Source organism: Girardinichthys multiradiatus, chromosome 1 (assembly GCF_021462225.1).
Source record: "Girardinichthys multiradiatus isolate DD_20200921_A chromosome 1, DD_fGirMul_XY1, whole genome shotgun sequence".
Classification (NCBI taxonomy): Eukaryota; Metazoa; Chordata; class Actinopteri; order Cyprinodontiformes; family Goodeidae; genus Girardinichthys; species Girardinichthys multiradiatus.
The window spans coordinates 24,719,962-24,786,626 of NC_061794.1; the positions used below are offsets into that span (position 1 = coordinate 24,719,962).

Here is a 66,665-nt window from a genome sequence, read left to right on the forward strand (position 1 = left end):
GCGCCCATCTAGCACAAGTATTGGGCCAAGGGAATGCCATGATATGGCAGCCCAAACCATCACTGATCTACCCCCATGCTTCACTCTGGGCATGCAACAGTCTGGGTGGTATGCTTCTTTGGGGCTTCTCCACACCGTAACTCTCCCGGATGTGGGAAAAACAGTAAAGGTGGACTCATCAGAGAACAATACATGTTTCACATTGTCCACAGCCCAAGATTTGTGCTCCTTGCACCATTGAAACCGACGTTTGGCATTGGCATGAGTGACCAAAGGTTTGGCTATAGCAGCCCGGCCGTGTATATTGACCCTGTGGAGCTCCCGACGGACAGTTCTGGTGGAAACAGGAGAGTTGAGGTGTACATTTAATTCTGCCGTGATTTGGGCAGCCGTGGTTTTATGTTTTTTGGATACAATCCGGGTTAGCACCCGAACATCCCTTTCAGACAGCTTCCTCTTGCGTCCACAGTTAATCCTGTTGGATGTGGATCGTCCTTCTTGGTGGTATGCTGACATTACCCTGGATACTGTGGCTCTTGATACATCACAAAGACTTGCTGTCTTGGTCACAGATGCGCCAGCAAGACGTGCACCAACAATTTGTCCTCTTTTGAACTCTGGTATGTCACCCATAATGTTGTGTGCATTTCAATATTTTGAGCAAAACTGTGCTCTTACCCTGCTAATTGAACCTTCACACTCTGCTCTTACTGGTGCAATGTGCAATCAATGAAGACTGGCTACCAGGCTGGTCCAATTTAGCCATGAAACCTCCCACACTAAAATGACAGGTGTTTCAGTTTCATTGTCCAACCCCTGTATATGTTTATTGAAATAAATTAGATCCCTTTGAGATTTGATCTGAGACAAAACTGGTAAAAACAAATGCGCAAAGATGCGCAAAAAGCTTAATCTTTTATTGGAGGAGCAGTATTTTCTTACAAAACAAATTTTATAAAAATTCAAACTTTTTTGTACATTTATTTGGTGGGGGAAAAAAATTCCCTCATTTAAAAATCCCTGGAGCCATGATTCCTATAAATAAAATGTGTATTTATTTAATGTGTACTTCACATTTTAAGTTTTTCAAAGTGCAACAAACCTTCTATTAGTAATCCACCATTTCCTGTTTCCCTGGGGTATGAATATAACACAATGTGAGCCTTTTTCTCTTAGGCACTGCTCAAAATAGGAAAGACAAGAAAACAGGCCATTCAAGTAATAGTCAGGAAATGGCTAAAAGAAATGGCAATTTACTAAAACTTGCTTAAATCTACTGTCAAACCAATAACTAAAGGTTTAGAACAACTGTAACTGCAACAGGCTGGATGAGAATCCAAGTTTATCTTGCCGTCCCACACAGAAAGAGGATAGAAGAGGAGGTAAAGATAAGATAATTCTCAAAGGTTGGGAACTGCAGCGAAGTTTTACATTGTGAGTTTATGTCACTGCAATAAAAGAAAAAAAATATTGCACCTTCATATTTAGTGTAAACCAGATATTTACATACACTACAGTATATGTAAAGACACATAACCTTACTTTTCTGTCTGACTTTAAATCGGTACAAACTTTTTCTGTTTTAGCTCAGTTAGGATTATCAAAACAATTTCTATTCACCAAATGCCAGAAAATGGGAGAGTTCTGTAAAAAAATTCATTATTACTTTCTTCAAATTCAGATGGTAAAATACACATAAATTGCTATGCATTCAAACATTTTCGAAAAGATGAATGATGATTTTTTTTTAAACCTGACAAATAAATTCAAAACATCTGAGTTAAATAGAGGCAAACCTGTGCGAAAAATGTCATGTGTCTTTCGATAAAGTGTATGTAAACATTCTGTCTCAACTATATCTATATCTTTATTATGGGTGCCAAAAACTGCAGAGGGAACTTTAACTGAAAACATGAGAACATTTTATGGCAACATATCACAATGTATGTTATGCTTGAGACTTGTGTGTAAATATATTTTATTTTTTTTTAAACTCATTACTGACAACATTGTGTGAGTGAGAGTGTTTGTACGAGTGAATAAACGTCACAGGTTCAGTGTTTTAAATGGTGTATAATACATTACAGACATTTTACTAGAACTTTTAACTGCAATGACTGTTTTACCTTCATTACGTGTAAACACACCACCTTTGGGATGAGCTGTCTGGATTATTGAAAAGGTTGAGTGACCAATTGCTATTAAAACATCCGTACCAACTCTATCTGTATTTCTGCATGTTGTTCTTTGCCTGACGAACACATTCAACGTGGCAACATCCAGTCCTCATGCTCAGTTTTATTTGAGGTGACTACTCCGACTGACTTGTCACAATTGGCATGGTTGTATAATCCCAGAGCAAAGATCGATGCTGACCACAGCAACTCCCTGCTGCAAAATGGATTTTCAATATGTCTTAGGATACTATCTAAGACCCAAACATCACTACAGCTTTATAGGCCTCAGCTTATCATGCACCCTGGACAACAAAGTCCAGACCATTGATACCTTTTAAAGGTAACACTATACAGAAATCAATTTTACAAACAAATTGGTCCAGTATTCGATAAGCCTGGAAGTTTATTAAAATTATTGTAAACAAAACAATATAAATGCAATATTCCTTCAAATGTTGTTGATAGTTTTGTTTGTTGATAATTATGTATTGACTTTATAGATGTTGAATTTGTCTTGTCTTAAGCATCTGTGTGACTAAGTCCTGAAGAGGTTGGTATTTTTGGATGCAAAAAATTTGTAACCCTGAGGCAAAACCAAAAAGACTTAAAACTTAAAATTTATTTGAAATTATAAATGAACAATTCCAGTGTTATTATTGTTATCATATTCTTAACCATCTCAAAATAATAATGAGGCTCCTTAAAATATTCAAGTTGACATTATTGGCTTTTTTGGTGGGTAACCTTCCAGCTAAAACCCTGAGTTTTTATTTATTTAAAAGAAATAAAGAATTAAATGTAGCTGAAATAGAGAATTTTGGATTAGATAGTTTGGTTATTATTGTAATAAAAGAAAAAAAGAAAGGCAAAAAAGTTAATGAAAATCTGTGAAGGTTCACATATAAAATAAAATAATAATAATAAAGGAACATTGTGTATTATATCAGCAACCTTTGTGTTTATAAAGTTTTTAACTGATTCTGTGTGTTGCTGCATGTGGGAAGTAAATTAAATCTCTACATTTTTCAAAATGTTAAGCTGTAGAACTATCTGTATAAACTCTAGTTTACACCACATCTGTCATCAAATGACTGAGCTAAAATGTACTCTGAGCATACAAAATCCCTAAATATATAATCCACAATACCTCAGATTCATCTCTATGATTATGCAGAAATGAACCCACTCATCCTGTTTTAAACCAGGCAGAACACTCAAACATCCTCTCCATGATAAAGGAAATTCTTCCAAAAAAGTATCTAATTAGAGTAGAGTTGGTGTCATTCCTGAAGTGAAGGATTTGTAGAATCTGTTGCTTCTGAGCAGAAAAAAAGAGGGATGAAGGCGCACCAAGCCTGGGCCCAGCCCACAGCTTTCTTTCCTGGCAGACTCCAGTTGAAAGTTAATTGGACGGGGAGAGGTCTGAGACGGGCTGTGCCAAGGCCCATTAGAGATTCCCCTGTCGAATGCAGAGCCACGAGGATCACAGACTCACAAATAGGAGGATTAAAATAATCAATAGCCTTGACTTCTATCAACCACACACACACATACACAGAGTAATTAGTAGAGAACCTATTCAGCAGTGGACTATGACACCCTCCTGAACCTTAACCCCCCCAACAGACACAGACACACACAAGCTACACTCCCTGATAGCTGTGGTGCCTAATAAGGGGAAATTGTTGTGGCTGCTTGAGAATAAATTGCAGAAAAAGGTCATGAAACCACTGAATAGCCTTTTACTGCTTATGTTTATGTTGTTGCATTTTTAAAAAGAAAACAAATACATGCAAAAATCCTGCAATGCAGCTTTGTTTTTGTTGTAACATTTAATGCAAATAATAGGCTAGAAATTATTAGCCAACAGTGGCGACACACAGATTTTTATTTAGCTCAACAGATATGATCATGACTGTATACACCAATAGCGTAATATGTTTCTTGCTTTAACATTAACAGTGTATTTGATACACTATATCGCAGTAGCAACACTGCCCTCTTGTGTGAAATAAGAAAACTGCACAAAACAATTTACACAGGACTGCTTCATATGCACTCACTGGAAAACTTTATTAGGTTCACCTGGCTAATATTGAAGAGGTGCATGAAGTCTTTGTGGCATAGCTACAAGGTTTCAGGTATATTGACGTGACAGCATTACACAGGTGCTGAATGACAATATTCTGCTCCTCTAAAGCTAATTTAAAAGACAGACCTGGTGACTGTGGACACCATTGGAGGACACTGAACTTATATTCAAGAAAACAGTTTAAGATTATTTGAGCTTTCTGACATGGTGCTTTATCCTACTGGGAATAACCATAAGATACACTGTGGTCATAAATGGATAGATATGGTCAGCAACAGCCCTCGGGTAGGTTGTGCCCTTTGAGTAATAAATGGTGTTCCAAAAAACATCCCCTAAACCATAAAACCACCGGTCTGGACTGTAATGTTGGATGGCTCCATGCTTCCATGTTATTTACTCTAAATTATGATCCTTCTGTCACAGCTGAAATGGACTCATCAGACCTGAAAATGCGTTTTTAATCTCTTATTTTATAAATTTGGCGAGCCTTTGAAACGTCGCCTCCTGTTCTTAGCTTACAGGAGCGTCACCTGCTGCTCCAGGCTATTTCCCTCAAGCTTTGAGGTGTTGTTTGAACAGATTGTATTCCTCATAAGTTGGTTCTAATCAGTGGTTATTTGAGCTATTGTTGCCTTTCTATCATTTCAAACCATTCTGTCCATTATTTGCAAACAAGGCATTTTGTCCACATTAACTGCCCCTTCCTGGACATTGTCATCATTATGGAACATTCTCCGAATAGATCAGCAGTCTCTGAAATACTCAGAGAAACCCATCCGGCATCTACAACCACACAAGCAAGGTCAGTATTAAAGTGGCCGCTGAGTGTAATTACCTATATTCCGCCAACTTAAAAAAAATAAGTCAAAAATCCATTCAGACACAGTGGCATTTCAGGAAAACACATTTATTTAAATGCAAATTTTTGGGCCAAATTCATAACATGGGAACTCAAGTAAAATGTTTACAATTACATAGTTTGATATTTTCAATTATCAATCAGGGACATTTCAGCCAAAGCAAGTCTTAGGTATATGTATATATAATATTTATTATTGTCTTGTCCAATTTTAGTTACATCGTTACAGTTCATGTTGCATTTGAAAGGTTACAAACTATGCAAGCGCAAATATTGCTCAATGAATACAAGGGCTTATTCATATCAATATATCTAAAAATGGTGCTTTATGGTCTTCTCTAGGGAATATAAAGGCACTTTTTAAATTAAAACTGCAAAATAAACTGATGAAAAGGTTGGGGTGAACTGACAAAGCTAAATGGAAAAATATAGGAATGTGATTCTGAGGAACGGAAAAAAAGGTGACGTCTTCATCCTCATCCGTTCATAACCATCCGGACCAATTCTGAAAAAGAGAAAAAAAACAGAAAGAAAGGTTAGTTTTTATTACTAAAAACATGGAGATCTGCTCCAATTACAGCATGTAGGTCCAAGACTTTCTACTCTTCCAGATGCTGCATTGGAGGCAGATCTCCTATATTCTCCTGAGCCAGGAAAGGGGGTCAAAGGAAGATGACAGAAAGGAAAAAAGGTGAGGTTATTATTTCTATCTCCCATTCAGCCAAAGCTATTGGTCGTCTAAGATCCACAGAAAGTTGGTTAGAGAAGCCGTCCTCGCTGTTTGCCTTCCTCTAACTGAGAAGCAGAGAAAAAGGGAGTAGATCAGGGGAGCTACAGTCCAGTCAGAGCAGCCAGCTACAAATTCAGTTTCCGTCAGTACAAAAGAAAGAACAGTCAGCATAAGAGCAACTCCATAACATACTCTGGTTAGTAGAAAAAGGGACTGGTCCACTCTCCCAAATCTGGTGGCTATAATGTACATATACTGTAATGCAAAACACCAGCATCTAGACAAATCTAACGCCGTTAACACCAATGAAGGAAAAGACCAACTTTAAAAAGCCCCAATAACATGCAAATGAAATTAGCAGCGCTGCCCAATAACACCACAGCATACTCAAAACTGACCACCAGGCTTTCCCTGAATGAGACCAGTCTCTTCCCACTCTGTCCACCATATCTCCGTACAACCTGTGGAGGACCCATAGACACATGCAGAGGGGCATGCTGCAGCCAGGGGGCCAAGGCAGAGGGCTGCAGGAGGAAAACAGAGCGGCAGGAGGCTACATATGGTTTAAAACCTCAGGTCTGCAGGGGAGGGAGACTACCAGGCTTTCTCATGCACCCTATAGGTGATGTCTACAACAGACAATCGGTTTGGTTTGCCAATTTCAACAACATAACTAGAAAATACTAGTGTTAGAATAGGCTTAGATGAAAGGACCGTTTAGCAACTAAGGAGCAGGAAAGCCTGGAGGTGCCATCCCCAGGTTTTAGACTGTGCCCGTACCGGCCCTCAGCCTGACATGATGTGACGAACAAATGCTGTGGAGGAAGAACATGTAACAGATCATCAGCAATCAATTAGGGATCACAGCTTCTTAAAGAGGTTCAAATAGATAAAAACACGACAATATGGTAGATATGCACCCTTCAGAAATTAAACAATAATTTTATATCGTTTCTGTCGTTTAAAACAACAAAAATAATCAAATTTCCTTTGATCCACTTTAACTTATATGTTATTTAGAAAGACTCAAGATAATTTCAACCTTCAACTAGCAAACATTCAGACTCTGTTCACTCCTCTGGTCCTTTACACAATTTAAGATGCTTGAATAGAAATGTACTGACCAGGCTGATACCAGTTTCCAGTTTACCTTAAGGCCTGATATACTGAAACAAACGTTGAATGACTGCGATTTTCTTTCACAGGACTATAAAACAAACTAATTTTTTTAAATTAAGAATTAACTTCAACAAACGCTGACCATAAAAGTAAGATAAATAAAAATGTAATGTTGAATCCACGATAAAAAGGACAATTGTGCCAATTGATTGGTGCATCACAACAATCAATATAAAACCCTTTCTCTGTGGATCAGAGGAAGTCTGTAAGTATAGTAATAACTACAAGTACTAAAGGTATTTGTTGTTGTTCCGTTTGTTAACCAATCATTATCTTAAAAACTGATACTCACTGGTATTAACTTTAAAGTCAACACATCACCCAAACAGCAATGTGCATCAAGAACATTCCAATTAAATTAAACAGCTTTTCCTCAGACTTATTGTATCAGTATTTACCTTTAACATAATTCTCTAGTTTTATTCTCACCTTCATAATTGATGCATCCATTTGCATCTTCATGCCCAGCCAAGAGTGTCTCCACTTCCTCTTCTGACATTTTCTCACCTGAAAAACAAAAAAAAAAAAAGAAATGCAAATTTTAATATGAAAGAATCACAGACAGACACTGAGCACATAAAAAAAAACATAATATTGTTAACTGTTCAAACTCAATGGCAGAGATGGTAAAAATACTCGGACTGTTTTCTGTTTGTACGCTTAACGTGTAATTAGAGATAGAGTCACGAGACTTGCCTAACGTGGTGAGCACATGACGTAGTTCTGCCCCCATTACAGTGCCGTTGCCCTCCTTGTCAAACACACGGAGTCCTTCCACGAAGTCCTCCATGGACCCCTGATCTTTGTTTTTGGCGATGGCCTGGAACATGGGCAGGAACTGCTCAAAGTCGAGCATCTTGGTGTTCATTTCTGCAAAATAAGGAAAAAAAAACATATAGTTGAGACAATTCAGGCTCTGGGCCAGTAGCTGAGTGGCAATAGTACAAGTGTGAAGCACGGAATACCTGGGTCTCAACTATACAATAAAGGAAAAGGGGTAAATGTTAATAAACAGCAGTCGAGACAAATGGCAGAACAATCCAAAACCTTCAAATTAACTTGTAATTCAACAATTTGTTATACGGGCTTAATCTTGATCTCTGAAAAGTTAGGGTTAGGGTTATTTTTTCTTTTTAAAACGGTATAAATCTCACAAGCTGCTGGCAAAGAAGTTACTTTTTTATCCCCGTGGCTTTCCTTCGACACTATAATTTGTACCATATGTTACACTTCATAAAACTTTGATCTGAATGTATAAATGACCTTTTATTTAGAAATATTAACAGCTTCTAAGTGGATCGGCCAAGAAGTTAAGGGTAACCCAAGAACAGCTGCCTATATAGTTAATGGTGTTTATATGGCTTCACGTGTTGCCACCGTCCCCACTGCGCATTAAAAGAAGATTTTCTTTCATTCATGGGACAGATGCATCAAACAGTTATTTCCACAGAAAACCAAACATGTTGCACAACAGAACGTTAAAGCAGACCTAATCTGAGGTTTTAAAAACTCTTTTTCCTAGGACCCTGTTCTGAGCATCAGTTAACTGGTTTCACCACCTCAACTCCTAAGTGATCCTCCAGCTAAAGCGCTGACTGCTGTCTATAAGTACTTGTGACCACATTTAAGGGAAAAAGGTAAATATCGCTGTAAACCTCCAAGTTTGTGATTTTCCTCTCACCCTCAGACTTGGGGTTGCCCAGCACTTTCAGCACCTCGGCGTTGACAGGGTTCTGTCCCAGGGCCCGCATCACGTCCCCACACTGGCTGTAGCTGATCTTTCCATCTCCTGTCCTGTCGAACAGCAGGAAGGCCTCCTTAAATTCTGCAACACACGCAGACATGTGGCCACTTAGTGACAGAACCAAATATGCAATGAGCAGATACGCATTAGGAAAGGATGCACAGATAGCAGACTATGAATGACAAAAGGGTCACAACATAGGCCGAGAAAAAGAAGGTATACAAGCAGACTTGAAAAATGTCAGATTATGACAAATATCATTTACACCTTAATGGGATTTCAACTGATGAGAACAGATTTAGAAAAAATTATTTTTTAGAATTTGATATTAAAAAGGTTAAATTAAAAATTATTGTAATTTATCTTAAAAATGTGTATCTATGGTAAAAGGTATTGCAACAAATAAAAATAACATCCTGTTCTCTGAGCTCAGTTTGGGGACATAGCAAAGGTGCTTGTAGCTTCCTCAATTCTCCAAAATATTTCGATATTTTGGTGAATTGATAAAAATATTTATGTTAATGTAGTTATACAGGCGGATGTTACACACAAGCATACACACTTTCAGCTTCCACAATAGGAAGCTACATACTCCATTTTAAAAAGCCATACACAACATGAGCTTCCCCATCTTTTCAATATGCAACTGTCCTGCATCTTTTCAATAGGCAGGGGATTCCGCATCCTCACGGAATCCCGTGCCACCCTGCGGTAGTTCCGGTGGCAGCTTCGGTGGCAGGCTGTGGTGGAACTGCCACAGCCTGCCACCGGAACTACCAGTTCTGCCTGCCACTGCCATAAATTGAGCTCGGCCCTGCTGCAATTCAATCATTTTCTCGGCACGTTTGCAACAGCGCCCCCTACCGAACAAGATGGGTAGCTCAGTCAGCAGGGAGCTGAGGAAGAGCGGCTGCTGACGTCACTCTGCTGCGCCCGCAGCTCGGAATGCTTTTTCGTTTTCGAGTTCTGGGCAGTACTTTGCGGGCAGACCACGAAAACGAAAAAGCAATGTCTGCTTTGTTTTCTTTTTGATTATGGCATAAAATGTGCAGTCATGAAGAAGAAAATGCAAATGCAAATAGGATGATTGATTACTAATTTTATTTATGGGTCAAACAATGCAGCCAGATTCTTAAAATGAAAAAGCATTTCTGGAAATGCTTTTTCATTTGAAATATAGTAACGATTTGCTTCCATAGGTCTATACTTGTAGAACTACCTTTCACTGCAGCTGAAGATGCAAGCTTTGTACACTACAGACCAAACTGTTTGCCAGTTTATTCTGCAAAAGCAGCTCAAGCTTAGTGAGATTTAACTGAGAGTATATGTGAACAGCAATTCCTAAGTCACAGATTTTCAATTCGATTCAAGTCTGGGCTTTGACTGGACCATTTTAAATACACAAATACGTGTTGGTCTATCCCATCCCATTGTAGCTCTGGCTATACAGGTCCTTCTCAAAATATTAGCATATTGTGATAAAGTTCATTATTTTCCATAATGTCATGATGAAAATTTAACATTCATATATTTTAGATTCATTGCACACTAACTGAAATATTTCAGGTCTTTTATTGTCTTAATACGGATGATTTTGGCATACAGCTCATGAAAACCCAAAATTCCTATCTCACAAAATTAGCAATTTCATCCGACCAATAAAAGAAAAGTGTTTTTAAATACAAAAAACGTCAACCTTCAAATAATCATGTACAGTTATGCACTCAATACTTGGTCGGGAATCCTTTTGCAGAAATGACTGCTTCAATGCGGCGTGGCATGGAGGCAATCAGCTTGTGGCACTGCTGAGGTCTTATGGAGGCCCAGGATGCTTCGATAGCAGCCTTTAGCTCATCCAGAGTGTTGGGTCTTGAGTCTCTCAACGTTCTCTTCACAATATCCCACAGATTCTCTATGGGGTTCAGGTCAGGAGAGTTGGCAGGCCAATTGAGCACAGTGATACCATGGTCAGTAAACCATTTACCAGTGGTTTTGGCACTGTGAGCAGGTGCCAGGTCGTGCTGAAAAATGAAATCTTCATCTCCATAAAGCTTTTCAGCAGATGGAAGCATGAAGTGCTCCAAAATCTCCTGATAGCTAGCTGCATTGACCCTGCCCTTGATAAAACACAGTGGACCAACACCAGCAGCTGACACGGCACCCCAGACCATCACTGACTGTGGGTACTTGACACTGGACTTCTGGCATTTTGGCATTTCCTTCTCCCCAGTCTTCCTCCAGACTCTGGCACCTTAATTTCCGAATGACATGCAGAATTTGCTTTCATCTGAAAAAAGTACTTTGGACCACTGAGCAACAGTCCAGTGCTGTTTCTCTGTAGCCCTGGTCAGGCGCTTCTGCTGCGGTTTCTGGTTCAAAAGTGGCTTGACCTGGGAAATGCGGCACCTGTAGCCCATTTCCTGCACACGCCTGTGCACGGTGGCTCTGGATGTTTCTACTCCAGACTCAGTCCACTGCTTCCGCAGGTCCCCCAAGGTCTGGAATCGGCCCTTCTCCACAATCTTCCTCAGGGTCCGGTCACCTCTTCTCATTGTGCAGCGTTTTCTGCCACACTTTTTCTTTCCCACAGACTTCCCACTGAGGTGCCTTGATACAACACTCTGGGAACAGCCTATTCGTTCAAAAATGTCTTTCTGTGTCTTACCCTCTTGCTTGAGGGTGTCAATAGTGGCCTTCTGGACAGCAGTCAGGTCGGCAGTCTTACCCATGATTGGGGTTTTGAGTGATGAACCAGGCTGGGAGTTTTAAAGGCCTCAGGAATCTTTTGCAGGTGTTTAGAGTTAACTCGTTGATTCAGATGATTAGGTTCATAGCTCGTTTAGAGACCCTTTTAATGATATGCTAATTTTGTAAGATAGTAATTTTGGGTTTTCATGAGCTGTATGCCAAAATCATCCGTATTAAGACAATAAAAGACCTGAAATATTTCAGTTAGTGTGCAATGAATCTAAAATATATGAATGTTAAATTTTCATCATTACATTATGGAAAATAATGAACTTTATCACAATATGCTAATTTTTTGAGAAGGACCTGTATGTTCAGTTGAACCCAGAGTCAAGTCATTAAACATGCTTTCTTCCAGGATTGTTCTGCATAGCTCCACCCAACTTCCCATCATTCCTGTCCTTTCTGGGGAAGAAAGGCATCCTCACACCATAATGCTGTAGCCACCAACATGTTTCACTGTGGAAACTGTATGTTCAGGTTGAAAGACAGTGTTACTTTTCCTCTACACATAGTGTTTCAAAAGTAGGCCAAAATACTCACTTTTGTCTTATCTGATCAGATTACCTTCTTCCACAAGTTTGCCGTGTCACCACATGGCTTGTGAAAAACTGTAAATGGGACTTCATATGGCTTATTTCTTGCCAATCTTCTATAAAGGAGAGATTTGTTAAGTGCAAGGCTTATAGATGCCCTGTCAACAGATTCTTCAACTTGAGCTGTGAGTCTCTGCATCTCCTCAAGCATTTCCATGGCTGATTAATGCACCCTTTGACCAGCTTGTCAAGTTTAGGTGACCAGACATGTCTTGGTAGGTTTGCAGTTGTGCTGTAGTCTTTTTATTTTAGGATTGATGGGTTGAACAGTGTTCTGTGAGATATTTAGAGCTGAATATGATCCAGGCAGTTCACTAATGTTTTCTAACAAAACTTTGGGACTACAGAAAAGAGCTGTATCTATAAGAAATTACATTACAAGGCTAGACTCAATGTACAAGTCAGGTGACTTCTGAAGGCATTTGGTTGCACAGGATTCTGTACATGGGTTTTCAAGTAAAAGAACCCATATACAAATTTTAAAAATGTTTTTTATTATAACTTCCTAATTATCTTGCATCTGTCTATTAAATAAAATCCTAATGAAAAGCACTAATGTATGTGACTGTAACATAATATGAAAAAGTTCTAATGTGAATGCTTTCAACTCTGTACTGTAGGTTAAATGTAAAGATCATGTACAAAGATACTGCAATACTGATAGACACACCCAACAAGTAAATCAGCTGTTAAATGCCACTCAGAAAACAAACTTTAAACTATTACTTAACTCTGAATATCAATATTTCACAACACCACTGAATCGTTAAGAAGCCCGTTAAAACATATTTTCTACAGCGTTCATATTAACAGGCACAAAGCATTTCATTGGGCGTTAATAGGAGTCGTCTTTCTCAACCAACAACAAGAGCACTGCACCACTCCAACATATGCAGTTTTGGTAAGGATACAATAACATTGATTGCTCAGATCCAGCAATCAGGGAGACACAGAATCTGAAAAGACAATATCCGTGCACCAGGGTGTTCCCACTGTCATGAAGCCAAGTGATTACCAAAAAAGTACTGGGACTGTTATGGAGTTTTTTTTTTTTTCCTGTTCTGAGGAATGTGCCGCTTTCCTTCTGGCCTGTTAGCACAATTCCCAGCACCATATTTGGCATTAGAGGAGTGGAGCAAAGTAGGTGGAGAGAGAGAGTAGCTCTGGCCTATTATGTCAGGGGAGATTAAACAAACCAGCGTTGGGACAACAACCATCCCCTGCTTTCATCTCACACCAAACATGGACACGCTGGACATGAGCAACTTAGAGGATTTCAGGCAAAACTAAGTTAATGACAATCTGAAGAAACAAGACTAATGGGAGCACATGAGAGCCTAGGATGTTTGGCTTTGCAAAAAACGTCCGATTACAAAAACAGTACAACAGACGTCAAGGCTTATAAGGGTTATAACAATGTGTCCATCAATAATAGACTAGACAACAATGCAAAACACATTTTGCTCCAAAAACTGACATGCAGATCACACCCTACACACTGAACAGCCACTGCGTTTTGAGCAAGGCAGAGACTCTTCACCCACTTACCATGAATCTGATCCAGGTTAAACTCAATCTGGAAAGGACAAGCAGTTGCAAGGGAAAAAGTGAAAAAAATAGTTCGCATACAAAAGTAAGAAAAACCTAAACCCAGAACTACTGCAGCAGGCGGGTACAGAGCAGACTGATACAGTGATAGGGTCAGGAATGAAGGAGCGCCAAAACAAGCTGGAAATATGGAAAGACAGATACTCACACACACAAAAAGACTTACCGATGATTTGATCTTCCGAGAAGTCAGACTGTTAAGGAAGAAATCGGGCGAGAGGAAACGGTTTTAAGGGGTTCTGACTACTGAACATATTTAACAGGCAGTGCGATAAACTCAAAAAGCCAGTCTCCAACTTCAGAACATTCAAGAAAGTATCTTACACGCAGGCAGTTAAATAATAAAATGAGGTAATCGTGTAATTGACCATTTGAAGCTAAAGCTAGCTCAACAAAAGTTGTACTTCCGCTTGGGATGGGCTAACCCGTTCACGTCTTAAAACTCCTGTTAACTGCGCTGCGAAGCTAGACCCTTTTCATTAAACGTTTACATTTAAATCCACGAGGCCAATACAGCCAATAAACCAAGCGAAACAGAAAAACCCACCATTGCTTTGCTGGCTGAGGTGTGCCCGAAGCGACGGAAACCCAAAGAATGTGACGGCTCGATTACAAGCGCAGAGGAAGAAAAGCCTCCGCTGCGTCACGACGCAGAGATGGGACGAGGTGACGTCACAGCACAACTGCTGCGCTCCTTATATAGAAACAAACGGTGGCAAGGAACCACAATGGATCTATGCTGAATCTGAAATATGGAATTTGCTATTTGGAGCACCCATAGATTTTGATTATTTTATGTGTAAATAATTCGCTGGACCACTTCCCATGTTTCAGTCTGTTTTATATCGGAAATTACTTTTTTGGAAATTTTTTATCACTGCTTGATAACAAACAAAAAAACATCAAATGGTACAAGTATTAAAAAATCTCTTAAACAATTCTTTAATGTGTAGCTGACTTTTTTTTATCTTCTTAAAATAATTATATATATTTACAGAATTTCTTCCATCTCTAGTAACTTGTTTTCTGAAAATTGTTTTAAAAATCTATTGTAAATCATGGCAGTTGTTTATTATCTGTATACTATCTTGATGTTATTTGTCCCCTTAGCTTTGTAGCTTTTTTTTGTCATGTACAGCATTGTCTTGCTACTGATATGTGCTATATAAATAAACTTGGCTTGCCTTATACAGCAGACAGTTACCAGTGCCCTACACAAAGAGGGTCAAGTTACAAATACTTATTGCTAAATAAGCTGACTGTTCACAGAGTGCTTTATCCAAGCATATTGATGGAATGTTTCCTATTCTGGTTAATAGTCCATGGGCAATGGTGATAATGGTGATCCACAGTCTTGACAACTGTTGACCAAAGTTCATTCAAGGGTTTCAGCAGACTGCAAGGACACTGGCTATAGTCAGAGTGTCAAGAGCCACCACACAGATTTATCCTGTACATGGGATAGAACTGTCACATACTTTATGTCAAGCCACTCTTGGACCAGAGACAACATCAGAACCTTCTTACCAGGGATAAGCAGACAAAGAACTACACTTTTGCTCATCGGTTACCCCACCAAAATATAAGAAATGGTAATTAAGATGTCAATGACACATTTTTTAAATAAAAGTAAGTTTTACAGTTCAGATTGATATTTTAACCATGAGGAGGGAAGATCACAATTTTTTAAGGCTGAAGAATGATTATTTTACACACAGTGAAACAGTTTTATAAGCATCTTTATTTTAACTTGTCCCTTTGTGTGAGAGATAATACTAATTCTATTATTATTATTATTATTATTATTATGTTTTTAGGAATTTTTGTTTTCTTGCAGTGAGGAGTTTGACTCCAAACTGAGTACCAGAGTGACATTGCTTTGGCTTTTAGCATTAAGAATCTGTGTGGATGCATGAGTGATGAACACGAGGTCAGTGAGATCATAGACAGAGGCTGCATCCCTTAAGAGTCTGCCAATCCAGTCCACTTTCCTGTCATCTGTGATCCTACTATGAACAGACATGGTTTACATATTATCACATACTAAATGAGACATTCGCTTTGCAAAGCCATGCAATGCATTGTAACACACAAGCTAAAGTATCAGGCAAACTCAGACATATTAATGCAACTCAAATGTGAGGCATCATTAATTTGCAATATACATTATTTTTTATATTTTATGTGGAAATGTTGATAATTTTGACTTGTGATGATCAAATGCTTTGATTTGCAAGGGGGGAGCTTCCTGCAGGATGCAGAAATGCTTATGAATTTGAATTTGATGCCTAAGAAAAAGTAGGCAAAGGGCTGTGTTGATGTGCTGTTCTGTGCTGCATCACACATTTCTTAACTAAACTCTAACAAATTGAAAAAAAGACTCAGATAAAGACATAACCCTCGCTAATATTTTGTTAACTCTGCCTTAATAAGTTGGAAAAAGATCACACACTTTTTGTAGACATTTAAATCATGGGTCTCCCAGCATTAAAATCTGCTTGAGTCTTGGTGGCTCCTGAGTTATTTAACTTACATAATTCTGGTACTGGTATTCAAAAATAAAAAAGGTCGAAGACATTAACTAAACAATTATAAAAGCCATTCAATTTAAATTTGCCCATTTTTTTACAAATCATTGCTGCTCATAGATTTTGTATATGAATCAAAATCAGTTCTATTTGTTCAGAACTAAACCTGAATATCTTCTACTGTTTAAAGTTTTGAATTGCCTTTAAAGTGTATTAATTTGATTCTTCTGCTAGTCACTTGCGTGATGGCATCAGGAAGTAGGCCACTGAACCTCTTTAAGAAGAAAATAGCTCATACTGTAGCAGGGAACGCACTCTCCATCCCCAAGGAGGACGACTGACTGGCAGCCAGCACTCACTGCCCCATTTTGTTTCTCAAGATAAGTTATCTATAAATCAAGAATGTGTCCAGAATGTGACCTATCTGCTTTAATAGAGTGATCTAGCAAATAATTGCATTTATGTTAATTATATGATAGCATAGAAAGGAGGCCTGAAAAAAATAGTAACAAATTCACACACTTAATGAATGCCCCACATAAGCTTTGTCACCTGAATATCTAGGAGTCACTTACCTCCAAATTGCTGGGGTCGAATGGTGAATCAGAAGGACGCAACATCCTTGGCTTCTGCTCTGGAATCGGTTTTGAAGCTGCAGGTGCTGTAGGCAAACAGGGGTAAGGCGGACCCAGTCGTGGTTCAGCCACTGGTGAAGGAGACTTTTTAATAGAGGGTTCTCTTTTAGGAGCCATTCCTAACATCCCAGGTGACCTGAATGTAGCGAGAGTCCACAGCAAAAGCTGCTGGTGTGGCGGCTGCAAAAATGAATATAGAGCTGTGAAGTAAAGTGTGCCAACTGGGTGAATCCCATAGAGCAGCGGAGGAGGAGGGCAGTGGTGTGATGCTGATGATGCTCAGGGATGATAGCAGTTGGATGAGGTAGAGGTGGATGTATGGAGTAACATGAGTGGAAATGAAAAGCAATATGTAGGAGGAGTGGGATGAAAGCACATTTGGAAAATAAAAAAAGAGACATATTTAGAAATAAGATGGTTCTGCTGACTCTAAGAACATGCTTTTATTTGGGTCAGAGATGTAAGAGATGTCTGTTTGAACTGGGGTTTTATGCACAGGGGAGTTAGGGGTATGGTAGCAAAGAGAAAATGTTTTTTCTTTTTTGTATGACACCATTGCTTACACCAAATGCAATAAGCACAAAGTACAAAAATAAGAATTTAGCAGTACACCTTGACCTCATAAAAATGTTTTTTGAATTAATTCCTATTAGAGCTGCACTGTGGACAGTTGGTAGCATTGTTGCCTTGCAGCGAGAACGTCCTGGGTTCGACCCTGGAGCTTGTATGTTCTCCCTGTGGATGCATGGGTTCTCTCGAGGGTACTCCGGCTTACTCCCACGGTTGTAAACCATGACTGTTAAATGAAATAGTCTCTTGTTAAAGTTTTACCATGCTATTTTGTTTGGGATTATTGTATTGTTTATTGATTGATTGTAAGATAAAATGACCATTTTGCACGTAGCTTTAATCCACCATTCTGCCACAATCAAACATATTTTGGCCTAGGAACCGGGGGTGACAATATTGGAGACAGGCGCACTTGTCCCCCCCCCCCCCCAAAATTTAAACCGCGGAGGAGAAAAATACTTCACGTGCTTTTATTTTGAAGGCGCAACGCAGCGTGATGTCACTCCCCTCCCTAAACTGCTCTGGGTGTTACGGATGCGGGGCAAACGCGGGAGACTGCGTTATCGGCTGCAGTCTGATCACAGATCTCTGAATGAGCTAAAACTGGAATGTTGTCATGAATATGGCTGGTTTATAACGTCTTGTTAGTTTGCATTTATATTTAGAAACCACATCTGTGAGTTGAGTTAAATCATTTTAATCCAGGGATCGGCACCCGTCCATTATTAAACTGCTAACTTTGTCAGGCTTCGCAAGTAACGCCAACACCATCCAAACAAATGTTTTGTCATCTTATTTCAGCAATATGCCACCAGAAAGGGAAAATGCTTTAACAACAGCAGGACTTACTTTGTTTTCTTCAAAAAGAGTGACGTCATTGTTTGTAGCGGTTACACTTCACGAGGTCAACACCTAATCATACTCGGCTATTTATCGTGTCTGACAGTATATTAGATATTATGTGTAATAATGTCTTATCAGGAGAATGACAGTACATAAGTAGTGAGGGAGTTGAAGCAATAAAAGTCGGAGAGACGGAGGAAGCTGGAGTGAGGTGTTAAATGATTAGCGATAAAAATATTATTAGAGCCAGGGGCAGCTTCAGGGTGTGAGGTAAGTTTTTTAAAATCACATTATTGCTAGAATAGATCCAGAAAGGAGAACAGGTGAGGACTGATGTCAGGTTAATTTTTTAAGATAATTTTTTAATCATTATTTCTTTATTCCCACAGTACCATAAAGGTTTGGGTTAGAATATGAGGTTATCAGCTGCACTAGAACACCCCACACGTTTTCTGCACATTTATATGGTGAAATGCTGCTCCGAGAGGAGGATTTCCCCCCCCATTTATTTATAAACTGTGACACCTTTATGCTCAGGAGCGGTACCTTGGAATTGCATCTCTGAAACTATTTTGTATGCTGAGGAGCTGCAATGCAGCAGCAAAAACAGAAAAAGAGGATGGTACAGGGCTGGAGTCTTAAAATAAATCAGTGAACACTTAATTTCAGGGTGAGGTTATGCTATTAGCAGATTTGACTGTATAAGCCTAAACACATCTGCAAATCAGTTAAAACTCTTTATGTATAAGAAAAGCCTCAACAGATGTTGCATTGTGATCTTTTGTAAGTCAAACCCTGATACTGTATATTACCATATGTAATGTCGAAATTGCAGGGACATCAAGGGTTTGAGCCATTTTTGACCAATAAAACACGTTAAACCATTTACGGGTCTGTTTGGTTTCCAATATGTGTCCCCCCAATGTTTAACTCGTTCCTACGCCCTTTTATATATGTATGTTATTGTATCTTAGTTATGGCACTTAATTTTAATAGTTATATTATTGGTTTTCTGTGCCGGGCTTTGTGATGGTTTTATTTGAGAAAGGCGCGTAATAACCTTTACTTACTTGCAATCGTGGCAGTTCTTATAAGGGTGTAAATAGCTTTCAACCGTTAGTGAAGAGGCAGGTATATTTTACATTTTTGCTTGTACATTTACAAGCAAAATTACGCATTGCTTGTGATGTAACTGGATATGTAACAATTTCAGAAATGTAGCCTAATATGGAGGATCGTCCTCCATAAGCCTCTACATTGAGTGTAACGAAGCTTAATAGATTCTACAAACAAATTTCAAGCAAGCCTCACAAAAAGTCGAAACAAAACAACACAGAGCAAATTTAGTCCACAGACTAAAAAAGTACCGCTAGATGTCACTATAACATAACCTAACCCGACAGAGCTCCCAATACGCTGCACCTTTGCTTTTCAATAAAATAAACGGCAGCACAGTAAGATTTTTGCATCTATCTATCTATCTATCTATCTATCTATCTATCTATCTATCTATCTATCTATCTATCTATCTATCTATCTATCTATCTATCTATCTATCTATCTATCTATCTATCTATCTATCTATCTATCTATCTATCTATCTATCTATCTATCTATCTATCTATCTATCTATCTATCTATCTATCTATCTATCTATCTATCTATCTATCTATCTATCTATCTATCTATCTATCTATCTATCTATCTATCTATCTATCTATCTATCTATCTATCTATCTATCTATCTATCTATCTATCTATCTATCTATCTATCTATCTATCTATCTATCTATCTATCTATCTATCTATCTATCTATCTATCTATCTATCTATCTATCTATCTATATCTATCTAAATTAGAAAACAGATTTACAACTTTTGGCGTCACTCCTCGGGATTATCCAATAATCACTGCCGTCCTTCTTCCTCAGACTTTGTGCACAATTCATCGCGCGCTCAATGGGCCTTGAAATCACCATTTACGCGTCTCGTGCGTCAAAACAATGGGGATGTAAGACCCTCGCTGTGAGCCCAACGGCGCTTCTGTTGCTTTAATGGTGCACCAAACAAAACAAAAACAACGCCAACAACGAAAATAACAATAAATTACATCAGTTACAATAATGGAATTAAATACTTTTGCGGATTTTTTTTTTTTGATTTGTTGATGATTTATATAGGCTGGCGTTTTATTTTCTAACCAGCTGATTGCTGATGAGTCTGCTGAGCCGACAGCTCACTGTCAAACAGTTTAGGAAGATTAGCGGGACTTCACGTTTTCTTAATTTTTTCCAACAATAATCCACCTCAGGCCAATAATAACCACTGCAATATCCTTTGTATCTGCTTTGGGACAGATTATCAACAGTATGCTTATATGCAGTAATTGGAGAAATTAAAATATCTTCTTGATTTTTCCAAATATTTGGAAATGAATGTCTGAAACATGTTTTACAAACAGTCAGACGTTCAACTGTAAAAGTTACAAGGTGTTTTAGGCTCCGAGGTAACTGCTCTGCAAGGATATCCTTTCAGTCAGCTGAAAAAGGTAATTAGGTCACTGGATGTCATAGGAACCTGACCATATAAAGATTTAACAGCTTAAGATTTGACACTATAAAAAAACAACTATTTAACAACACCTTTATATAACAAGATTTAAACCATCTTAGAAAAGAAAGTTCACATTTGATCATATCTGAATATGAATTTCCTTCTTTAAAGTGTGAAATACCAAAATACCAATCTTGTGTGTTGTACTAGTGTTTCTGTAAATTAAGGTTTAAATGCCTTTCCAAACAATCAGGCATTTAATTATGAAAAAAACAAACATCTATGATCATTTGCCCTATTTTTACCTATAGAAAGGGGCTGTGAAAGCAGATTCAATTACTATAACTTAAAGGAAATGTTTTAACAGATTCTCCAAGGTGCCCCAACTGACTAATGAAATTATTGCAGCATTCCCTCCTAATGCCATTCAAAGTTCCTCCCTGCATCAGCAAATCTCCACACCACCTGATTTATTTTTAATGATATTACACCCTCAGTCGACTGTGTCATGGTAATAATCAGGGTGCTGCAGCTGCCTCTAGATCACATTAGCCAGGCTTAATATTGACAGTGCTAGGCCCAATCAACAATGAGGTTACAGGGATAGGGAGCTTAAAAAGACTAGCCAGTGGGTTTACTGCAGGAGGTAGAGGAGGTGCAGGCCAGGGACGCTCCAGTTCCCCATGCCCTGGAGGACTGTTAGCATCATTATGCAGCTTTTCTTATAGTCTGTGATGCTTTAAATTCACCACTACCAGATCTATACCCAGACTGTGTTAAAACATCAACAACAAACTGATGAGGTGGAAAGGGCTGTAAAACTTGTGGCAACCTTACTCACAGCATTTCTTTCTCTAGATGCTGACACTTGGCAAGACAGCTGGATCTTGTGTTGAGCCCCTCTGTGAAGAGACTTCTGGATAAGGCTCAGAAGTAACTGCTCTGCAGGGATATCTTTGCAGCCATATTGCAAAAACACTCATTCTCTGGAGAATACGTTTTTTTTTTCTAAAATATAATATCCAGTGTCATTGTTTTAGTGATTTTGTTTTATAATTGGGTTGATCTGCTGATTTTTTAAGAAACTACTAGTACGTTTTCTGTTTTTTGTATACAAATGCTTTACATGAAACACATTTTACTGTTGGTTTTAATTAGAAAGAGGTTTGATTTGTTCAGCAAATTTATTTTTTAGGCCTGTCTCTTTGGTCTATTTGCATAATGGTCTCACTGGGATTCAGATAAGGCCACTTGTGGGATGCTCGCACCTGATCACAGATACACTGTGGCTCACTGCCAATCACACCTTTACTGTTGATTCTCCTCAAGAAGGACAACCTATATTTGTCTTGTTCAGATTGTTTGTAATCAGCAAGATGTTGCAGAGTTGTAAAATTTTATCCCCCCAACCCAAATTGTGGTTCAGATTGTTCGGGGGGGTGTAGGGGCCCTCAGATTAGCGTCGTTGATTAGTGGTTGGGTGTAATCCTTTCAGGCCCTCTCTCTCTAAAACACCCCAGGGACATCCCCGTCTCCCTGAGGACCAGTAGCGTGGCAGATGGATCCTCCTCCCTCCCCCTTCTTCTGCTCCCTCTAGCAGCACACCAAAAAACAGTGTTGATGTCCTGGGACGGAGGTTGTAAAGTATCCTGAATATGAAACCACAGGCACCTTTGTTTAATGGCTCTCTCCCCACTTAGTGAGAATTGCCCCCAGGCCCGATTCCCATTCTATGGCTACGTTTCTGCTCGAGTGGAATGTTTTCCAAATCCATTAGCTTGAACAGAGAAGAATTAGCAACGCGCAATCTGCTCGTATTGAGGAAATGAAATGCTGCTAGATCTTATCAAAATTCACTGTGGGATCCAGGAGATTTATGCTGTTGACATAATAGTTTAATGGACTTGAAATAACATATAGAAGATGATGGTCTTGAATCAGACAGAACCATGAGACTCCGGCCTAAGATCAGATACAGATAACAAGCCACTTGTCTGTCAAATGTCCGAATATGAAACTGTAACTCAATCCAATGTTTAACATAAAGAAATGTTTAATTTAATTCTTCTTAGATCTATAGTGTGTGCCGTGATGAGTTGCATACTCAGCTGAATGCACCTGGAACAACAGCTGAGCTTCAATTCACACAGATGTGCTGAAAATTGTAGATTTACACAAAAAAGATAATCTCATGCAGTTGTTTTTGTAAAATATATTTAAATATGTTCTAGATCAGTGGTTCTCAAAGTTTTGATAACAAGTGCCACCTCAGTAATAACCACTACCACTGCCTTAATAGGTATTTTAAAACAAACAACAAAAAGAAACATTTTTCTCCATTCTCAAAGCTTAACAACTGTATATGTTGTGGTTGTGAACTTAATTTCTACACAAAAGTAAAAATGTCTGAATCTAAAGTTGAAAAAATTAAAAGAAAGTGTCCCTAGAGGTTTGAATTCTACTTGGAAAAGTCCCAGATCCAAGTTATAACTCCAGGAGTTCATTGAACACAGCATAGTTTGCCACCAGTGCCTTTTTCTTGTTCACTGTTTTATCAAACTTAATTTGTTGTTTACCGTACAAATATTTACTACCAAAATGTCTTCTGAGTGTCACTGAAGGAGGTCCAAGTACCATCAGTGCTACTTGTTCCACCTTTTGGTAATTGCACAGTTTACACTGCCATGTTCTGTCATTGGGAAAGGAAGTCTCTGGTCAAGAGCTTGAATCCATGTTTTGTGGTGATTCTATGCAACACCCACCGCTGATGTCTCTCTCGCCCGAAGATGACTTATGACAAATATCAAACAGTGTCAGAAAACTCCAGCTATGATTGCTGCTATGACTGACCTTTGATCCTCCCCCCCATTTAGTTCAGCCATGAAAACTTTTACCACTGTCTTGTTCTCTCATCCTCCTCTTCCTCTATTCACCATCCAAATCTAATAATAGTCACGTGAATACCCGTAACTTGCTGTCAGTAAGTTGAAGGACTGATTTTTGATTAATCTGTCTCATATGATTCTCCTGCATCAACAAGCCATAGTCTGATATTTTCTTACAATCTCACAGAGTTACTGTCATAAAGAGCTTGCATAGCATGACATGTTCAAGTCTTGTATGATTTTTGAAATCGCACAGTGTATGTAGTGCTTAAAGTAATGCAACTTCTTTCAAGTACTCAGGTACATTGTCAGGCAGAGTTTTAAGGCATGGTACCTGATGTATTCTGGCTTACCAAATGTAGTTCTTCGTTATCGGAATATTAACTATAGTTAAAAACTAATTTATCTTAGTTTGTTGTGTGAAAATGGTCAGATGTCAGGCCTTAGGCATGTCAGTTTCTCTCTTATCTTCCTCACACAAGAACATTTAGGCAACGTAACTTGAAAACTGTGTGTACATGATATGAAACAAACATCTTGTTCACAAATGGAAAATTATAATTTATTTGTCATTGATACAAGTTTATCTCTGCAGTGTTGCCACCCATGTGCTACTTTAACCCGCCCCATGTCTTAGAACGCCAACTCCTCACACAAATCCAGGCTCCTTTTATGATCACTGCAAGGGGCTCAGCTTTCAGGAGCAGGCCAAAGAGCATGTGTGTAGACCAGAGCTTTAATTCCTATTGTGTCGGTGTTGTCTTGATGTGTGCGAGTGTGTCTGTGCTTTGGCAAAAGAGACAGAGAGAGAGGGATATAAAGAAAAAAGACAGAAACAAGGACCCATCTGTCAGCATATAGTGCATGAATCCCTCCCAATCCACTCGTAGTCCCTGGGGACACGAATGCGACACAACTCACTTGTGGCAGTTTTTTATTTGTCAAGGAAAAGGATTATTCCTATAAGGAGCAACAATAACAGTTAGATGTCTTTAAGAACATCTTAAAGACAATTATTAACAACAAAATAACGTGGTTTTGTATGTACTTCTTTCTATTATTTGTTTTAGCCAGAAACTTAACAAATTCTTATGTATGGCAGTATGGCAAAAATCTTAACTAAATCAATCAAACTCATGAAAAATAGATAGGCTAGCTGTGTTACACCTGAAATGAGAGCAGGCTAATTTCCCTTCCTCATCAGTTAGTGATTTGGGAGACCGATGGGGATTGTGGAGAGACTGGGAGGTTCCAATTCCCCATTCAGGCTGCAGGTGTGTGGAGGGCATTCTCACACTCATGGGACGTAATGGGAGTGTTGGCTCCGTATTTGGAGGTAAGAGTCCATGTACCTGGGGAGCTCTGGGCACATCCTATTAGTCACACATACACGCACACGAACGGGCCCCTCTCTCTCCACCCACATGCCTTCATGACCAGTGCACTGACCAGGAGCAATTTGGACCGTTGGGTGGATAAATGCTGTCTCAGGACCAGAAATCTTTTTTTTTAGTCTGAAGGGAATGAAGCCTAACCATCCCCCCCCCCCCCAACCATATTTGTATTCCCATACTTGGAAACGTGTGGGACGCTTAAAAACAAGAAGTGTATCCTCAGCTCCTGAAGTTCAGTCACGAGCGCAGCTGTGCGCAGTAGCGCGCACAATGGGATCAGTGCGGGGGCACGTGCGGCTCGTGAGACCCAGGCTGTCAGTTTTCAGGGATGACAATGGAGTCCTACTGCGCAGCGGCTCGCATGCACGAGACTGGCAGGCTTTTATTGTCTCGGGCATCTGTGGTACAAACTGTGCAAAAGTTGTGTTAGTTTTGTTCACCTGTTTATCTGTATAGGGACAATTGTTTGTTTGAAATGCCCGTTTCTTGTTGGGTCCTTTGTAAATAAAAATGCTAAGGATATCATAAAATTACTAAAATACGAATATGAAACGGAGTAAAAGCATACAACAGCCTAAAACTCAGCAATTTCAAACAATATATGTACATTAAAAAATATCCTTGAATTAAAAGAAACAAGTGGGTTGCACTTATACATGACAACATGCAGCCATGTGTATGAGGGCCTCATATGGATTTTGTTTAGGCTCCAAGAGCACTGAGTGAGGCTTGGGTTTACTAAAAACAACCCATATCAGCAAACTCTACTTGGCACTCTATGCAGGTCTTGACTGGGTCTCAAATGGCTGTTTAAGAAAAAGTTTCAAAACATTACTGGCACCCATATGGGTCAAAGTTGACCTATATGAAACTTATGCAATTTACATGGTGGTATTATGCAACCAGTGGACAATCCCATCTGGGGCCCATTTTTCAGCCTAATTCCTTCCTATGTAGGTGCCATATGAATGCTGGCAGGGATCTGGGTCAATTTGCCCCTTCGCAAATTTGTATGCCCATTTCGTACCATTTAAGTAAACCATTTTTAGCATGTACTGAAATTGTTACATATAAGTTTAGTTTGGATTGCATTTAAGTATTTCCATAAATTATTTAATGATTAGCTCTTCAGAAACTGCTTCAGTTTTAACCTAACCTGATGCCAGTCTGAGCATAGCTGTTGTTTTGTTTGAGAAGGAATTTCACATGTTGACCCCTCATAGAGAGAAGGCTGTTTGTCCCAGGGCAGGTTTAAGTAAACGTAATAAAGAGGTTGCACAACAATTTAAATGAGAAAAGCGTTATTGAATTGAGTTGTATTAAAACCCAGGCAATTTTGTTTACTAACTATGAAACAGTATGGTCTGCATACATCTGGAACCTGCATCAAGGCACCACAACAAATATTTTATGTAGCCTACCTTATTCCATAGTGGGTCACGGGGGAAGCTGATGCCTATCTCCAACAGTCTATGGCGGATGCAGGGTACACGCTGGACAGGTCGCCAATGCATCATAGGGCAACACAGAGACATATAGAACAAACAACCATGCACAATCATCAATGGGAATCTAATTTATTAACCAATGGAGGCCTGGATTTGGAGTCACACACAAAATTAAAGTGGAAAAACACACTACAGGCTGATCCAACTTTGATGTAATGTCCTTAAAACAAGTCAAAATGAGGCTTAGTATTGTGTATGGCCTCCACGTGCCTCTATGACCTCCCTACAATGCCTGGGCATGCTCCTGATGTGACGGTGGATGGTCTCCTGAGGGATCTCCTCCCAGACCTGGACTAAAGCATCCGCCAACTCCTGGACAGTCTGTGGTGCAACGTGACGTTGGTGGATGGAGCGAGACATGATGTCCCAGATGTGCTCAATCAGATTCAGGTCTGGGGAAGGGGCGGGCCAGTCCATAGCTTCAATGCCTTCATCTTGCAGGAACTGCTGACACACTCCAGCCACATGAGGTCTAGCATTGTCCTGCATTAGGAGGAACCCAGGGCAAACCGCACCAGCATATGGTCTCACAAGGGGTCTGAGGATCTCATCTCGGTACCTAATGGCAGTCAGGCTACCTCTGGCGAGCACATGGAGGGCTGTGTGGCCCTCCAAAGAAATGCCACCCCACACCATTACTGACCCACTGCCAAACCGGTCATGCTGAAGGATGTTGAAGGCCGCAGATCGCTCTCCACGGTGTCTCCAGACTCTGTCACGTCTGTCACATGTGTTCAGTGTGAACCTGCTTTCATCTGTGAAGAGCACAGGGTGCCAATCCTGGTGTTCTCTGGCAAATGCCAAGCATCCTGCACGGTGTTGGGCTGTGAGCACAACCCCCATTTGTGGACGTCGGGCCCTCATACCATATTCATGGAGTCGGTTTCTAACCGTTTGTGCAGACACATGCACATTTGTGGCCTGCTGGAGGTCATTTTGCAGGGCTCTGGCAGTGCTCCTCCTGTTCCTCCTTGCACAAAGGTGGAGGGAGCGATCCTGCTGCTGGGTTGTTCCCCTCCTACGGCCTCCTCCACGTCTCCTGGTGTACTGGCCTGTCTCCTGGTAGCGCCTCCAGGCTCTGGACACTAAGCTGACAGACACAGCAAACCTTCTTGCCACAGCTCGCATTGATGTGCCATCCTGGATGAGCTGCACTACCTGAGCCACTTGTGTGGGTTGTAGAGTCCGTCTCATGCTACCACGAGTGTGAAAGCACCACCAACATTCAAAAGTGACCAAAACATCAGCCAGAAAGCATCGGTACTGAGAAGTGGTCTGTGGTCCCCACCTCAGAACCCCTCCTTTATTGAGTGTGTCTTGCTAATCGCCAAATATTTCCCCCTGTTGTCTATTTCATTTGCACAACAGCTGTGAAATTGATTGTCAAACAGTGTTGCTTCCTAAGTGGACAGTTTGATTTCACAGAAGTTTGATTTACTTGGAGTTATATTGTGTTGTTTAAGTGTTCCCTTTATTTTTTTGAGCAGTGTATATATATACAGGTCCTTCTCAAAATATTAGCATATTATGATAAAGTTCATTATTTTCCATAATGTAATGATGAAAATTTAACATTCATATATTTTAGATTCATTGCACACTAACTGAAATATTTCAGGTCTTTTATTGTCTTAATACGGATGATTTTGGCATACAGCTCATGAAAACCCAAAATTCCTATCTCACAAAATTAGCATATTTCATCCGACCAATAAAAGAAAAGTGTTTTTAATACAAAAAACGTCAACCTTCAAATAATCATGTACAGTTATGCACTCAATACTTGGTTGGAAATCCTTTTGCAGAAATGACTGCTTCAATGCGGCGTGGCATGGAGGCAATCAGCCTGTGGTACTGCTGAGGTCTTATGGAGGCCCAGGATGCTTCGATAGCGGCCTTTAGCTCATCCAGAGTGTTGGGTCTTGAGTCTCTCAACGTTCTCTTCACAATATCCCACAGTTTCTCTATGGGGTTCAGGTCAGGAGAGTTGGCAGGTCAATTGAGCACAGTGATACCATGGTCAGTAAACCATTTACCAGTGGTTTTGGCACTGTGAGCAGGTGCCAGGTCGTGCTGAAAAATGAAATCTTCATCTCCATAAAGCTTTTCAGCAGATGGAAGCATGAAGTGCTCCAAAATCTCCTGATAGCTAGCTGCATTGACCCTGCCCTTGATAAAACACAGTGGACCAACACCAGCAGCTGACACGGCACCCCAGACCATCACTGACTGTGGGTACTTGACACTGGACTTCTGGCATTTTGGCATTTCCTTCTCCCCAGTCTTCCTCCAGACTCTGGCACCTTGATTTCCGAATGACATGCAGAATTTGCTTTCATCTGAAAAAAGTACTTTGGACCACTGAGCAACAGTCCAGTGCTGTTTCTCTGTAGCCCTGGTCAGGCGCTTCTGCTGCGGTTTCTGGTTCAAAAGTGGCTTGACCTGGGGAATGCGGCACCTGTAGCCCATTTCCTGCACACGCCTGTGCACGGTGGCTCTGGATGTTTCTACTCCAGACTCAGTCCACTGCTTCCGCAGGTCCCCCAAAGTCTGGAATCGGCCCTTCTCCACAATCTTCCCCAGGGTCCAATAACCTCTTCTCGTTGTGCAGCGTTTTCTGCCACACTTTTTCCTTCCCACAGACTTCCCACTGAGGTGCCTTGATACAGCACTCTGGGAACAGCCTATTCGTTCAGAAATTTCTTTCTGTGTCTTACCCTCTTGCTTGAGGGTGTCAATAGTGGCCTTCTGGTGTCGGCAGTCTTACCCATGATTGGGGTTTTGAGTGATGAACCAGGCTGGGAGTTTTAAAGGCCTCAGGAATCTTTTGCAGGTGTTTAGAGTTAACTCGTTGATTCAGATGATTAGGTTCATAGCTCGTTTAGAGACCCTTTTAATGATATGCTAATTTTGTGAGATAGGAATTTTGGGTTTTCATGAGCTGTATGCCAAAATCATCCGTATTAAGACAATAAATGACCTGAAATATTTCAGTTAGTGTGCAATGAATCTAAAATATATGAATGTTAAATTTTCATCATTACATTATGGAAAATAACAAACTTTATCACAACATGCTAATATTTTGAGAAGGACCTGTAGTATCTATAAACTCTCAGTGTGAATTGCAAGTTATATGAAGTACTTACATCTCCATTATTGAGTTAATCGATTCAAATCAGATTGTCCTCCAGGGCAGAATATGACGCCAAAAAGGAAAAAACAACAAAAAACATTCGAATAAACGGGTGAAAGACGCACACACCTGCTCACCACGCAGCAAGCTGTCATAATCACTTAAATGCGCGCACAAGGAGGAGCGTCTCTTAACACTGAGTTTAACTAGGTGGAAAATTCCTAATCCAACCGACTAATGACGAGCTGAATAGTCGATTAGGATGACGCAGTTAACTCACAGTATAACAAAACAAAATAGCTTATCAGTTTTTTCATTGTGAATTTGAAAACTGCGATGGAATAGAATAGAAACTTTATTGTCCTTATTGCAGAGGTGCACAGTCATGCATTAATAAAATTAACTAATAAACACTGAATGAAGTCACTGAAAGCGTCAGTAAATAAAAGATAAAAACATATGTACATGTGCTCTGTTGAGCTATACTAGCAGTTGGGACACGGATTTTGCGTATAACAGTGTATAATAGTCCAGATATATTGAGATATCGCCGTTATTTTGCTCTGAAAAACACGATTACAATTTAGTTCAATTTATTTGCACAACAACGACCTTGTTTAGACATCATGAAAACTTTAAAAAGAAAAAATGAGAAAAAGTAATGAGAAAATAATACATTCAAATTGTTTATGTTTTTTAAGAAAGAAAGAAATACATTTTTATCACACACATCAACATAAATCCATTGACTCGTGTAAAAAAGACAGATATAAAGAAAGCATTCAGGTTGGGATCAGTAAAACATTTTGATCCACTCAACGCTTGCGTTTGCCATATCCTGGAGAGATAATTTGGTTAGATTTTGGTGTCGTGCCTGTGTCGGCTGGCGCATTAGAAAGTATTAACGTGCATTTATGCAGTGAAATACAAAACGAGTAATTCCTGATTAAAACCTACAAATCTTTCTTTAACCTGAAAGATGCAGTTTACTACGGGATGCTCTTTGCAAAAACAGTGCAACCTCTTTATAGTCACCCCCACTGCGGACGCATTCTCAGGACTGACACCCTCTCAATGTTTCTGGACCTCTTGACTTGTAAGAAGGGCTACAAGTGCGTCCGGGAGCGCGAACCTCCTTGTTCTCCGCGGGGGGTGAAACTCCCAGTCACGAGAGCGCCACGCGCTTTTGGATAAGTTTGCTGGTGGGTGGGGCAGAAGAGGGTGGGGTTTACCCGGCTGAAGCCAAAGCGCATCAGTCTCATCGTGCCATTTGGTGATGAAAGGTCCGAGTGCGTTCAAGACTGTTTGACTTTGGAACACTTTATTGGAGTTATTGCCTGAATTTCTGACAAATTTCTGCTTCTTTGCGCAGTGCTGTATCCAGAAAGGTGAGTTGCATTTGTTTATGTAAAGGCTATAAAGAAAGAATATGGATAAAGGAGATTACATGTCTTTAAAATATGAGCCACATCTGTTCAGCTGAATTTACAGTCCTAATTAAATCGATGGCAATAGAAGAAATCAATTATATTTTTAATGTAATGTAAAAGCCTAGCTATAAACTGTAAAATTCAATTAATATCGGTTTGCTTTTTTTACTCCAATTCACAACAAATGTCACAAGAAACTTTGCAAGACAACAGATCCAAATTCAATCCTATCATATAAATTATACATATATATTCCAACATCTCATCCCGCAGAATTGCGTGCTTGATGTTCAAATTGCAGGGTAATCTGTCCCACTTTTGCGCATCAGTGCGCAATAATTAGGGCAGTTTTCAGTAAAAACATTCTCTGCCCTTAATCTTTGCCCGAATTAATAACAAGACACCAATATTAATGCGAATATTTATTGAGAATGAGTTTTTTGTCTCCCGAAACATAACACGTACTACACAAAGAAAAATCAGTGGGGAGAATACTTAATACTGTTTACAATGTTACAAAGACCCCGTATCTAAATGTTTTTGATGATTTGTATGTTCCCTATTTAATCTTTGAGCTTTATGTGCTGAGTAAATCCCATTGTGTCCCAGATTGACTGTGTCTCTGAAGAGGGCGAAACAGCGAGAATGAAACAAAAATCAAAGAAATTGGTGATCTAATCCTAAAAAAAAATGAATATGCTCTATAATATCCGAATATATACTGCCTTTTATTTGTAGCAGGATTTCTTTGACGTACTCCAAGTGACAGAAACAACAGCTCATTAATGAACAGAGTGAGCTGTCCACACCGCGGTGCTGAAAAGAGTAGACCCAATCTGCAGGGCGCCTACAGAAAGTTTTGAAAAGGCGTTGCCATATCGGGCCACTGATAATCTTGGGGTGGCACACCAAAACTGAAAGCTGTACAATAATTTCAGAAGTTATTTTATGGTGACAGAATACAGAACAAAAAAAGACATACAAATAAATAAATAAATATTGCCACTCATTCCAATTTATAAAAATTGAAGCCTTTTCATACTCCTTTATTGCATATTGCAGGCTTCCAGTCCCTATTTGTAACATATTTTTAGAACACAGTTAAACGTTTGCACATTTGAATATATTATACACCTGAGCAAGTGATAAACGTTTTGCCCTGTTCTTCTTCAGATCAACATGATGACCAAACACTTTGGGAAAAGTGGGAATGTGAGTGAGCTTGTGAGCTCCCTCAGCTGGCTCGAGGAGGACGGCAGCTCCCAGGATGGAGATGAAAGTCCAGAGATGAGGAGCCACGACCATGGCCTTATTCTGGGTGGTCGGATTCACTCCTGCGGAGAACTGGGCAGTGAGGACATGGAGGAGGAAGAGGAGGAGGAGGAGGAGGATGACGAGGAGGAGGATGAACGTAATGGAGAAAATGGCCCCAAAAGGAGAGGCCCCAAGAAGAAGAAGATGACCAAAGCTAGGCAGGAGAGGTTTCGTGCTCGAAGGATCAAAGCCAATGCCAGGGAGCGTTCTCGGATGCACGGCCTAAACAATGCTCTGGATAACCTGCGCAGGGTGATGCCCTGCTACTCCAAAACTCAGAAACTATCAAAGATTGAGACCCTACGGCTGGCGCGCAACTACATCTGGGCTCTTTCTGAGGTGCTTGAGAATGGTCAGTCCACAGAGAGTCATGGGTTTGTGGAGATGCTGTGTAAAGGTCTGTCTCAGCCCACCAGTAACCTTGTGGCTGGCTGCCTGCAGCTTGGGCCCACCCCTCTGATTCTCAACAAGCTTGAGGACAAGTGTGGAGGTCAAGGAATGGGTGACGCTGTGGCTGGACATCCACTCAGCTACCCATCCCCAGGACTTCCCAGCCCACCCTATGGCTCCCTGGAAACATCCCACCTACTTCACATGAAGGGATTCAAAGCTTCTGTATATGACAACCCCTCCCCTAACGACTGCAACAGTGGCACCCCTTTGTACGATGGGCCCCTCACTCCCCCCCTCAGCATCAGCAGTAACTTTGCCCTGAAGCAGGAGCCTTCTCCACAAGAATCAGAAAGGAACTACACACCCCACCCTGGCCACCATGCCCACTACCTCTCAGCCCACCACTTTCCCTCTTCCACGGCTGGCAGCCTACCAGGGGGTGCTCAGGCTCACCCAATCTTCCAGGCTTCTCGTTATGAGGTGCCCCTGGATGTGGCCTTTGAGTCATTCACTCCCTCTCACCTGGTCACCTCTCAGATGGGCACCATCTAAGATCTAATAAAACCAGTCAGTGACTGGTCAGAAACTGTCCACAGAAGTGGATCTGCCAACTGTACAAACTGTTGTTGGACTGACTGTGTAGAAAAATGGTTTATACTGAGCACTCTGGGCTCAGAGAGTGAAAGACATTTAATCTCAACTCAGTCTACCTGATGCAAATATGCACCCATGTTTATCCTTTTATTTATTCTTTTTTTGTTTGATCAGACATTGGTGTTTGAACTCTTAATTATTTTTGATCTGAATGTTTGCCCTGCAGTTATGAAAGAGTCAAATGTACCAAAACCACTCATGCAGAAGTAAAATACAACTAGAGCTGATATCTGAACTCAAAGGTTCTGAGAATAAATTGATCCAAAATCCATCCAGCTTAAATCATGCACTAAGGTCTACAGTCTTGATTTTTAAGACAGCAACTATTTATAAATGTATTTAATATTTATTTTGATAATGTATTGTCCTCTTTTTTTTAAATGTTCTCTGCACAGTTAATGGGTCACCGTCTTCTTGGTTTGTTGCTATCCACTGGTAGCTGTACTATACTTAAGCTATTTATTTTGAGGTCTTTCAGGTACTCGTTCATTTTTGTGTTGCCATTTTTGTCACATGTGCTGTTAATATTTTGCTGTTTCGCACTTATTGAAATAAATATTCTTATATTATATGATATTTCCATAGAAACAATGTGTGACATGTCTTTTTTATGCTTATAGAGTCCCTACATTGCAGCAGTTTCTGATTTTATGTGGGGCTGCATGGTGGCGCAGTTGGTAGCACTGTTGTTTTGCAACAAGAAGGTCATGGGTTTGACTCCTGGCCAGGGGTCTTTCTGCATATGTGGGTTCTCACCAGGTGCTGTGGCTTCCTCCCACAGTCCAAAAACATCACTGTTAGGTTAATTGGTCTCTATAAAATGTCCTTCGGTGTGAATGAGTGTGTGTGTGGTTGTTGGTCCTGTATATCTCTGTGTTGCCCTGCGATGGATTGACGACTTGTCCAGCGTGTACCCTGCCTCTCACCCATAGACTGCTGGAGATAGGCACCAGCTCCCCTGTGACCCATTATGGAATAAGTGGTATAGAAGATGAATGAATGAACATAGAATTTGTCAAATAAGTTGGATAAATTATTTTCTTCAATACCTTGCTTTTAGCATGACTCTAAGAAAATATTTCCTAGAAAAATAATTCTACACCACATTACACATTACAAACACCACCTTCAATTTAGTTTACAGACTTTTATTTGATAGACCTTAAAGACACAAAGTTGTGCATAATTGTGACAAATGATTTATGGTTTTCATAAAAAAAAAAAATCTTTAAGGTGTGGTGTGCAATTTGTATCCACTCACCCTAAGTCAATGCTCTTGAGAAACATTTTTCACAGCAGCTACAGTTTCATGTCTTTTGGGGTATGTCTCTTCAAGCTTTGATCATCATTGTTCCAATTCTTTGCAAAACACCTAAAGAACATCTAGACTTAGGTGGAGGACGTCTGTGAACATTAGTGATCAAGTCAGATATTTACCATGGCTTTGACCTGGATATTGCTCCAACACAACTGAATCAAAGGATTCGCTCATTACCGGGCCTCTGCAGAGCTGAATTCCTGCTGATGAGGGAGTTCAGTCATCTGAATGTGGTGGGTTGGAGACAGGATGCATACAAAAGTTGCAGGATTGTAGCTCTGGAGGACTAGAGCTGGGCACCTTTGGTTTAGCTGGATGGCCATGTCTTGATAGGTCTTCAGTAGTGCCATACTTAGTGTTCTGAGATGTGTTGTAAGATTGAGATATTGTTTTATAACCTAACTCTGTTTTGAACCTCTCCACATCTTTTTCCCTGACTTTTCTACGATGGCCTTGGTTGCATTGGGTTATATTTAGGGTCAGAGTAAAGCGGGCTAATTACACAAGCACACACATTTCAGACCGAATTTTTACATAGAATTTTAAAAACCAGGCAGTATTTTCCTTCCCCATATGTGGCAATTTGTATGGCATAAAACCTTGAGAAAATACATTCAAGTTTATGCTCGTAACTTGAAAAATGTGGAAAAGCTTAACGCACAAATACTTTTGCAAGGGAAGTCACCCATTGCACTTACAGATTTAGCTGCTTTCAACGTTTATATTTAACAACTAGATGTGCAAGTTTCTTACAGGCAGGCAAAGTTGCTGACTCAAGTATACAAACCATCCGGGTTGTAAACTCAACAATAAGAAGTAATAAAAATGGGATCCTGTGCAACAAAATGAATAATCTAATACCAATTGTCCTGAATCTTTTGGCATTTAATAAGCCAATGCATACCTGAAACTGAAGATGACTCTTAGATGAAAAGAGGAGTAAAAGGATCATGGGGAACTGTTGCAGGATGTGAGCATCTGTGTGCCAGTCCATGTATGATGTCATTCAATGACTTGGCTCCAGGCTTTCTCTCAGGTCAGATGGGGGGCTGTTGTTGTGGGCCATGGGAAAAACAGCTCCCGGGAACAGGTGAACATGTCACAAGGGGTTTTTCCGAGCTTCTATCGTTCACTTTTCCTTCACATGTGCCCCATTTTCCCATCGGGCTCATGCCAAAACACCGTGGGGCGAGAGATCATTTAAAAAATAATCTGTGTTTGGCAGAGTGTGGGAAAACAATGAGACACACAAAATGACCATGAGTCAAATTGTTGACAGTTTAAAGTATCCTATGCTTTTATCAAAATTGAAAAATAGAGTATTCAGAAGTCTATTTCAGCCCATTGCATTTATATCACTCAACTAAAGACCACCTGGTTAATTTTGACTTTAATCATCACCCTAAATGGCACAATGAGGCTTCAAATAAATAACAAAGGTGCAAACATTGACTAGCAAGAGTCCTAGCTGGTGTGTAAATGCATGTTTATCCCTTTAGGCCTGTGGACAATTGTATGAAGTGGAAGGTGCTTCGGAAGTTGTTGCCCAAAGGGACTTTTTGCCTCTTCATCTACCTCTTCAAAATGTTTGTCTTTTCCAGTTCTGACAAAAGTGCCGAGAGGCTTTGAATGAAAAGGGAACTATTGTTTTAGTGGGCGCCACTGGTCTATTGTGGACGCAGCCTGTTCTTTCTCTTGACCTGTGACCTGTATTGTTGTTGGGATTCTTGTTCAGGGAGAGCAGACAGCTGGGGGAACCGCAGGGGGGCTGATGGACAGCTGGGATGATTTTAGAGGGAGGAAGAGAGAAGAGGAGTGAGAGCACGAGGGGAGAAGGACGAGAAAGGGAAAAGAGAGACAAACGGAAAGGCCAGATGAGGTGACGGAGGTACTCCAGTCACAACTTTGTCCTCATTGCTCTTGTGAGTCAGCCTTAGGAGAAGAGTGATGCATAGTTATACATGCAGACACTCCGCCTGTGAGAAAGTTGGCTGGCGCACTCCCTCTTTGTTGCATTGCTTTTTGTTGGAGCAAAAGTAGTAGGGGGGCAGGGAATGCGAATTATCCTCTAGAGTCCAAATATACGTGGATATGGAAATAATCCCCGTAAATTGACTTTGGATACAAGATTACTAAACACAGAGACATGGAATGTCATGGAGTGAGCTTGGAGAAGAGTTTGGTGGTTAAACAAGACCATTTTAAAAGATTTATAAATTACATCTGTACTGAAGTTTTGTATTTTTTATTGAAACCAAAAAACTAAACTATTAAAACTAAACAAAAAAATACATTAGTCAGTTGAGCACAATAGTTCAGTCCAGAGCTCATATCATAGGAAAAACAACATTTTGCTGTTTGTATTTGGGATATCCCGATCTAATCCCAGGTCTCCATCAGGTCTTTTTAAAATGGTAATTACTGGGAGTAATTGATGACACTCAGCTACTGATATCTGTTGGTCGCTTGTCTGTGATCATCGCCAGCAAGACACATGCTTGCATTTATGTGGCTAACTTTTAACAATCACTGCCTATTTTCTTGCGCACAGCTCACTTAACTATAATAGACATTCACAAGCCACTTTATGTTCGTCTAGCTAATATCGGGGTTGGTCCCTTATTTGCCTTCTGAAATGTCTGAATTATTCCTGGCATGGATACACGGTATCTGAAACATTCCTCATAGATTTTTCTCTATATTAACATGAAATAATCCCATATTTGCTGCACCACACCTTGATGCTCTGTTATTTTAGACCTGGTGACTATGGAAAACATTGAAGTACAGTGAACTCATTGTCATGTATAAAGAAACCAGTTTGAGACAATTTTAGCTTTGTGACATGGTGAATTATGCTGCTAGAATGTATCAAGAGATGGGTACAATGTGGTCATAAAGGGATGTACATGGTCAGCAACAATGCTCTGGTAGTCTGCACTATTAAGACATTGTTCAATTTGTACCAAGGAGCCCAAAGTGTGTCACAAAATATTCCAAAATCTTGTATTTTAACCAGTTTTCATTTATTTTTGTCAAGTGGCAGGCAGCTTCATTTCATACCCCGTCTCTTTGGGTACTGCAAAAAGCGCAACTTAAACACAATTTTTTGTACTATTTGACCTTCAGCAGCATTGATAAATTTTACGACCTGAACTATCAGCTTGTCCTACTTAAACAATATCAAGTACAATGTTAGCTTACCACTTCAGCAAGGTTAAATCATTCTCAGCAGTGGGGCAGGATACAGGTTTACTGAATACTGTATCTGTATGTGTTGAGTCAAACGTACAGTATGTTTAGAAACAATAAATCTATGAAAAACTTTCTGCAGCCATGAGCACACTTTTCATTGTCTGGCCAAGACTTTTGGAGAAGGTATCCATCATGTCTTATCATGACTCCTCATGCGATGTTTATGGACCTCAAGGTGTTACGACAAGAAACCTAATTTAGACCAGGCATCTCTATCTTGAGTCCTCAAAATCTACTGTCCTGCAGCTTTTAGAAGCATCCCAGTGCAAACACGCCTGAATCAAACGGCCCAATTACCTCTTCAACATGTCATCAAGTGCTGCAGAGGCCTGGTGATGAGCCATTCTTATGATTTATATGTGTGGACCAAGAATGCATCTAAAAGTTGCAGTGACCCTCGAGGACTGTAGTTGATGACCCCTGATTTAGAGGTATTGCAGTACATCTAAAATATTTCTTGAAGTGAATTATCTGTTTCTGCTTTTCTGCTAGTTTAGTACTCAGTAAGCATTTTGAAATAAATGCATTTTTGCTTTTTTTGTTCTCTTCTTTGAAGGACATCGTCTTATTTTTACTGCCTAATGTTCTTTAAAGTAAGATTAATTTTATTTTGTCTTGATGCATTGGCAGTAGAGACAGGAACCATCTTATTCTGTGTGGTGATTTTTGTAGGGTTTACAATTTTGTTTCAAAATTCAAGTGAGGAACTGACTGAAACATTCAGAGTCCAGTTCCAGGCGAGACGGTGACCTTGCTGGTCAAACAACAAATGTGTGTTGAGATGTTACATCGGCACATCAGAGATGGGGAAGTGGGAACTGGTCCTGCTGTAGATAAAATTGAGTGCCCAGGTTGAGGTGACACAGCTGTCTGACCAAAGTAGGGGATCCTTTTAATCAGTTTCATTGTGGTTAAGTGGTTGCCAGAGCTAACGGAGGACGGTGGCTCACCAGGAGTTCATTCCTCTTTTGTTTTCCTTTCTTCCAAACTTCTTTATTTGATTTGTCAGGTATTCAGAGCTCCAGGTTATGCATGAAAGCTTTTGTTTAAATTTTAGAGAGCAACTGATAGATAATGTTAGACTTTAATCAGCTTATATTTGTGAAAAGGTGTGGTAAGTTTTCATGTGTTATTGCTAATACGACAGGTATTGATTATATAAGTGAATAGTTAAAATCTAAATCAAATCAATATTTGGTATGACCACCCTTTGCCTTCAAAACAGCATCAATTCTTCAAGGTACTTGCGCACAGTTTTTAAAGGAACTTGGGTGGTAGGTTGTTCCAAACATCTTGGAGAACCAACCACAGATCTTCTGTGGATGTAGACTTTCTCACATCCTTCTGTCTCTTCATGTAATCCCAGACACACTCCATGATGTTGAAATCAGGGCTCTGTGGGGGCCATACCATCACTTCCAGTAAGTCTTGTTCTTTATGCTAAAGATAGTTCTTGATGACTGTATGTTTAGGTTCGCTCACTTAACATTTTGTAAATTGCTAAAAATAAACAATCATTTATATTTCTGAAAGCATTCTTTGTTTACAGCATTTTTAACACCTGTCTAAAACTTTTGCAGAGTACCGTTTATGTTTCAAACATAAATGTCCTTTCTGTGTGGTAAGATGGCTCCCTGATAAAGGAAATTAAATTATTTGAATCCATTGTGATAGAGAGGTGTTTAAAGAGGAGTTTAAATGATCCGAATCAGGATCAGATGAAAAATCCTGATCGGACAACCTTATTTTGTATTACCAAACATTGTAATCAGACAACATGAGAACCTCAACTTGATCCATTTTGGCAAAAAAATATCTAGAAAAGAGAAAAGCAGAAAAATATAAACCTTAAAATTGTAACAGTTTTTTATTATATAGTGCTGTGTGATGCTGGCTCTTCTCTGACCTCTCATTCTCTTGTGGTTATATTTCAGTTTTGTGTCCAGCAGACTTAATCCACCAGGCAAACAAGAATGGCCCACAGTAAAATAAAAAGTTTCTGATCCATAGGAACTGGATAGAGGGATAAAGTATTGTGTTTAAGACTGTATTAAATGGGACCATAGGAGGATGGAAGGCTTTAATCAGTGTCTGTGTGGCGATAATCCTTCTGCTTTTAAGCTGAGACAAACAAATGATCCCCCACCCTCATCCTAGAACTCCATGTGGTGTTCATGGGGTTGTGGGGCCCCTACAGATCGAGAGATGGAGCACGATAAAATATAATTTATAGAAGCAGCTGATTATGGCAAGACAGTAGAGAATCGATTGAGATACTGACATTAATATAAGAAAAAAAGCTCTCTTGGCAGCAATCACAGCTTCAAGTCTTCTTAGGTATGTAGCTACAACGTGATACATCTGTTTTGGGGTATTTTGTACAATTATTCTCTGCAGACCCTCTCAAGCACGGTCAGGTTGGATGGCCAGCATTAGTAAACAGCCTGTCATTCCAAAGATATTTATCGGATTTAAGTCCAGACTCTGACTGGTACATAAAAGTAATTTATAGTGACCAGTTGACCTATGTTTTTGGACTATGGGAGTAAGCTAGGGTACCACATTGTCATGGGGAGAACAAGCAAACTCCAAACAGACTTACCTTTTTGCTGTGAGGCAACAGGTCTACCAGCTGCATGTTAGTCATTTACAAAATTGAAAACTTTTTTTTAGGTTACAAGTTTGATACATCGCAGTTTACGTTCCAGTGCTGGGTATAGTAATACTTTTGATATCAAATGTTTTTATGGTAAACGTAAAGAAGTTGTTTAAAAGTAAAGCTTATAAGCTGCAATGATTGAGAAGATGAGTGGTTTTCGTTGTACGTATCATTGCTTCTTCAGAAACTTCAGTTGTGACCCGTGGGTCTCGCTCCTGCAGGAATAAGTACTGGTGGTCACATTTACTGCTGAAGTCAGAACGTGGATCTGGAAATTATGTCATCCCAACTATTCCAATTCCTGGTTCAAAAACAACTATGATTTGTTAATTGTGCTCAGTGAGCAGGCAAAATAATGTTACCAGCTGGTGGCAATTTATTCTGTTTTAAATGTTGACTTTTCTAAAATGTTAAGCTAAAAAAGGTGTAAAATCTGTCTTCTTTAAATTAAAAATGTCACATTTTATCGCTGTCCTTGAAACCTTATATTAAAGATTTGTGTTTCACTTTTTGTTCTGGCTGGGATGTCATTTTTGAAAAGATTTGGTTCCTTCCTTTTTGGCAAAACCTTGGTTGCATCTTTCACCTCATCTTCACCATTTTCTGCATGTTTTTCTTAGTTTTCTGAAACACTATAGAAAAGCTTAAAACAAATATATGAAAATTATAGATGAACAAATATAAAACAATGTTCAGAAGAGAAGGAAGAAGTGCAACTAACAGGTTCATTACCTATAGAAGTTTGACATTGTGTGCATGCGGATAAGGGACGGACCTTCCCCTCCCAGAGTTCCCTCTGAGTAGTAGGATGTAGGAGTTAAAGAGCTTCTAATGGGATCTGGATGCTGTCGTGTTTACCATGGCCCCCCTTTACACGCCCACTGCATTGTGGAAGTTTCTGGGCTTAGGGATACCACAATGGACTGAGTGAAGGGACAGATGGAGGTCTCTTTGGAAGAAGGAACAGAAAAAAAAAAAAAACAGCCAAGGTAGGAGGGTTGTGGTGTCTGAGAAAGCAGGCAGCCAGAATGCCCAACAGCAGACATGGGTGAATGTTAGGAGAGGAGGGTGAGGGGAAAAAACTTAATCAGGACCTCAGGTTTATTTCTGAATGCAGTGCAACTCAAACCAGTTCTTTAGAAATTTATCTGACTTATTGGTCTGAAACTACTTTATAGTCATGGCATATATGTCACTTTTCCTTCATATATTTAAAATGGTTTAGATTGCTGTCCATAAGTACTTTTAATTGAACAAAGGAATGAAGCTAGGAGAATTTGTGTGGGAATGCAGTTTACCATTAACCATAAATATGTTTGCATCTTCACTGGTATAATTTAACCTCAAATTCTGATTTGGTTTCACAAGGTTAATTTAAACATTAAAATATTAGTTTGCAGGGGGACTGGGGGGAGGGGAACTGAGGAGGAACGGGGGGTCGGGTGTCTGATGGATGCGGATGAGGATCGTGGATGAGAGCTGGAGGAGGGTTGAGGGAGGTCTGGGTGGTAGGAGCAACAGATGGGGCCTGATGCAAAGCTCAGGTTGTAAAGTTTCTATTGGTAACATCTGTCTGTCCATCTGCTACATTTAGTTGTTTACAGTTTGCGTTGCTGAAACTTGGTAATTAGGAAACTGCACTTGAGGTCATCGGTGTAATCAGTTCTACTCTGGGTTTTAGATCAGAGAGCGGCAGATTCGATGTGTCTCATTTATTTGATAAGAACTTGTAAAGTTATATTGATTTCTGCTCATATTTCTCATGTACCCCTTTGGTACACAAGCTGCCTTTAATGGTACTTGGAAGTAACTGTGGTATCAGCTATTTACAAGGCAAATGTAAGACAAATTAACTGTAATATAACAAACCACAACAATCCACAGAATGGCAAGTCAAGCACATTGACCTTTGCTTCCAACAGATACAACTCAAAAAGGAAGTGCACTGGAACATAGTACGAGAACCCCGAGTAGAAACTGAAGACGACAACAGTGAACCAAGTGGCTACTCATACAGGTCCTTCTCAAAATATTAGCATATTGTGATAAAGTTCATTATTTTCCATAATGTCAAAATGAAAATTTAACATTCATATATTTTAGATTCATTGCACACTAACTGAAATATTTCAGGTCTTTTATTGTCTTAATACGGATGATTTTGCCATACAGCTCATAAAAACCCAAAATTCCTATCTCACAAAATTAGCATATCATTAAAAGGGTCTCTAAACGAGCTATGAACCTAATCATCTGAATCAACGAGTTAACTCTAAACACCTGCAAAAGATTCCTGAGGCCTTTAAACCTCCCAGCCTGGTTCATCACTCAAAACCCCAATCATGGGTAAGACTGCCGACCTGACTGCTGTCCAAAAGGCCACTATTGACACCCTCAAGCAAGAGGGTAAGACACAGAAAGAAATTTCTGAACGAATAGGCTGTTCCCAGAGTGCTGTATCAAGGCACCTCAGTGGGAAGTCTGTGGGAAGGAAAAAGTGTGGCAGAAAACGCTGCACAACGAGAAGAGGTGACCGGACCCTGAGGAAGATTGTGGAGAAGGGCCGATTCCAGACCTTGGGGGACCTGCGGAAGCAGTGGACTGAGTCTGGAGTAGAAACATCCAGAGCCACCGTGCACAGGCGTGTGCAGGAAATGGGCTACAGGTGCCGCATTCCCCAGGTCAAGCCACTTTTGAACCAGAAACAGCAGCAGAAGCGCCTGACCTGGGCTACAGAGAAGCAGCACTGGACTGTTGCTCAGTGGTCCAAAGTACTTTTTTTGGATGAAAGCAAATTCTGCATGTCATTCGCAAATCAAGGTGCCAGAGTCTGGAGGAAGACTGGGGAGAAAGAAATGCCAAAATGCCAGAAGTCCAGTGTCAAGTACCCACAGTCAGTGATGGTCTGGGGTGCCGTGTCAGCTGCTGGTGTTGGTCCACTGTGTTTTATCAAGGGCAGGGTCAATGCAGCTAGCTATCAGGAGATTTTGGAGCACTTCATGCTTCCATCTGCTGAAAAGCTTTATGGAGATGAAGATTTCATTTTTCAGTACGACCTGGCACCTGCTCACAGTGCCAAAACCACTGGTAAATGGTTTACTGACCATGGTATCACTGTGCTCAATTGGCCTGCCAACTCTCCTGACCTGAACCCCATAGAGAATCTGTGGGATATTGTGAAGAGAACGTTGAGAGACTCAAGACCCAACACTCTGGATGAGCTAAAGGCCGCTATCGAAGCATCCTGGGCCTCCATAAGACCTCAGCAGTGCCACAGGCTGATTGCCTCCATGCCACGCCGCATTGAAGCAGTCATTTCTGCAAAAGGATTCCCGACCAAGTATTGAGTGCATAACTGTACATGATTATTTGAAGGTTGACATTTTTTGTATTAAAAACACTTTTCTTTTATTGGTCGGATGAAATATGCTAATTTTGTGAGATAGGAATTTTGGGTTTTCATGAGCTGTATGCCAAAATCATCCATATTAAGACAATAAAAGACCTGAAATATTTCAGTTAGTGTGCAATGAATCTAAAATATATGAATGTTAAATTTTCATCATGACATTATGGAAAATAATGAACTTTATCACAATATGCTAATATTTTGAGAAGGACCTGTACTTTGTTCCTTCACATCTGTAATTATGACTGATTTAGCAATAACATTAAAACATAATTATCCATTTACAAATTAGAAAAAACAGCCAGATTTGGCCAAGTTTGTACTCAGTGAATTTTCTAACTACTATTAGCAATAGAAGCTAAAGAAGTATTTATTTGCGTTTCACCCATTCAGGTACTAATGGAACATTTTAACAAATAGAAGTTATGCATGCATTTACATTTACAGTGGGTCTAAAAAGTGTACAATAGATGTTTAAAAAGTCATGTTTGTGCAAAGTAAAAAACAGACAATTATAAAGAATTTAGGAACTGTTTAAACATATATATTTATTCTGCACAATTCAAGAAAAAAAAAAAAAATGTGAGGGTGGTAAAAAAAAAAAAAAAAAAAAAAAAAGGATTACACAAAATCTTTACAATATTTTATAGATACCGTGAGGCACAATGAAAAAGTCAATAGTAGGTGGAGAAAATTTAGTACAGCAAGGACATAGAACTAGATGATTCAAACTTCATGAAGAGAAACTGGCCAGGGAGGCTGCCAGGAGTAGGATTTGGAGAACTTCTAGGTAGAGAAGGCAAACTACTACCTAGTTGAAGGTGTTGGATGATAAACTCCTACTAAAGAGAACTGAATGCTGAATTTAACTGAATAGATCCTTCAACAAAGCATTCATTTAATTACACCCGTTTTTCCTCTCATTTAACAGATTGTTCTTTCGGTTAGTAAATGCTCCATCGTGTGGAAAAAGCTTTGAAATGATTTATCACGGTCTATGTTTTTACCTCATAAAAACACTACATACATACATTCAAGTGTGTTTAGACTTGTGAGAGCCACTGTATGTGTGAGTGCAAATAAACTTAACCATAGAGATTGCTATTTTTCCACACACTGCAAATTTGATTTTTAAGTGTCTGGATAACAAGAAAAGTCAGTCTTTAATTTTTGAAATTTTGACTCCAGGTGGCCTTCCTGTTCAGTTTTCACAATTGGAATTTTGTTGCATTATCCCCCTTTTATGTTCTGATAAAACATTTTAATAAAATTGTGGTACTTGGAAAACATTGTATCTAGCGAGTTGGTGCTTGTCAGAAAACATTTTAGAATCACTGGTATTTATTGAGGACCATAAGGCCTGTTCTCACAAAAGAAACCATTTCCCACCATTCCCATGGGCAAGCCTGTCTATCACACCTGTACAGGTCGGTTGTCTTTGTTCATATTCTGGATCACACATACGTGGATTGACATTACTTATACTATAGGTATCAGCCCTGGAAAGGCTTACTTTAGCAATTAACAAATATGCTCATGGTGTTCCTAATCACACCATTTTTCCTAATTGAAACCACCATTCTCACTAACCGATTGAAGCTTTTAGAATTAATGCTGTTCTCAATCTGCACAGTTTAGCTTTTATCAGGTATAAAAATATAGACTAGAATTAGGAACAAAGATTCCTGAGTCCAATGCATAACAGTTTCATTAGAAATGTTACATCACCCAGGAGGTATTTTGTTTTCGTCTAAAAATACTCTTCAATTTGCACTGCTATGAACGGATCAGAGAGAATTAAGCAGCTGATCTGGGCTCAGTGGCCGGAGTGTTACATTAGACATTAATCCAAAACAGTGGAAGGTTGGAGAAGGGATGACATCTTTTAATCCAGAACCATCCATTTTGTTCTCCCATCAGACACAAAAGAACAAACATTTCTACTTTGCAGACAAACTGCAGAGCAAAGAGTGATACTTTGTGCCAGTGCTTTCTAGGATTTATGCATAAACATGTCTCCTGCAATTACCATTGTCAGTTGAAACATCCTGCAACACGTCTCCCACCAAAGTCTGCCTCACAGGGAATGACAAGTGCCCTGGCAGGCCTTAGTGTGCACTGTCCCCAATATGTAACAGATGTTACTGGGGCAACAGTTGGTAATGAAAAGGAGGGGCTTCAGGCCATCTGTCCAGGGTCAAGTTTTGAAAGGATGTGGTGGAGATGGTGGTGCGTTCAGGAAAATGGTATGAGTGAAAGAGGGGAATATAGCCCACATTGTAATCCTGCTCAATGTGGGCTTTCATATCAGATGACATTCGTGATGTTTTCGATTGAGAGATTGGGAATTCCATGAAACCGTCTTTGACACGGTGTGACCCCATACCTAAAGCTCAAAGGCCCCACCATGTGGTCAGAGACTGTACTACAAACTATTTGGCTCCACAAAAACTTTATTCTAATTTAAAATGCAATTTCATGACATAAAAAAAGTATTTTCCACATTTAACTGATGAGTAGCGGCTACTATATTGCCTTCAGCTGAGATTTTAGTCCCTCAAGCTTTTGATCTATGTCATCACGCATGAATGCCAACTTCTTATGACAAACCTTCCTCTGAAGAGAAAAAGTAAAAAAAATAAATAAAAAGCTATATTTAAAACCACAAACTGCAAAAATTTGTTACATTTGCCACCACTTACAATGTAGATCTTCAGCCTGTCTTTTTCCAGTTGACAGTATTCAGACACAGTCAGCTCACCGAAGTCTTTCTTCATGGATAAGACTCCACAGCTAGGGGAGCGTTTTGCATGCTCAGCCCTGTATAGATAAAAACATTAAGAATGTAGCAATTATCCAATTTTCTTCTTTACACAAATAAAAAATAATACACTGCTCAAAAAAATAAACACTCCAATAACACATCCTAGATCTGAATGAATGAAATATTCTCATTGAATACTTTGTTCTGTACAAAGTTGAATGTGCTGACAACAAAATCACATAAAAATCATCAATAGAAATCAAATGTATTAACCAATGGAGGCCTGGATTTGGAGTCACACACAAAATTAAAGTGGAAAAACACACTACAGGCTGATCCAACTTTGATGTAATGTCCTTGAAACAAGTCAAAATGAGGCTCAGTATTGTGTATGACCTCCACGTGTCTGTATGACCTCCCTACAATGCCTGGGCATGCTCCTGATGAGACAGCAGATGGTCTCCTGAGGGATCTCCTCCCAGACCTGGACTAAAGCATCCGCCAACTCCTGGACAATCTGTGGTGCAACGTGACGTTAGTGGATGGAGCGAGACATGATGTCCCAGATGTGCTCAATCAGATTCAGGTCTGGGGAACGGGCGGGCCAGTCCATAGCTTCAATGTCTTCATCTTGCACCAGCATATGGTCTCAGAAGGGGTCTGAGGATCTCAACTCGGTACCTAATGGCAGTCAGGCTACCTCTGGCGATCACATAGAGGGCCGTGTGGCCCTCCAAAGAAATGCCACCCCTCACCATTACTGACCCACTGCCAAACCAGTCATGCTGAAGGATGTTGCAGGCAGCAGATCGCTCTCCATGGTGTCTCCAGACTCTGTCACATCTGTCGCATGTGTTCAGTGTGAACCTGCTTTCATCTGTGAAGAGCACAGGGCACCAGTGGCGAATTTGTAATCCTGGTGTTCTCTGGCAAATGCCAAGCGTCCTGCATGGTGTTGGGTTGTGAGCACAACCTCCATTTGTGGACGTCGGGCCCTCATGCCATCCTTATGGAGTCGGTTTCTAACCGTTTGTGCAGACACATGCACATTTGTGGCCTGCTGGAGGTCATTTTTCAGGGCTCTGACAGTGCTCCTCCTGTTCCTCCTTACACAAAGGTGGAGGTAGCGGTCCTGCTGCTGGGTTGTTGCCCTCCTACGGCCTCCTCCACATCTCCTGGTGTACTGGCCTGTCTCCTGGTAGCGCCTCCAGGCTCTGGACACTAAGCTGACAGACACAGCAAACCTTCTTGCCACAGCTCGCATTGATGTGCCATCCTGGATGAGCTGCACTACCTGAGCCACTTGTGTGGGTTGTAGAGTCCGTCTCATGCTACCACGAGTGTGAAAGCACCACCAACATTCAAAAGTGACCAAAACATCAGGCAGAAAGCATAGGTACTGAGAAGTGGTCTGTGGTCCCCACCTGCAGAACCACTCCTTTATTGAGTGTGTCTTGCTAATCACCAAATATTTCCCCCTGTTGTCCATTTCATTTGAACAACAACATGTGAAATTCATTGTCAATCAGTGTTACTTCCTAAGTGGACAGTTTGATTTCACAGAAGTTTAGTTTACTTGGAGTTATATTGTGTTGTTTAAGTGTTCCTTTTATTTTTTGAGCAGTGTGTATATATATATATATATATATTTAAAAAAAAAACCCTCCCACAATATTCAGGAAAAAAAGTTGATCAATTTTAAGGATGAGCTGGATTATCCAATTGTAGTAATTTATTCTATGTTGCAAGCATCTTGCATAATAATCTTCATGATGAAAACAAAACAAATGGGTGAATTATGCCTAAAACATTAGACAGAAAGCTTGTTTTATGTTATTCTGTGTTGCTAGATGTTTTTGTCTGGTGTTTCTATAGTATACTGAAATTCAATAGGGAAAAATAACGATTTAAACCAATCAGCAGGTTAGCAATGGGATTGAGATCAGAGGGTTTCTTGGCTAAATGTAAACATTTTGATCCTGAGTGACATAATTCTCACTTTTCTTCCTTTGTGACATGGTGCTGCACCATGCAGTTGAAGACAAACAAAAACAACAAAGAAAAAAAACAAAACCTTGTTCATCCTGGAATTGCTTCTTAATAATCAGGCAATGTTACTCCTGGAGAATGATTCCCCATTCATTCCAGTGGTTTTTGACCAAATTATAAGTGAGCTTAATCTTTTGTGTGAGAAAAAACCCAACACACAAATGTCTTGAGAACACCTTTTGTGGCTGAACAGTTGTTTTCCCAAATGTCCCAGACATTCTGAAAGGGGAAACATCTGAGAAAATGACTTTACCTCCACCTTCTGCAGTTCAACCCTGATAAATCCTGCATAATCTCAGAATGTTCATGTTTTCATAGAGACAAGGTGCAAATAACCTTTTGGGATTATATTAATTTTCATCAGCTTAGCAAATAACTGCCTTTTACCACTCTTCCTAATAACATAGGTTCTAGAACCAAACCAGTAAAGTTTGTATCCAAGACAAGATTTCGGTCAGTCTCAACTTTTGGCCAAGACTGTACACATCAATGCCTGCAAGATGATGTAAAAACTCATGGATCAGGACATCTATTGTGCTTTTTCTCACCAGGGATCATCATCTGGCTCCCAGCCTTCGAGCTCGATTAGACAGAAGAAACAGCCAGCCACGTCCGGTTCATTCTCACTGGGACAGTGGACAAAACCAGCCTTGGCCATCTACACAGACAGAGACTCTGACATCATTCATCCTACACATAGTAAATGAAGTGCATCTGTATTAGTTTTTACCGCAATGAAACTAGGATCTCCCTCGACTCTGAGTGGGGTAACATGACACAGTGTTACTCATGAAGTCAAATGTCGGCAACTCATCAATAATGACATGTGCAGGGTGGGCAGCAAAGGGAAATGTCCAAAACGTGCACCTGCTGAGCTATAAACCAGAAGTTGTAAACGATTTGGATTAAAGGATGGCTCAAATGCAACTTATAGCTCACACAGAGAGGAGCACAAAAGCAACTTTGCCAAAGCTTCAACATGTTGTACAAGGAAGCCATGATTAAAGTCTAAATAAACTTAAAAATAATCAAACATGTATTTATTGTGTTAAAAGCACATAAAAAGTATTTTCTTTCTGTCATTGTTGTATATTTTAGAACTTTCTGAAATAATTTTATCTGTTAACCTTCCCCATCAAAGTCAGCAGGTGGAGCCAACACTGCTACTGACAAGGTGATTGGTTTGCAGTTGAGTTGTTGTAAATGTTAAATAAAATGTTGCAGCCTGTCTAATGAGCCTTCATGGCAGTTTAAATTATTTCATAATTGACTGCAGAAAAAGAAACATGAATACATTGAAATTATACTGACAATTTTGATTTTAATGATTTTCATATTAGTTAATTGTGTATCAAATATTGGCAATTATATACATTTTTTATTTCAAGTATTTAATACAATTTAAACAATTATTTATTGCATTGTGACTTTTGGGCCCGAGTAATCAGGGACTAAACCATTGATGATCTGTATATTGCCTGAGCCATAAGAGCCTACATTACATTTTAAAGTACCAGCAACAACTGCTTTGGCAAATATTTTTCCACATGAACAAAGTGTAAATTTAATTGCATTTCTCAGTGTGTAAAATTCTTAGACACAGTCCCCTAATCGTAACCATCGCTAACTCAGTTCTTTAATCCTAATTGAATACAAAGGGTTACATAACTATGAAATATATCTAATGTTGTTGATGTTTTTTGAGACATTCGGAAAAATCAAGACATCCCAACCAGAGCAGTCTGAGAATACCGAGGCCTTCCTACCTTTTCAGGTGTGCAGTTGCATTCCTCTCTAAATGGCCAGTCTGCAAAACTCTGCTCCCGCAGATCATAACTGTACATTTTGTTGTAGGCAAAAAACCTGGCTGTCAGTACGTCTGTCCCTGCCATGCTTCCAGCTACAACAACCTCAGACCAACATGGTTTAAGCTACCAGAGTCACCACTGTTGTGTATGTGTGCTGATGGCTCAAGCTGCCCTGCACAACTCCACAGATGTTTTCACTTTTGGCCTGATTGAATATTGCTCAGGTTTAAGGTGAGCAGCATTAAAACGCCATCAAAATGACAAAATTTGCTCTCCTTATTACTTGTAAAGCTTTTATATAGATCATAGTTTTTAGTACTTTTTTGTCCATCTGTTAAACTTTGAATGCATGTTTAAAGTCAAACTTGCGAAAAATGACTAATTGTGCATTATTTTTCAGGAGTCTGAATTTGACAAACAGCACATTAAATTTCATTTAATTCAAGTAAAATATTTTAAATTCACTCCTTGAATTCTAATTATTTTGGATAGTTAAATTGTCTAAACTGCACAAACTGAACCATAGCTGTATTTCAGATACTAGACATGCATACTTTAAGGAATGTGTATTATTCTACAAGAAAAACACTTCAATCTCATAAAGAATTAAATATTAAACATTTTTGCATGTCTTGTTTCACTGAGTCACAGATGAATTTTGGACACAACACATAATCCAAAACCCCAGCTTGTAAACAGAGACAGTGTCTTGCAAATGTAAATTTTCTCACGTTACAGCCACTATTTTCTACATAATTCTGGGTGATTTTATGTGATAGACCAACACAAAGCTGGATATTAAATACTTTATAGAACCAGGTACAGCTGCAGGTATTTTGGTATGGAAGCAAATCGTTACCATATTTCAAATGAAAAAGCATTTTCAGAAATGCTTTTTCATTTTAAGAATGTGGCTGCATTGTTTGACTCATAAATGAAATTAGTTATCAATAATCCTATTTGCATTTTAATTTTCTTCTTCAAGACTGCTCATTCTTTCACTTAATTAAAATGAAAAAGAAAAAAAAAATTGAGATTTATTTTTCAAAATGTACCCCAGCAAATAGATACCAAAATTCAATTTGAAATGTAAAATTTGAAAATGAAAAAGCATTTCCAGAAATGCTTTTTCATTTTAAGAATGTGGCTGCGTTATTTGACCCCTAAATAAAATTAGTAATCAATCATCCTATTTGCATTTGCATTTTCTTCTTCATGACTGCACATTTTATGCCATAATCAAAAAGAAAACAAAGTAGACATTGCTTTTTCGTTTGAATGGTCTGCCCGCAAAGTACTGCCCAGAACTCGAAAACGAAAAAGCATTCCGAGCTGCGGGCGCAGAAGAGTGACGTCAGCAGCCGCTCTTCCTCAGCTCCCTGCTGACCGAGCTACCCATCTTGTTTGGTGGGAGGCGCTGTGCACGTCTGCATTGCAAACATGCCGAGAAATTGATTGAATTGCAGCAGGGCCAAGCTCAATTTGTGGTAGTTCCGCCACAGCTCCACAGTTCTGGTGGCAGCTTCGGTGGCAGGCTGTGGCAGTTCCGCCACAGCCTGCCACCGAAGCTGCCACCGGAACTGCCACAGCCTGCCGCAGGGTGGCAGGGGGATTCCGCGTGGATGCCAGATGGTGCCAGACCGGCCGTAAAACTTGCCAATGCAGTTGCCGCTGTTTTTGTGGAAGCTGATGCTGATTATCGGCAAACGGGATGTCATTATTGTTATAGCCTGTTACCTTTACATAATGATTTCATTATTGATTATTATTTAATAAACAGCTTTAGACCCATAACATAAGGTGATTGTATTTACTTGACATGGAAAATAAATAGCACTATGTGTATGTGTGACGTGTTGAAAGGATGACGATTTATTGCACAAACAGCCGGTTTATTATAGAGCAGCTATTCTGAATTGTCACTCACAGAAAATTATAAATAAATGCTTAAAAACACGCTGGATGTCCCAGGCCATAAGGCTGCCACCGGAACTACCAGTTCTTCCTGCCACTGCCACAAATTGAGCTCGGCCCTGCTGCAATTCAATCAATTTCTCGGCATGTTTGCAATGCAGACGTGCACAGCGCCTCCCACCAAACAAGATGGGTACCTCGGTCAGCAGGGAGCTGAGGAAGAGCGGCTGCTGACGTCACTCTTCTGCGCCCGCAGCTCGGAATGCTTTTTCGTTTTCGAGTTCTGGCAGTACTTTGCGGGCAGACCATTAAAACGAAAAAGCAATGTCTACTTTGTTTTCTTTTTGATTATGGCATAAAATGTGCAGTCATGAAGAAGAAAATGCAAATGCAAATAGGATGATTGATTACTAATTTTATTTAGGGGTCAAATAACGCAGCCACATTCTTAAAATGAAAAAGCATTTCTGGAAATGCTTTTTCATTTTCAAATTTTACATTTCAAATTGAATTTTGGTATCTATTTGCTGGGGTACATTTTGAAAAATAAATCTCAAATTTTTTTTTCTTTTTCATTTTAATTAAGTGAAAGAATGAGCAGTCTTGAAGAAGAAAATGAAAATGCAAATAGGATTATTGATAACTAATTTCATTTATGAGTCAAACAATGCAGCCACATTCTTAAAATGAAAAAGCATTTCTGAAAATGCTTTTTCATTTGAAATATGGTAACGGTTTGCTTCCATATTTTGGAGGGGGGGTGTCTCTGTCTCATTTATCCATTTAGAGACTGAAATGTGTTCACATTCGTTTTTACAAGCTCAAGCTCAGATTTGATGATGTGTACAGTAATTTTCAAGCCTTGCGATCGATTTTCAAATGCATTAAGGCTTGGATTTTATTTGGCATGTCCCTGTAGCCATTCTGCTTCATGATTACGCTTTGGTTTAAGCCAACTGTAGCTCTGATCTTACGTTTAGGGTCTGTGTCTTGCTGGAAGGTGAACCTCCTCCCCAATCCTAAATCTTTTGGAGCATCCAACAGGTTTCCCTATCCATCCTCCATCCATCTGAGCAGCCTACCTGTTTGTGCTGAATAAAAGCATCCCCAAAGCAGGATGCCGCCACCACCATGATATGCAGTGTTCGTTTTCTTCCACATATACAATTTTGCATGTAGGCTGAAAACTTTAGTTTAGATCTCATCTGACCAGAGCATCTTCTCCCCTATCTTTGCTGCACTTCCTACATGGCTCGTGACAACCTGCAAACTTGATTTCTTACATATTTCTTATCTCAGAATCAGAATCAGAAAAGCTTTATTGCCAAGTATGTTTTTGGACATACAAGGAATTTGTTTTGGCATAGTTGGTGCAATACAATACAAATTAAACAGTATAAACATATCTACAATATAATATAAATATATGTGCACAGTTTTAAGTGAGTGAGAGTAAATATAGAGCAGTATAGGATGCAAGAGCAATACAACAGTGCAGGTGATCATTGTGCAAGTAAAGCAGGAGTCCATGCTGAGCGTTAATGTAACGCATAGAGTTACAGGTTACAGGTGTCCTGTCAGCAAAAAAAAGGGGGGGGTGGGTGAAAGGGAGAGTGTCAGGGTGGTTTCTGGGCTTTGTTAACCAGGCTGGTGGCAGATGGGAAAAAACTGTTCTTGTGGCGTGAGGTTTTGGTCCGGATGGACCGCAGCCTCCTGCCAGAGGGGAGAGTCTCAAAGAGTCTGTGACCGGGGTGGAAGGGATCAGCCAGAATCTTCCCTGCCCGCTTCAGGGTCCTGGAGGTGTACAGTTCCTGGAGCGACAGTAGACTGCAGCCAATCTCCTTCTCAGCAGACCGAATGACACGCTGCAGCCTGCCCTTATCCTTGGCTGTAGCAGCGGCGTACCAGATGGTGATGGAGGAGGTGAGGATGGACTCAATGATGGCTGTGTAGAAGTGCACCATCATAGTCTTTGGCAGGTTGAATTTCTTCAGCTGCCGCAGGAAGAACATCCTCTGCTGGGCTTTCTTGATGAGGGAGCTGATGTTTGGCTCCCACTTGAGATCCTGGGAGATGATGGTTCCCAGGAAGCGGAAAGATTCCACAGTGTCAATTGTGGAGTCACAGAGGGTGATGGGGGCAGGTGGGGCTGGGTTCTGCCTGAAGTCCACAACCATCTCCACTGTCTTTAGAGCGTTGAGCTCAAGGTTGTTTTGGCTGCACCAGTCCAACAGATGGTCCACCTCCCATCTGTACGCAGACTTGCCACCATCAGAGATGAGTCCGATCAGGGTGGTGTCGTCCGCAAACTTCAGAAGCTTGACAGACTGGTGACTGGAGGTGCAGCTGTTGGTGTACAGGGAGAAGAGCAGAGGAGAGAGAACACAGCCTTGGGGGGAACTGGTGCTGATGGTCAGGGAGTCAGAGACGTGCTTCCCCAGCCTCACGCGCTGCTTCCTGTCAGACAGGAAGTCAGTGATCCACCTGTAGGTGGAGTCGGGCACACTCAGCTGGGAGAGCTTCTCCTGGAGCAGAGCTGGGACGATGGTGTTGAAGGCAGAGCTGAAATCCACAAACAGGATCCTGGCGTAGGTTCCTGTGGAGTCCAGGTGCCGGAGGATGAAGTGAAGGGCTAGGTTGACTGCATCATCTACAGACCTGTTGGCTCTGTAGGCAAACTGCAGGGGGTCCAGGAGGGGGTCGGTGGTGTCTTTTAGGTGTGAGAGCACAAGGCGCTCAAAGGACTTCATCACTACAGAGGTCAGGGCGACGGGTCTGAAGTCATTAAGCCCTGTGGTCCTTGGCTTCTTGGGAACAGGGACGATGGTGGAGGACTTGAAGCAGGCTGGCACATGACATGTCTCCAGTGAGGTGTTAAAAATGTCTGTGAAGACTGGAGACAGCTGATCAGCGCAGTGCTTCAGGCTGGCTGGTGAGACAGAATCCGTACCAGCAGCTTTCCGGGGGTTCTGTCTCCTGAAGAGTTTGTTCACGTCCCTCTCCTGGATGGAAAGAGCCGTCCTCGGCGTGGGTAGGGGGCTGGTGGGGGGGAACTTCAGGGTGGGGGTTGGAGGTGCCAAGGCCCCTCTTGAGGTTGGAGAGATGGGGGTGGTGGATTGTGACTGCAGCTGTTGGGGGGCGTCGTGGGGGATGGTTGCAGGACTGTCCCTTTGTCTTTCAAAGCGGCAGTAGAACTCGTTCAGGTCGTTGGCGAGGCGTCGGTCGTTGATGGAGTGGGGGGCTTTCGGCTTGTAGTTGGTGATTTGCTTGAGCCCTTTCCAGACAGACGCAGAGTCGTTGGCTGAGAACTGGTTTTGGAGCTTCTCAGAGTACAGTCGTTTGGCCTCTTTCACTGCCTTGCCAAACTTGTACTTAGCCTCTCTGTATATGTCTTTGTCCCCACTCCTGAAGGCCTCTTCCTTATCCAGTCTTAACCTTCTGAGTTTAGCTGTGAACCAGGGTTTGTCGTTGTTGTAACTCACCCTGGTGCATGATGGTACACAGCTGTCCTCACAGAAGCTGATGTAGGAAGTCACAGCCTCTGTGTACTCGTCCAGACTGTTGGTAGTAGTCCTGAACACATCCCAGTCTGTACAGCCTAAACACGCCTGGAGATTCTCCACAGCCTCACTGCTCCACTTCCTTGTCGTCCTCACAACAGGTTTGCAGAGCTTTAGTTTCTGCCTGTATGCAGGAATCAGGTGGACCATGATGTGGTCGGATTGGCCCAGTGCAGCACGTGGGACGGCGTGATAAGCGTCTCTGATGGTGGTGTAACAGTGATCCAGAATGTTGTCCTCTCTGGTCGGACATTTTATAAACTGTCTATATTTGGGGAGTTCGTGGGTCAGATTACCTTTATTAAAGTCACCAGCGATGATAACTAAGGAGTCCGGGTTGGTCCGCTCCACACTCAGTATCTGGTCGGCGAGCATGCGCTGTGCGACCTGCACGTTAGCTTGCGGCGGGATGTAAACACCGACCAGGATGAACGAAGCGAACTCACGGGGGGAATAGAAAGGCTTACAGTTTATGATGAAGGATTCCAGGTCTGGAGAACAGTGCTGCTGAATCACTGTCACGTCGTTGCACCAACCACTGTTGAGGTAAAAACAGATTCCTCCACCTTTCGCTTTGCCAGAGAGTTCCGTGTCTCTGTCCGCTCTGTAGAGCTGGAATCCTGCCAGCTGCAGCGCAGAGTCCGGTATTAATCCACACAGCCACGTCTCCGTGAAGCACAAAACTGCCGATGAATAAAAGTCTCTGTTTTTCCCCAACAGCAGTTGTAGTTCGTCCATTTTGTTGGGAAGTGAGCGCACATTAGAGAGAAATATTCCAGGTAATGGTGTTCGTAGTCCACGCTGGTGAAGACGTACCAGCACCCCAGCGTTTCCCTCTCTTCCGGCGTTTCACCGCGTGAACAAAGGTGAGCGGAACCTTTGACCAGAATGTCCATAAATTCCAGAGCAGTAGGTAGAAAAGTGGGAAATAACTCCTCTGGTGTAGTAGCCCTGATGTTCATGAGTTCTTCTCTGGTGAGAGAGCTCCGGGTACCATCACAGAAGACCGTTTTAAAGCAAAAAACAAAACAAAACAATGCGCACCAACACGCCGAGGCGACCATCTGCGGCGCCATGTAACAACTTGCGACTCTTTCATTAAGAGCAGATGTACAGTGTAAACAACTCATAGTCTCCCTCCTGGGCGGTGGATCTCAGCAGCTCATCTAGAGTTACCAGTGGCTGTTTGACTGCTTTTCTGATCGGTGCTCTTATTTTCCTGATCTGTCTGCTGTGCTCCATGGTCTTCATCAGGCTATTTGTCGCTGATGTTCTTTTAACAAACCTATAAACCATTCAGAGAACAGCTGCATTTATACTCAGATTAAATTATGAACATTTTATGGAATCTATTTACAAATTAGGCCACTTCTGAAGGCAATTGGTTGCAGCGGATTTTATTTAGGGTTATCAAAGTAAAGAGGGCTCTAAATAAAAAAGCACACCACATTTTTATATTTTTTTGTAAAGAAAACTGAAAGGCAATTATATTCCTGCATCTACTTCACAATAAATCCCAATAAAATATGAATTGAAGTGTCTGGTTGCAACGTGACAAAATCTGAAAAAAGCTTAAGGAATATGAATACTTATGAGCACCGTATCTTTCTAAAATGGTCTTGTCAGACATGAGGTACAGTTTCCAAATGGCTCTAAAAATAAATGCAAAGCAAACGTTTACATAAAATCCAAACAGCCAGTTGTTTAACTGTTTTTAGCGTAAGCTTTACAAGCCTGTTTATTACTGTGAGAAATGGAGATGACCCGGTCTGCAGCAAGTCTCTGTAACACTACTCTTCAGGCCCCTGAGTGCTGAAATGTGCTCACAACTGTACACTGATGTCCCCTCCACCATCCCCCTCCCAAAACCGTTTCATTTTGCAGTCCTCCTGCAGATCAGTTGAGACACAGCAAGGCTGCACATAAGGTCAAGAGTTGGTGGTTTAATACTTTACTCTTAGCTGCCAAATTACTCTGACAGGCGATGCTGTGTAACGCAAAACTAAGCAGCACGTTTAGTATTTGAGCATCAGGTCAGTGGCTGCTTTTTGCACGCCCTGGAAGGTAGTACTCACCTCTGAGATCATGGATTTTGAATCCACAAGATTTTGTTTCATTTCATCCTTAAAATGATAAAAAAAAAGGTGAATTTTGACTGTTAGAGATTCTTTTCCAAACAGATTTTCATTTCTCTATGTTTTTTGTGTTTTAGACCTTATTATCCTTCTCATTCCTTCACATACTTTTGATATCTAATCCTTGCAGCTTCCCTGCACCTTTATTAAACAATCTTCTGACATAACTGCCCTCACCTATTAAGGCCTACTAGGATAAGCTGCTGGAATCTCCAACCCAGTGTCATGATTTGTGGGTGTTTTTGGGTTCTTATTAGTATTATTATTATTATTGATAGGTTTTGAATCACGCTCTTGTTATTTTCCTGGTCATGCTTTAGTTGTTGTCTTCTAGTTCATGTTTGTCAAGTTAGGGTTTTTTTGGATCTGGTTATGCTTTAGTTTCATGGTTTTCAAGAGTCTCTGTTTTGCTCAAGCCATGTTTTGTTCTCTCCTGTCTTCAATCATCTTCATTCGGTTCACCTGCACCTAGCATTCAGTCTCCTCGGTTCTTGTTCCATATTTACACATCTATTCTGTTCATTCCTCGCGGAAACATTATGGATCACTTCACTCTGCTCATGCCTAGCCTGTTGTGTCAAGTTCTTCATTCATGTCAAGTCTGTTCTGCCTCTGTTCATCCACGCCTGCATCTGTAACCATCAACCTGCCTGCCAGTTGGTGTTCTTTTGATTATTAAAATCTTCTACTTACCGTCATGCTGCCTGTCCGTCTGCATTCCGGGGTCCTCCGCTACACAAGCCGTGACACCCAGGATTTATTTTCACACAGAGTTGACATTGAGGGGGAGGGAGGGAGTGAAGGGAGGAGGTATGATGTTGAGAGTTGGATGGGAGGTGACAGAAACTATGTGCATGTCGTCTCTATGTCCACATGATCTTTTGGACAGCCATTATACCTGCTGTCTGCATGTGCTGATCTAGGAACCTTTCAGATCAATGAGAACTTGAGCTTTCTTTTTCCGCCTGAAGAGGCCCGCACAGTTTTATGGTGGGCAGGCATTTAGGCGTAATAATAAAGGCGTAACCAATGTGGAGCACAGGTAAGAGATGAACCGACTCCCTCCACTGCTGGTGTGTGTGTCTGCATGTGGTTTCTCCATTTAAATTCACACACTTTTCTCTCTGTGGGGATTTTTGTTTACTTGATGGCATCAGATTTTAGGTCTAAAATCCTTTGACGCTGCAAAAATTAGACTATGTTCATGTGAAGGCATGAGCATAAATCTCACCAGTCTACATTCTTTTCTCAGATATGTTTACTGATTATCTGTACCCTTCTGGCCGCTCCAGCTGTCTTCTGCTGCTCTCTTGCTCACACTGGACTCAGAACATTTAAAAAAATGTGTGTGTTTGTATCTGCTGTCTTACAGAAGCTTACATGCTTCTGTGTCTACAAGAGAAAAATGCTTAAATGCTGACCACATTCAATGGCACCCCTGCTGAAGAATCGTAAAAAAAGATTGACGTAAACTAATTTTTTACTGCAGGAGCAAAATCTCAAACTAAATGCGTTTCTGAAAATCCTACCTTTAAATTGAATACATTTATGTAGTGGTGAAAATAGTCATGTTAAAAAATGGGTGGCACAATTACTCACCCCCTTAACAATTAACTGAACACAAATATACAATTTTAGAAAATGTTTTGAGCTTTTTTAAAATAGATGATAGTCTTTCTTCAAAGTTCTCTATAGTAATCAGTTGTGTTTCCAATAAGTGTAAAGAAGACACGATTCAGACGCCATTTTTTAGTAGCCACTAGTCATGTTTAGATTATGACTTATATTTATCATTCCATTATGCACAATGAGCAGGACAGGAGGTCAAAAAAAATCTCTAGAGCTAAATGACAGAAACTGCAGCAAAAAGCTGCATTTTGGGGTCACCAAGGTTCCATAACAGCAATAAGATGCAGGCCAACTTGTGTGGATGCATGCCAGGGAAAACTCCTTTTCTCTTCAACCATCACATCAACATAAATGTGTGGATTTTGCTAAGCTCTAAAGGGAACCATACTATGTGGTCCAATAAGACCAAGACTGGGCCTTTTGGCAACTCTCCAGGTGGGAGTGACACAAATAAAAAGACGAACATTTGGAAAAGTGCCTCATGTCTGTTGTTAGGTATGGTGTAGAATCTGTCATGCTTTGGGCCTATTTATCTTACAAGGGCCCTGTCAGCCTTGTTAAAGTGCATTGCATCATGAACTCCTTAAAATATTTGAGGATTTTCAATAATAATCTCGTAGCCTCTGCTTGAAAACTGAAATGGGTCTTAAATGGGTATTTCACCATGATAATGATCCAAAACAGCTAGCGAAATCAAGGCAGAAATGCAAAACCAAACACTGAATCAAGCTTCTTCCCTGGTCAAGTCAGTCCTCAGACCTAAATGTTTTCTAACTGTGGGGTGAGATGATGAGAGGAACGAGAAAGGAGGATCCAGTTCTCAGGAAGATCTAGAGAAGTTTAGAAAGAGAAAATGTTCAATGATCCTCGTTGTGTTAAGACAAGCTCCAAATAAATGTGTCACAAGTGAATTTGCAATCAATGATTTTCTAAAATGGGACTTTTTTCCTACTAAATTAATCAGTGTGAGATTATTAATAATGTACAGCTGCAAAAACTATGAACTTATTTTAAAGGTTTTACACAAAGTACTGTAAATTAATCTTGTTCTTGTTAAATTATGGTATACCATTTTTTTTTTTTTTTTTTGGCTTTGTTTTCTAATCACATAAAATAAACTAATGTGCTGTCTGAGGAGAGCCTTCAGTAGAATAAAGTCTGACGCAGGGAAAATGCTGACACTTGTTTTCGCTCTCACCTGAGGAATGTCAAAGCTTTAGAAATAGCCTGAGAACTGGAAAGAAAAAAAGTTGGGATCATTGTCTTCATGAATACTCTCACAAACTAATAGAAAGCATCACCTTAGAGCAGATAATGTATGTTTATTTCAGCAAACTTTCAATGTCTTGCATTCAAGAATGTTTCAATGATGTGCGCAATTTTGGAGTAAATGTGTGATGTGAGTGCACCTAGATAGAAAGACACGCTGTCCACCAGTGGTGGTGTGAAAACTCCAGGGGTGTGTGAGAGTGTGACGGTCAACATCTACATTCTCCATCTCTGCAGGCAAGTGTAGATTCACAGGTCTGCCACACCCTTCTGTCTACATGTATCAGCACAACCTGGGAAGTCTACCTTCCTGTCCTCATTATTTTTTTTTAACTTAACTGGGTTATACTGTGAGAGATGAAATTTCACATGTTCATGAAAATTGCATGATGACTTATACATGCAACAGCTGTAAATGAATAAATGAAGTCCTATAAATTAAAAACATATGTGCATGACTGACATGATCATACTTTTGTACCAGCTTTGTCAAAGACTTCAAGGGGTAGGTATGATGCTTTTACAAGGCGCTGTAACTTAAAATGAATGTTCTCACAGGAGCACAAAGCATGCAAACCTTAAACAGCAAATTCCATGTCAAGATTCACTTCATATACTGCTGTGTACTTTCAGATTCCCACTTTTCCTCTTTTGAAACTAAGGAGCAACTTCTGTTTTATGTGACGGTGACAGATTACTTTCTTCTCCACCTTTAAATCCCAATAGAGCATTCATATCCCCAGCGACAATCATTTATCACTGGGGAAAAGATGAACATAGACATAAACATTCAACCTGATGACCATGTTTCCGCCACATCTCCACACCTGATCAATAGTCTAAATTTAGTGGGACAATTATCCCTCACTGTGGCAAACTGATACACCTGTCAGACTTATAGGCTCAGGCCAGTTCAAGGGGAATGGAGAGAGGCTTGTTTTCATGCAGAGCTGAGTTACATGTTGCCTGTTCAGCTGACCTTTGACCTTCATGGGCAACCTCTAAATTCACCACGGCAGTGCCAAGAGAGACCCAAAGTATATGGTCTTGGTGCAGGCTGTGTGTCAATGGAAATATTTTCTGTTTAAGAAGAGAAAAAGGCTGAGGAATATTTGCAGAAAGACACACAGTGTCTTCAGATATATTCAGGCTGCTGATATTTGACCATAATTTATGGTGCATTTTCTCAGGGAATTCCATCTGCTCTGTTAAAGTTAAAGCATGTCTCTCAACCTTCAGTGAATGTAGATTTAGTCTGTGTTTCCTTGACATGAAGAATTTAGGACGATATATCTAGTTTGCTCTCTCTCTCCCTTAGGGTTGATTCATGCCTCAAAAGTTCTTACACACCAGCAAGGAAGAAAATGATAAGTCTCCTACAATGCTGATAAGCACAGTTTCAGTAAGGATAGCAGTTTCTGTCGATCCACAACTGTTCTCTTGCAGAGCAACGTTTCTGCTTATGTAAAGTCTTTTATTTATTGTTTAACAGACCATCGGTGGTGGAACCAGCATTGTTTCGTTTCTATTTTGTTCCCTGTTTACCTCTAAGTGTGTCCTCATGGCTATGAGAGGAAAAAATCCCTTAGTTGAAATGCTGGGTTCAGTGTCAGCGAGGAAAAACGGCTCTTCAGGAATAATTTTAGGAATCTTGAAATGCTTTAGCAAAACATTTTCTCCTGTGTTGACCTAATTACACCAACAGAGGGCAGAAATATCTCACTACAATTCTGGTTGCCATGCATACTGTTGCACTATCCAGAAATAAAACTAATGTTTAAAAATCAATCTTTTACTTTATGTTAAACAATTGAAATAACGATCAGAGCTGGGTTAACTCAAACCTGTGTTATAAATCTAAGAGGGGTTCCTCTGGGACTTAAAATCAAACTTGGCATTTCTGGAACATGACTGTACACGAGTGGGCGGATGAAGAGGTGACTCACTGATCCTGCAGCTGGAGGAGAAAGCTAGGTACATTACTGCTAACAGCTCTGATAATGTTTTCCCAATCAGACAAGGAAACTAACAAGGAAAAAAGATGTATAGAGTGCTGTATAGGTGCTTCACAAGCTCTCTGCTGTTCTCAGCTGTTCTTCAGGTGAGGTTTGTAATAAGAAAAATATACCCAGGTTTGTTGTTCAGTTCCCTTCTATGTAGGCACTTTGTTTTGTCCTGGCTGACTGAGAACCCGTGTATCGCCCAGGTTTAGTTCCTCAGGTTTAGTACCTCAAAATCTATTTTAAAATCCCCGGGAAGTCACAGAGGAGTCTTTAAAATAAGCGTCATGCAAGCTTTCTGATCCTCAGCAATCTAGCAGCTGAATTTTAAAGTAACTGTGGTGATTTCCAACTACAGTTCTTGATTACAAAAATAAAAGCAACTTTCTTTGTAACTCACTTTATATACAAAGGAGTTTAACACAAAGCTCTTTTCCAAGGTTAAAGACAGAAACACAGAAATAAAAGATCTACTAGAAAAAGTTGGAGAAAAATAATAAAAATTACTAGATACATAAATCAAGTTATTATAGAACAGAGGAAACATATTAATATATTGAGAAAGCCAAAAAAACAATTATGAAATACTTAATAATTCTAAAGCATATTAATATTGAAGTAAAAATGCAGAATATATGCAATAAAAGTTTTCAAAAAAAAAAAAAGCATCTGAGTTTGGTGGGTCTGTAGAAGAAATATAGAGTTTGCACTAAGACCTTTAATAGTTTTAAAAAGTACTGTAAGTCAGTTGTAAAATGTGCAGGTAGCCGAGACTTTAAAGTGTTTGATGTGAGCTGGCTTTCTGTGAGACCTGAAATCAGAGCCTTACCATAACCAATTTTACAAGTTATAAAAGTATGTTAAGCTTGAAGTACCCATTAATCAAAGGAAATCTATTAATCAAAACATGAGCTAAATTCATGTAGTGTAACTAAATATCTTGTCTGTGGTTTAAAGAAAAAGTAACTTTTTGTATGATAAGCAACCTACAAGTGTGTTTTCAAAAGTTGGGGTCAAGAGACTTGCTGTGGGTCTAAAACAAGTGGGTGATCATGAAATTATGTACAGACATAAAATAAAACTGGAGAATGATCGCTAATACCATATTTTAAACATTGGTGTGCTTGTTGGGGTTGTTTCCTATTTGAATTATGTCCTGGTGTTGCCAAAAGAGTAGTGTGGCTCTATAGGAAAACATCTCTAGAATGATTAAATTTTCTTCCAGATTTGTTTCAGAATTTCTCAATTCCAAAAGACTAGTACCTGAAGCAGCACAGACGAAAAACCAATTAAATAATGTCGGTCTATTGTTCTTCAATCTATTTGCCCTTATAATCAACTTGAGGTAAGTTAATCATTACCCGTTTCATCATATGGGAGTACACCATCTTCACCTCCTACTAAAGTGACCTCATGTTGTCCATCCCTGTGCCTCTCTGTTCTTTAATCTATAACCTTCCTGCTCACCTACCTGTCCAGTGATGCCATCTGTCCTCTCCCCAGTGGCCATCATCTTTCCCCTGTCCTTTGACTTTCTTCCCCTGCGTTTTCCTTGCTCCGTCTTCTTGCCTGTGGATGATACAGGATATCCACGCTCCAATTTCACCCTCTCATCATGACATCCATTAAAGTGGCGCTCAGCCCAGGGCCCCTGGGTTGGCCTGACAGCACATTAGCCCTCGGCCCATTGAACGCCAACAAGGACCAGGTCTGAATTATTGATACCAACACAACTAATGAAGAAACCCAATCTCAGCTCTTTCTCTCTCTCACACACACACACACACACACACACCCACACACATAGTTTGAATGCTCACAGAGAAACATACACACATGGTTTCATTGATGATTCCACCTGCTTGTGTAACATTTTCAGAAACTAATGTTTTCAGGGGTCGGTCCATTTCCTGCAGGCCAACATGTGTGTTTGTGGTTCATCCAAGCCCTGAATTCGTTTCCTAACCTGTTTGTTCCTCTGCTTAACAAAATGTTTGTTTGGTTGCTCTGAATGCGGCTGCGGGGTTTGTTGTTGTTTTTCTGTTTGATATTAGGCGATACTTGTGTAAGATTGGGGGGCTGCTGTGCACATCCCCAGGCGCTCTAATTCCAGTAGCTTTTTGTCATGGGATTTTATTCAGTCCCTAAGAAGTTTCAACGAGGGAATGTGGCATTAAAGTCTTTCTGTGTTTATCTGCAAAGACCTACAGTGCCTTGCAAAACTGTATAAAACCCTTTAACTTTTTCACATTTTGTCACGTTACAACCGCATATTTTAAAATATTTTGTTGGAAATTTATATAAACACCATCAAAAAGTAGTGCAGAATTGTCAAGCGAAGGAAAATGATTTTTAAAATGTTTTCCACGTAAAAAGGTATTTCCTCCATTTACATTCAGTCTCCCTAAGTCAATTTCACATTTTGCTACAATGATAACTACAATTCATTAAGGGTATGTCTCTAAGAACTTTGCACATTTTTCTTTGCAACATGGCTCAAGCTCAGTCACATCAGAAGCAGTGTTGGAGAACATAAATTTTCAAGTCTTGCCACAGATTCTGAATAGGATTTGGGTCTGGACTTTGACTGGGCCCAAATAGTGCATGAATATATCTTGACTTGAACAATTCCATTGTAGACCTGGTTGTATATTTAGGGTTGTTGACCTGGTGGTCCCAGTCTCATGTCTTTTGCAGCCTCTATCACAGCGATGTCCATAGTCAATCCTCACTGGCTGGTGTGCTGCATGTTTTATATTTGTCCCTGGTTTAACTCTCCTGAATCAAATAATTATTAATTTCCAGTCATCTGCAGAACGTGATGGGTTGTTCACTATTATGTGCAGTGTTACTTTTCCATGAAACACTGATTTGCAAAAAGGGCCAACCAAATTTATTTTAATCCCACCTGACCAGAGCTTCCTCTTCCATATGCTGGCTATGTCCTCTACATGCTTTGTGTGCAAGAAATTGCCTGTTTTTCTATGACGGTACGTGCTGTTCAGGGGAAGGTGTGAGCAGGGCTTACTAAGTGTGATTGACAATGCTAAGACATTGCTCCGGGCTCTGATTGGTTGTTTCTGACCGGGGGGGATGTATTTCTGCAAATGGCAATAGAACTGCCGGGAGGAGTCAGAGGAGCTTGGTTTTTACATTTTACATTATCTGTTTAATATTCTACTGTCAGGACATAGTGACAGTTTTAACAAATATGTAAAAAATCTATTTTTTACAAATATTACCAGCTGCAGCTTTAACACACTCCTTGTGCTGCCTTTCAGTTTAGGTGAATGACCATATCTTATGTGTTCAGTTCCCTA

General features: G+C 40.2%; 3 protein-coding genes across 6 annotated transcripts; 1 reads left to right on the forward strand and 2 right to left on the reverse strand.

Annotated features, from left to right (window-relative positions):
- Positions 1 to 5,160: 5,160 nt before the first annotated feature.
- On the reverse strand, positions 5,161 to 17,037 carry zgc:153867 (uncharacterized protein LOC337226 homolog). 4 transcript variants are annotated; one of them, XM_047369423.1, is made up of 7 exons: positions 16,837 to 17,037; positions 13,674 to 13,701; positions 8,719 to 8,862; positions 7,734 to 7,907; positions 7,467 to 7,544; positions 6,639 to 6,673; positions 5,161 to 5,633 (listed from the first exon to the last, which is right to left on the reverse strand). In XM_047369423.1, exons 1-6 carry the CDS (start codon positions 17,020 to 17,022, stop codon positions 6,645 to 6,647), a joined length of 639 nt encoding a protein of 212 aa, XP_047225379.1. In that variant the 5' UTR covers positions 17,023 to 17,037; the 3' UTR covers positions 5,161 to 5,633; positions 6,639 to 6,644. The 4 variants fall into 4 exon arrangements, with proteins under 4 accessions (XP_047225379.1, XP_047225393.1, XP_047225386.1 ...); XM_047369437.1 differs by lacking the exons at positions 13,674 to 13,701; positions 16,837 to 17,037 and adding exons at positions 13,900 to 13,927; positions 14,281 to 14,411; XM_047369430.1 differs by lacking the exon at positions 6,639 to 6,673 and having other exon boundaries at positions 16,837 to 17,028.
- Positions 17,038 to 31,041: 14,004 nt separating this feature from the next.
- On the forward strand, positions 31,042 to 34,164 carry neurod4 (neuronal differentiation 4). The gene is made up of 2 exons (XM_047373420.1): positions 31,042 to 31,173; positions 32,389 to 34,164. Exon 2 carries the CDS (start codon positions 32,395 to 32,397, stop codon positions 33,472 to 33,474), a length of 1,080 nt encoding a protein of 359 aa, XP_047229376.1. The 5' UTR covers positions 31,042 to 31,173; positions 32,389 to 32,394; the 3' UTR covers positions 33,475 to 34,164.
- A 12,488-nt stretch (positions 34,165 to 46,652) lies between these two features.
- birc5b (baculoviral IAP repeat containing 5b) lies at positions 46,653 to 51,024 on the reverse strand. The gene is made up of 4 exons (XM_047373355.1): positions 50,797 to 51,024; positions 49,579 to 49,688; positions 46,920 to 47,037; positions 46,653 to 46,833 (listed from the first exon to the last, which is right to left on the reverse strand). The coding sequence occupies exons 1-4, from the start codon at positions 50,920 to 50,922 to the stop codon at positions 46,744 to 46,746; spliced, it is 444 nt and encodes a 147-aa protein (XP_047229311.1). The 5' UTR covers positions 50,923 to 51,024; the 3' UTR covers positions 46,653 to 46,743.
- Positions 51,025 to 66,665: the final 15,641 nt, after the last annotated feature.

Bases quoted from the DNA above. Each gene is read 5' to 3' on its own strand.
- birc5b (XM_047373355.1), bottom strand. From the start codon at position 50,922: ATGGCAGGGACAGACGTACTGACAGCCAGGTTTTTTGCCTACAACAAA. The intron at 49,689-50,796 runs GTAGGAAGGCCT...CTGTCTGTGTAG, and splicing joins GCAACTGCACACCTGAAAAG to ATGGCCAAGGCTGGTTTTGT. The intron at 47,038-49,578 runs GTGAGAAAAAGC...TTATCTATACAG, and splicing joins GAGCCAGATGATGATCCCTG to GGCTGAGCATGCAAAACGCT.
- zgc:153867 (XM_047369423.1), bottom strand. From the start codon at position 17,022: ATGTTAGGAATGGCTCCTAAAAGAGAACCCTCTATTAAAAAGTCTCCT. The intron at 8,863-13,673 runs GTAAGTGGGTGA...CGTGTGTTGCAG, and splicing joins TAACCTGGATCAGATTCATG to AATTTAAGGAGGCCTTCCTG. The intron at 7,908-8,718 runs GTGAGAGGAAAA...CTTATTTTGCAG, and splicing joins GGGCAACCCCAAGTCTGAGG to AAATGAACACCAAGATGCTC.
- neurod4 (XM_047373420.1), top strand. From the start codon at position 32,395: ATGATGACCAAACACTTTGGGAAAAGTGGGAATGTGAGTGAGCTTGTG.